Raw genomic sequence first — 69656 nt, 5'->3', positions numbered from 1 at the left:
TCTACGAGGACAAAGAAAGAATGAACTTTTGAGGTCGATGGTAAAGTCATTGGAAATGTGGAGGTTATGGCTAACATGCTCGGAAACCACTTCAATAGCGTGTTTTCAGGTCCCCAGAGTTTAAGAGCTACAACATACTGCTCTAATGATGAGCCTGTTGAGATTGGCGAGCCTAATCAAGTTGGGGGTTAAGATGGTCGAGTAGTAAGTCACAGGTCAAGATGCTTTGAAGGCCATCATGAACTTGAGGCTTTCGAATATTCCGGGTTCTGATGGTGTGACATCTCAGCTTCTGATGAGATGCTCACAGGTTTTTGCTCCTTTTTTCTCGTACTTGATCCGTTACATCTTGGATCAGGGCAAGTTCCCCTCTTCTCTGAAGCTTGCTCATGTTGTTCTGATTTTCAAAAGGGTAAATAAGTCTTTCCGCAGTAACTATAGGCCGATTTCTCTCACTTCCAATATTGTGAAGGTGTTTCAAAGAATCATGAAGTTCAAACCTTTTTGAGTTTCTTGAAGTCCATGAAGTCCTACCATCTCGTCGATACAGGTTTCGAGAGCATTTTAGCACGATTACCCAACTGTTAAAGTTTAAAGAGCAAGTCATTGAGGTACTAGAGAGTCACGAGTCGGTTGATGTAGTCTATCCTAACTTTGCCAAGGTCTTTCACAAGGTAAGCCATGGTCTCTCAGTTAACAGGCTTCTCGAGATAGGGATCCAAGGCGAGGTTCTCGACTGGATTAGAAGCTTGATTCGTGATAGGAAGCAAGAAGTTATGGTTCATGGGCCGCTTAGCTGGGTGATATATACCACGGACTTCTAGAAATATGGACTGGGAACGAGCTTCCCGGCAAATCGGCTTGCTCTTGGTCATAACCACTCTGAACCACTTTTCGAATTAAAGTAATAAAATAAGAAACGTAGATCTCTTCAATTCACGGTAGGTCAATTTTATATCTTTAACATGCAAAGTCGATCGCTTCAAAGTTATGTTGTTAAAAACTTATGTAGCTGACCAAGAGCAGGCCAAAAATTCAAATTTTATGTAGTGTTTACAACATAACTTTGAGCATGTTTCCTGAGTTCCCTAAGCATAGGTTTAGGCTCAAATTTGGCTGAGTTCATCTATTCAACAAGATCTTGTGGTCGTATAAAGTGCATATTTGGAATAAGATGAACGGTTTAGGAGATAGGAATTTTGGCTTCCGCTTGCATTCCATATCTGTATAAGTCCGTGCATATACATATGATGTCAACTCGGATGTCCCACAGGGCTCCAATTTAGGTTCTCTCCTTTTCATTATCTTCATTGCTCCACTTGGAAGCTTAGTTGTGATGTCAGTATCTCATCTTGTGCTGATGATACAAAATTAGTTTACGTTTTAGGAATGGTCAAGATTCTATAGTAATCTGGTAGAGGTCCTAGATGGAATGTACTTGTTGGATTGATGAGAATAATATGGCCTTGAACGGAATCAAGTTCTGCTTAATGACCTTTGGGTCGACGCCATTAAACACTCCCCTCGTAGATAGTGAAGGTAAATATATCCAGCAAGTTTCGTTCTAGACGGATTTAAGGGATGGCCCTCCAAGATAGTGGTAAGCTCGATTCAGTTAAAAGCAAGTAAAGTTTTTCTAACGTATGGTTGGATATACGAGACATTAAGTCCAAAGAGAGTATCACGATGCCACCTGTAAAAGTCAATTGTTCTGTCACATTTCGGATACTGCATGTGTTAACATGGACTGTATTTTCCCTCGAACTTGCGATTTACTTTGAGCTACATCGCCTGTTTGAGCTCCAATCAGTTCAGCAGGGATGGAACGGGTCGAACATGCCCAAAGATGTTTTCACAGACACATTGTATGCACAACATTGTAAGTTCTAGGATCAACTTTAGTGACCATAGAGGCTTGATGTCATTTCAAGCCTGAAAAATTACAAACATTTGTTTATCTCCTAAAATCAAGAATGTTGCTACAGTTGAAATGTGTTTTGTATGTTTTGCTAATAGATTAAATTTATTGTGAGTGGTATCGTTGTTCCCGTGTGGAGGGAATTGGGCTATGATTGGGAGAGGATTGGGCCTTTTGATGCCAATCCTGAAGGCCAATCACACGTTCCAAAATCAACGCAAATGAACCGGAAAGAACATTCTAGAAGGGTGGTCTAACACCGTGAATTAGTTGATATTGCGGTAATGATGCAAGGTTTCTGGACAAATGGAGGATACCCCATGTAGGGGTCGCATCAGATTTATTTACTCTATCTTTAAAACATTTTATCGAAGAAATTAATTGAGTGTTATTGTTTTTTTCCAATCCAGCCAATCCGAGATTAATGTTCCTTTTGTCTTAACAAGAAACGATGGTGTTGCGTTAAAGGCTAAGCACTGATTGAACCTGATTGGAAACTCACTCAATAAAAAAAATTTGCCTTTATTAACCTGTTTCCAACCTGGTTGAACTCACATTCCTAGAGGTAGCAATGAAGATGTGCTGGCATCCGCCAAATATTTTATCTTTATTGTCCGTGCCTTTCATGTGTCTGAGAGTGTTTTTAAATGCCAATATTTTTGATGTTTTAGGTATTTAGCATCACCTGCCATTGTTGCTATGCCCTTAATTGCTACTGAATAAATTTATTGAACCTCATTGTAATATTTGAAAACTACCTGCCAAGTAGCTCGAAAAAGACTGGGCAGACATCAACATGATCATATTTTTTTCAATTTTATACAACTTTCTGTGTTTTCTTATTTTTTTACAGATTTTTCCCAACTTTTCCCGTGGAATATTTCATCATCACTGTTGCAAGTAGTAAATTCATAACACATTGAAAGACGTCTTGCTGTGAACCAAAGAACCACATAATAATAGAAGCAACGTTTTATAAATAAATGAATAGATTAGTAAAATAGTGTTAGATATTTTGATTTTCCATTTCGATGTACTTTTTTATAAAGTGGCTCCACAACTTTCATGCACATTCATTTATCATGTTTTTATTACGGAGTCCTTTCTGCAGTTCGTAAATATAAATTCACTAAAGGGGTTGTTACACATCCGCAGACTTTACGCAACCTCTTACATTAGTTGCGCCGTGGGAGGTATAACAAGGTAAAATGGCACACAAATTCACGTCAAAATGACAAATCACAAGACAATAAAGCAAGTTTGATTGTAGTTTAACGTATCAAGGCTGCATGAGAGCTTCATTATTCTGATAACTCAAAATAACGCTCAATTATCCAATGATTTTTGATCAAGATGCTGTCGGCAATTATCAATTCAACACTAGCTTTTGCAAGAGGCAAAAGTTCCAAAAACATTAAAAAAGATAATCCGTCATTAGCACCCATCCAATTTGAATTTTGCAATATCATGTGGTTTATATTGGAAACTTTCTAAAGAAACGCTTGTAAATTTGCATTCTTCATCAAATCAAATCACCTTTTATGAATGGATAAGTATGTAACACAAATGGAAGTGTATTGTTTATACCTCTAACATGAAATTAATTTGAGGTCGTGCATTCAAGAGAAAATTGACTAAACATCCCTCTCTTTTACTCAAACCGCAGAAAATAGCACTTTGGCAAGCCAATAGTCGTTACACCCACCTGTCACAATGATATTATTAACAACCTGGGCAATTTTCTATAGTTCCTTCTAAAGGGACGCTTTTTGGAATTTTGCCTCCAAGTTGTGCAAATGAATCAGCGAAGGTACTACCGGGAAAAAAGTCATCGGAGATAGTGTCGAGGAGGTTCTGTGAAACCTTGACGAACATATAACGAAATTCTTGAGTAAGCTGCAGTTTGACAAGTCAATACCATAAAGGAATATGGAGGCTAACGATCGCCGGGTTGAATTTGAAACATTTATTATGGTTTATGAAAATATGATATGAAATCAACGAATCTACCAGAAAAGGAATCAAGGTGAGTTTTCAGATGAAATGTTAGGATGTTAAGCAGTCACTTGATGTAAGACAAGAATGTAATGGTTCTTACACTCAGTGCACAGAATTTGAAGTTATTTATAATAATATGGGGTTTTTAAGACGTTCGTTAGCAATGTTACTCTCAGTAGTGCTAATATCAATTTAACATGGAATTCATGAAATGTGAAAAAATGGTAAATTTGGCTCAAAAAAAGTTGCAAAGTTTGTTTAGGTTTTAACTTTTTCTTTTGAGGTCTCGTAATGAGAATTATTTTAATGCGTTGGAAGCAAAAAGCGAAAAGTAACAGAACGGAAAGTGAAAATTGAAACCTTCGGAACCTATCAAAAAATTGGTCTTCATTAAAAAAAATCAACACAATATTTCAGAGCTGAAATTTGATTCTGAAGTCATTTACTCGTTAAATTGTTAGCTTCCATTAGACTCGACATTTCCAAACAGCGGCGAATTGTCATCGATTCGATGCTTTAATCTTTCTATTTTCGAATTAATGCTTTTTATGTCCAGATTATCCTCAGTCAAGTTATTAGATTGATTTGTTTCTTGTTGAAATTATCACTAGCAATGCCTTTAAATTTTGAACTATCAGAGGTCTGATGCTTGATATCGATTTAAATTAATCTGCAGGGCATTTGCTAAAGTGGAAGGAAATACATGTGTGGAATCTTTCGCTTACAATACTAGGCATCATAGTTACATGTACACGATTGAAATTGCATTTATTAGATATAAATGTTTTAAGTTTATCTTGATTTGTATCCAATAGGTCCAAAAGGTCTTCTGAAAGTATTCCATATTTTTAAGATATAATAACAGTAAGAATTTGAATTTTCCAGACACGAGATAAACATCTGACGAACCGAAAATTAATTGCATCCCTGTGGTCAAAGCAATACTCACACAGAAGTTGAAGTTTGAATGGGATCGATCGAGTTCCATTTCATATTTCTGGCAGAATGATGGAGAAACCGTCCCAAATTTGGTGGCACAAAGATACAAGAGCATTCATGAACGACCGCAAATGTATTGACGCAAAAAAACATCGACGCAGATTCATTGTTCATTTCAAAGTGAATACACCACAATTCATCTTTGTCTTTAATTACCAACAATGTTATTGTTAAACAAACATAAGCAATAAATTGTGAGGTGATTTGAATGTTGGTTGTGGTTAGTTCCTTGATGATGTTTTGATCAAGTCAGGCATAAAGCCATTCAAAAACATATTTTATACAAATAAATTGATGAAGTGTTGGAGGCGAACACATTTGTACCTCGAACAATTTTCGCTCCAACTTACTAGTATGTTCAGCTTTTGAACAAGTATCAATTATGACAGCTGATAGAGGCAGCAAATACACGGTTTTATATGAAACGAATTGTTAGTGTATGCTTGCTTTACATTTAGCGGTGGCCATTTGATAGAAAATGCCTTTAATATACGGCTGGTGGACAGAATAAAGCTCCGTCAAGATATCCCCACATAACTAGTTTCATCGCACTCCCACACCTTGATAGGGATTGGGATTTCTATAACAAAATCAAGCGCCATTTAAAGAGGATTGATCGATTGGATTTTTTTTCCATCTCATTGAAGGCTCAGACTCTGTACTAGACATGTGAGCTATTCTGAACGTACGGCATGAATAGATTCACTTCAGACTAAATCAGTTGAGCCTGACATGTCGGAGAGTAAAGTGCAGGGTTTGGCCGAAAAGTAGCTGCAGATTTAAGCAATAAATAATTTTGCCAAAGTTGCATTTGATTAGTGAAAAGTAGAAGAAAAAAAATCTTGCTTATCTCGGAAACAGTACAGTTGAACAGTTGTTCCATATCCAGCCATTGTAAAGTCAATCGATCTTTTTGCGCAAAGAACCCTTCTAGTTTCATGGCAATAAGTTAAGACACTTCTAAAAATCTTCATTAGCCTCGGCACGAATTCAATTGAATCATTCAAAACATTGGAAAAAAACTGTCACTTGATGATAGTTGTGAACGAAAAACTTCTATTCCTTTGTTCTTTTGAAAAATACGTTGCTCATTTATCCCCAACCCTGTAATAGTAGAAAACAAGACGGGGCTCCGGGCTTGATCCATCCATCCAAAGAAGCAAGTACTGTATATGGCCTTGAACGAGCCATGACCCCTATGACAGTGCAAACTTGTCAAGAAACCTGAAATGTTGTTTCAGATGTAAACAACAAAGGAAGCCATGCATGCTTATTACCCTCCTCAGATTGTGAAAGGTGATGAACCACCAACTTCTGGAGATTCCGCTTACTTAGACGTTCAAAGCCGACGAGTTTCCACATTTGTTTACGCGGCTCCCGAGTATGTGGATGTTCATTTTCGTTGTCTTTAATCACACCTGTTACTTAACGAAAGGTAATGAAAGGAGCTAGCTCGAAAACAAGCCGCATTTCTACAGTACTATATATGCACAGCTCAGTTCTGACTGGTGCTTTCAAGAATCGTTTGGCAATCTCGATCGTATTGTGTACCTTTCAGCCCTCGAGCCCTGTAGGTGAACTAGTCATCTTTGGCTTCCTCCAACTATGTGCGTATATGCTATTGTACGTACATTCTTGGCCCCAATGAGCTGTTGTAGTTGGTTCGTCTAGACCTTGGGTTTGTCAATTTTTTGCGCACCATCGCGGTTCTCGAGCCCTCAGAATTAGCACAGTCATTCCCCTTCTCGAGATTGGACCGATTGCTCAGTGAAAGCATTGAAAAGCTTAGTACATACGTCCATTGGCCAGGTCAACTAATCTACATACTGTGGATTGCGTCTACTTTCTCTATTCCGAGAACTATCCATCGATGCAGAACTGGCATGCACTGTGTACATGGAGAGAAAGCGACCCTTGACAAAATGACTTACTTGATACTTCAACAAGCCGGGGCGGCGTATTTTGTTGGCTTATTATACCTTATGGGCTAATTTGAATGAGTTCAGCCACAAAACTGGAATAAATTTTATAAGGGATTATGGGAGCAGGGTTTGATAGCTCGTGACTGGATAGAAGATATCGATTCGAGTAATCATGGTTAGAGTACATTTCCCAATGTGAATTCCCCTTTCAAAGATTTTATGGAGTGCACCCCGAGAACAGTTGCGTTGTGAAAGTGTACTTCATAGGGTTTTCCCGGTTTGATTTGCCGTTTATACAAAACCTCAGCTGGTTCTCGTCATTGAACTCCTAATGTTAGGAGCAACTCGAGCAAATTGTTTCAAAACATCATTCGGAAATGGTAACAACTTCCTCAACCAAAAAAATGTAATGACCAAAACTGCGGCGAAAGAGGAGATATTGACGAGAGGACACTACATACGAGATATGTAAATTCGTGCATAGCGTATACTGAAAAACAAGTGAGGACCAAAGCCACAAGAATTGCTGCCATTGATTTAAAGAAATTCATAGGTTGTTATAAGAAAAAATGTAATCAACCTGAGCGATAGACACAACCACAGCGACTCGTAATATCGTATATGAGCTTGGGGTCTAGTACAGAATCAACGACAACAAAGACGTGTTGAATGTCACATCGACATGGATCCAGACTATGGAAACTGGTGAATCCGACAGGTAGTAAACTCATTTTTAAACATGACCATTCGCTTGTCCTATGACTGGTTCAGCGCGCTTTATGGTTTTGTTTCAACACCTTGAATATTTGCAAACGAATGAGATCGAATCATTGGGACTGCATTTACAATGAAGTCACATGCCCACATCAATCTGTACATATATTGTATATAGTATATTTCTGGGTCGGTGCGGTATGGGCCAATAACCTGACTACCTAGACCCTGAGATCCAACGATTGGATTGTGTTTGGTCATGCGTGTGGTATGGATCTATTTATGGGAAATATTCATGAAAACACGAATCAAAGGGAAGTCGAATTCTCGTTCGGATGCACCCTCAGAACAAAAAGATATTCATTGAAAGCGGAGATGTGGTTTCGAAAACGGCCAAATTGTGGATATCGCCTTTGGATTCTTCTTCGTGCTCCCAAGCCATTTTACAACCCACCTGAAGCTCTCCCACCGCTTACTTGGTTGCTTTGGCGACGGTCTACAATCTTAGGGCTAACTTGAAAAGGCTCATTGGAGGGTGGTGGTGGTTGTGAATCAAGAAGTGAATGAAGTGCACGAAGTGAGGCGGGATGGACAACAGCAGAGCAATAATAGTTTTTTTGGGGGGGAGAAGAAGCGCCTGTTCGTTATACATCCCGATCCCATGGCTTCACAAAAAGCAATCTGATTTGGGAAGTAGCAAGCGAGGCAAATTATCACACACCAATCGTTGCATAAACTCCAATACAGGTACAGACAATATCAGGCGGAAGTACTTAAATATCTCTTTCAATTCTATTTAGAAACTGCATTCTTCAACCCGCATCTTTTGGAATGTTCGAAACGGCATATATCCTAAAATCCCGTTTGGTTGTTTCTGCAATTTGTGTAGTTTTAGTACAACCTCTATCTACAATGGTGGAATTAAGTCCGATTGGAAATGGCGATGAAATCAAAGCTTTTTTGTCTCACCTATTAGAATGCAAGATTGTAAGACCATTTTAAGTGGCCATGTACCATTAATCTACTTGCACACTAATATATCTTAGGGTGACTAGTTTGGTATAATGCTACATGAAGAACTTTAGATACGACAGAGGGGAAAAAGATGTTACCACTGTGGTTTGTTCTTCCGTCATGTTTGCGTCGAGGGAAATGTTTCAACTAACTCTTGGATCTCCCAACAAGATCTTAAGACGGCTCTATCATTGGCATGGTAGTTAAACTACTGCAGCCACAGTAAAATGTACTTGTAAGGTACATGTAAGAAATGTTGGCTACTAACATCCAACAATGTTATATTTGAAGTCGAAGATTGGTCGTACAACTCGCATTCAGGATATGCCGTACATTAAGAAACGAGGGTTTCAACGGTTGAGATTGATGGTTGTTCACCTCAATGCGCACTGGCTTGTTCCAACAGAGGGTTGCATTAAGATAAGGAAAACCTACAGTTGGCATTTATGATTAACTTCAGAGCGAAGAGGTTGCTTCATGTTTTTTTTAAATCCCAAAATGGCTTTTGAGTTCTGTATTCGTATTGAATTTACGCTCTTTATATTTACCTTTGATTTAAATTGCCTTCTATCTTGATTTTTTAGCAAATAATTGGACTGATGAAGTCCTTGAAACTGAACTGATCTCAAAATTGAACATGGGATGAACCCATGATCGTCTGCTGTTTATCTTGGAATGGGCCAGAATGTTCCATGTGTTCCTTGTTGAGCGTTCTCCTGGTTAGCATATAATGCTTTGAAAAAACAGTGATCTTAGTTACGAGCTTGTCAGGTGACGCCAGGTAATCATGGACGTCAGTAATCACTGTAAATGAGCGGTAGAAGTAGAGTCGACAATTTAAGATCTCAATTAACCCAACTACCTGAAAATGTGGGCTTTTCCCGAAGTACCTGGCTGGCTCCATTTCAGTAGCAATATATTTTTCAATTTTCGACTCGATTGAACTTCGGAGTCAAAAGATATTTATGGCCCAGGTATCGTACAGAAACCGCGATTTGAGCGTGTTGGAGCCAATTCACTCCCTCCTCCTTTGTGTTTGTTCAGTGTACGATGCTTTAGCAATAAATAACTTGTGGGCTTCTGTTTGGGTTTTTCTTTTGTGGCAATAGACAGGACAGAAAGGCGATTGCACTTGGTTTCTTGAATGACGACACCAATGCTCATCATGACCGTCTACAATATACTCAATCCCATTCTATCTCCAAACTATGTGAACAGATAAAGAAAGTACCATTGGCTATTAGTTGTCCAACTCAATATTAGGTCTTGTTTTGAGGAGAACGAACCCTGAGCTTGATTTCAACTTGAATTCCATCTTGAATTCTTGGAGAGGTCTTCGAACTGGGATCATAACTCCGAGTGATCAAAGACGGAGATGTGTCGACGATGAAAACATATTTGCCCACACTTAATGAGAATGTGCAATGGGAAAAGTTCTACGAAGGAACTTTGAGTGATCCCTGGAAAAGTAATTGATCAGTAGCAACTTTTACCTGCACTTCAAGTAACTATCGACATGACCGAAGATGTCTTCGAAATTTGTTATCTATTGTTCGGAAAGAAAGTGGGGCTCAGTAAATTCTCAATGCTATTTCTTGGACACGCCTTGTCGTCTGAATAACAGAGGTCCGTCCATTTGCTAAATTACATGGAGCCTTTGTTTTTAAGGTGTACATTAAGCAAAGTACCAAAGAAGCCAGCAAGTGCTGCCACTTTATGTACGATACTTCCGAATCGCTTCATTTTTCCCTGGGAGAGCGATACTTTCCCATCAAGCGATTGTAGTAAGTACTAGCAAACCGAACTCCTCCAATCTGGCGACTTGGGGTAGAGCGGACGATTTCGTCAGACTACGCAGGGCGACATTGTGCCTTGGGTGCCATGAACCGGTACCTTTCAGAACCTGCCGACTGATTTCTAGCACCAAGTTGATGTCAGAGGCATGAATGAGTACATACAAGAATGACATGACGTCACCTTCCCGCAGTTGGTGTGTGTATATGTTCCGGAAAAATCTCCTTTCCTTCATACAGACAACCCTGCGAGAGAGAGAGAGAGAGAGAGAGAGGCGAGGAGAGAGGAGAGAGAGAGGGGGGGGATATAGAAATGAAATGGCTTGGACTGGTTGCGCTCCTTCATCTCTCTTCAATAAGGTTGAACTCACGCCAAAGTTTGACCACGATTTGGATGTCGGCTCCGGGAGCGTGGTCGTCGAGCAACGGTAGTGGTTGAGTTTCTTGTGGAACTTGATTGCGCATTCAGCTGCCGCCCCCATCCAATCCCTGTGTAAGACAGGGAGAGGAGAGGCCTTTCCTGACAAGTAGATCGAGAGGGCTTGAGGAATAATTTCGAGCGAGGCGGTGTGCCTCTAAGACGGCGACCAAGTGTTCTCTCGTTTTCGGGATGTTTGCGGCCGAACCGAAAGTCTGTCCGTCCGTTCGTCCGTCCGACTTGCATGAATGTGCGAACGACGGACGGACAACGGACGAACGGACCAACTGATTTCGAAGGGTACCACCCTCCCTGTTTGACTGATCATAAAGGGAAGGCAACTGCCAAACACAAGAAGGGCTGCCACTTGTAGAACCCACCACCACTGCCGCCATCACCACAACACCACCTGTTGAATGGGAGTCGAGGAAATCCATTCCATGATAGTTTGACGTTGAGGGGATCTTTCCGTGCTTCCCAAATTTCTGATTGGACATGAAAGCACAGAACAGCTCGCTTCATTTGACAATTGGTAAATTGAAAACGTGTCTCTTTAAGGTTGAATGCGAAATCCGAAATGATCGATTCTCCCAGGACTCATAGACTCTATTTTGAAGTCAACATCTGTTTTCAGGAACTAACCCCAATGCTGAAATCCTTTTGCGATGCTTTTTAAGAAAAAAAGAGAAGTACTAAAGCCCTTTGGACGTGTTGAATAGCCTTGAAATTGCCCTTCTGAGAGGGAGAAAAAAGCACTGAATATAATTATCTCCTACTACAGGAATCTCATCTTTCGGTGGTACTCTCCTAGTTCCTGATAGCAGAATGGAATCCAGAACGGGACCTTCCAATTGCACATTGGCGGTCCTGCTAGACCTCGCTGTAAAGCATGAGGAAGAGGGCTCTTTAAAGCCGTGCTTCTACGCCCTCTTGATCCCTTCACTAACAATGGCCATCGAGAGGGCTCAGGGTTGCGGAGTACTTCCAAAGCAGAAAATGGAGGAAGCAGTGGGCTGAGGCCTTCACAGATCTTTGCTCCGTTTCACCACCTTCTCTCCTTCTCTTCTTCTGATCATCATCGTCGTCAAGTTCGAGGCCTTCGTCATTGAGTGCATGCTCGTCGTCGCCGTTGACGTCCTCGAGCTCCAGCAGGCACACCACGAGCACCTCCAATACGACCAGCACTCCCTTTCTTGGTAGTCAGCTTGATGAACAGTCTGGGTGTTCTTAAATGTATGGACGTACGGTACGTACGTAGGCAAGAGCACGGGAGACCAGGGGGAGAAGGAAAACGAGGAGGTGGAGGTGGAGAACGAGGAACGAGGACGATGAGGATGAGGAGGAGAGGGCGGCTTCGCTCGCTGCGCTCGAAGCACCAAAAGGTCTGTCAGTCAGTCTTTAGTTGAGTCTAGCATCCCCCAATGTCAAGACATCCGTGCACGTGAAAAGAGAAGAGCAAAAAAAAGTTACCGGCTGTTTTGGAATGCATGTCGCTTCAGTGGTAGACACAACAATTTCACCTTCACCAGTGCCAATTCTGTTGAATTCGACCAAGGAGCACAAGTATTCGAGCAAGATCCGAAGTATTGGCTGGCAATTGGCCAACCATTAGCATCCACCCAATCTAGAAATCCAGCCGGCAAGCTTGGATGGAGTCAAGCCGATAACCGGACTTTGAACCTCCCGATTGTCCGCATTCCCTGGATTCGTTCTTGGCTACTATCTCGGTTCACAACCCCCATTACGAGAGCAGGGTGTCTCGTTACTTACCCCACCCCCTCTCATCATCCACCCTCTTGTGTTTGCCGAGAGTCCAGCTTTTTGGACCACGGGATTCTCCTCTCCATCTTGAAGTGCAACAGGTTGCCGTGACTGTTGTTGCTCTTCGTTGCCGTTATTGACGTTCCCTGAAGTGATTTTCTTCCCTTGCCGGACAATTGGGAAGAAAACTGCTCGTTTGTGGTGTAACCGGTGTAAGGCAACAAATCCTCGAGGATTATTACCTTTTACTCACTGGACACCACATACTAGGTACATACAGACTCATACACATCCACACATATAGTATACCTACACGGTCGGTCCTCACTTGTTGCGAGAGTTGCTTGCACCCGAATGCCGAGGGCCAATTCTCTCTGACTAGTCGTTGTCGTGGTCCTCCTCCTCCTCCTCCTCTTCGTGTTCTTCTCCCTCCGCCATCTCTACCAAACCACCGCTACCACCATATTTCTGGCATTTTTGTTGGCTGATATTTTTGGCTGATAATAGTTTCCGAGAGGCTTCAGTGAGATCGTTGGACAGAATATTTGAACTGTCAGTTGTGCCGACTTGCGACTTGCTGAAAATCTTCCGAGACCAAGAGAGTCCTGTGCAACCTCGTTTGGTGTGATCTACTCTCGACCATGAGTGAGTTGGAGGATATCAACCGTACGCTGTACGACATTGACGCCCGGTCCTTACTCGACGTTTGGGATCATGTCATGGATGCAGAGGTAAGCCCTTGTCAAGAGCTTTTTTCCAAGGGTTGGAGTTGTTTCCCCATTAAATCGGGTCACTGCAAATTTCGCCCGGTAGCTTTTACCAACACAAAGAATCCCATGACGTTTTCAACTGGAAGGAATACCACTCAATCCTTTTCACCATCAGAATTGGCCTTTTTAAAAGGTTTCTTTCAGCTTTGAATCCTTTTCATATCTACATCAAGTCGTCTCTCTGAATTCAGATCTGACGTACTAGTTATTCACCATCTTTTTTTGTTTGCCCTGCAAGGTACATGATCAAAGGCATCAGGACCCCGAGAGGAATCTCAGACCTGTTGTACTCTACTACTTATGCCGCTTGAGCTGAAATTTTCAATCGGGGGCTTTTGATCATTGCTGCACCGGTCAAGATCGCCCTGAAGGATGGCTTGAAAGCAATTCAAAAAATGCAAATCTTCGCCCATAAAATTACTTTCCGATTCATATTGAAATGGACTGTAAAAAGGAGCTGTTTCATTGGCAAATACTATTACAGCAATGGCTTTGTTTTGTGCATCTGGAATGCCTTGGGAAAAGCATGTTCAGTCCATTTTTCAACGAAACGGAAAGGGCCAATTTGTTTGCTTAAAGTGGGTACCACCCCATCCATTATGATCACACGACATTAGTTTCGAGAAAGGATGACATTTACCTAAAAGAGACAAAAGTGGAGCAATTGCATTGAGAAATTTAGCACTAACCCTTTTACCTGGTTCGATTCTCAATTTCATCCGTGTCATTGCATTAACCATAGAGATGTTATCACCTAGAGAGAGGCAATCTGACGTCAACAGAAAAATCGAAATTCGAACCATTTTCAAAAGTGAAAAGTGGCTCGGAAAACAATTTAGTTGTTGTTTTTTGCCTTAAACGTTTTCAATCTAGGCTCAATATTTGCTTCCCATGCGTACGCACCCAAAGCTAACTATAGATAGATATCTTGATGACAAGAAATCATTGCACCACATTGATCCAAGAAAAAACGAGACTAATGTAGCCTCATTTGTCACCCCAGCCAGCGGCTATTCGTTCTCTCAAGCTAGACAATGGTCCCTCTATGGTCAGAATTGCATCGGATTTGTGTGTGCAGACAGACGGCCATGACGCAATGCTTCTGGCCAAGAGGCTCCAATGCATTGAACGTCATGTTCTGGTAGTCTCGTCCATCCAGGCTCTTTTACCACTCCCCTCCCTGGTCATGAATTGGGCCAAAGCCCCGTTCATTTTGGCGGATTCAGAGTGTGCTGAGAGCGGAGATCCCAAAAGTTCCCTTCCTTGCCAAAGAAGTCGCTCTGTTTTTCTGGAGCATCGCAAATGATATGCGTGCAATACAACAACGGGCCGTTGAGGAAAAGGTTAAAGGATTCTTAATGCGAAGCGACGACAGTTTTGCTCCTTGTTACGGGTAGTACACGGAGGTTGAAATTGGCCTTCAACTCCAAGTCGATCAGCTTCCTTCTTAACATTTCAAAGAACAAGATGATGGGAGAATGGCGACGTGATCTTTTGTTCAGTACCACTTTATGTGCACACCACCAATTGCATGCTTATATTTGCGCACATAGCTACGTACGTTGTTCCCTACGTGTAGGTTCGTTTGAAGCATGCATGTTGCATCTTCAGTTACTTTACTTGGATGATTTTTTTTTTATCTGTCGTGGTTGAGATGTCAGATTTGAGCCACTTAAAATGATTGATACATAAATAGAGATATGCACCTCAGAAAGAAGACAACCGCCCTTCTTCAAGCTTCATTGTCTTTTTATGAGCGACCACATTGCAAAAAATCAAGTCTGAGAGACTTGGCCATTTAAGGCAGGTAAGAGCTTGTCAAACTGGCTGGGAATTGATGGATAATATTCTGAAAGGACCTTCAAGTGTCCTTTGTTTAGTCAACACTCCCTTTAAAAGTCGTATGTAAACAATCTTCACTAAGCACAATAAGGCAAGGCTGTCAAGGTCATCGCATGATGCCTTTTGATATCAGCTTTTCTGAAGAATTGTATGATTTAAGATTTTTTTCAGGACAGATTGAATAATAAACGCCTGATTCTACGAACACATGTCTACATAGGCGTCTAGATGGAGCCGTGGACTACTTGAGAGGCTCTTATCGAAAAATGTGTCTTCCCAGGTTAAAGAATGGACAAATATCTATCATACTATGATTATGATGTTATGTAAGGGTCTGAACAATCTAAATTTTACAAAATTTACAAAAAATTAAATTAAATTAGTGCTTTCATTTTTCACCTTTCACAATTAAGACATCTTTTATCCTTTCATGGCTGATTGAAACAAGCTCGATCAATTAAGTAACATGTCAGAGCTCCATTTTACCTCATTGTCATTTGACATTCGACATTTCAGTCCCTCGTCTTAATCCTTCATAACGTGACAAGATGACGAACGGCTGTCTCTTTGCCTACTTTCGGGCTCGTTTCATTTAACACAGCTTTTTCTTCTTCACCTGTAATGAAGCAATGTCTTGTTCGTTTTTTTTCTTTAATGAACATTTTATGAACATTGACCTGAAACACTCGAGGCCACTTGGAAACAACTTTGACAATGACTCGACGACTTCTTGTCAAGCAATATGCGATGAAGACATAGAGAGAAAGAGAGTCCTCATGACGAGCCCCAAGATTTCGCTTGAACAAGTTGTCTTCGCAGATTGACGTCAGACGACCCAACCAAAAGAGGCCAACTGGCCGAGTGATTAAGTGGCCAAGCAAGCAAGCAAATTAACAAGATAGATTGTGAGGACCGTATTTGCCTTTGCAAGTGACCCATTCACCTCTTTAAACCTTCGATGGGTTCGTCAAGATGTCAATACTCTAATTCTTTTAGAGTTAATGCTATCTTATTGACTCTCTTTCCTTGATGTCATGTCAAACAGGATTATCAATTTCGTGTAATTGTCCACCCTCATCCCTGTCAAAATCCTCGACTGATCTATCCACAGTTACATACGCCGATCCTTCTCTACGTACTAGTTGTACACTAGGTACCCCAAGCCAGCTTCTTATACTGTACTTAAACCTTAGCTATGAATGCATGAGTATGTCCGTGTAGTTTTATGAAACTATTGGCAGGTCAATGCGATTTTAAATCTCGAGTTCAAAATATAGGGTACGCGACGAGACATACCTAATTGCAGGGTGCCAGTCTGCGGTTAGTCACGAAGGAGAAGTCATAACGTTTTTAAAGCCCCACTTAATTTTAAATTCGTAGGTCAGCCATGCCTGCAGACTTGGATGGTCCAATCAAGCCTTCAGGATTCCATTATCTCGAAAAACAAACGTTCTGGCTTGAACTTTACCCAAAGCAAATAAAGATACAAATGAGGAAGTTAGGTGCCCTCTACCACTAAAATGGTTCATATCGCCGCAAACCCTATCCTGAAAGTTTTATTACCGAACTCAATTGTGTGCTAGATCTCACCCCACTCGTAATGATTTCTTCTGAGAAATGGTCAATGGAATGAGGCAACCGATCCTCCAACCTACCCTCGTTTCTACCTATCTCCCCGTGATTTGACAGCCCGAAAAGAAAGATGGCTATCACCCACCTAGTCACCTATGTAGTGATGAATACCTGGGCTGGCTCCGTCTCCGGGTCATGTTTCTCACTTTGTTGTAAAAAAGATCCCTTGGAATTTGCTTGGGTTTTCCTCATTCCGGCTAGTCCACATGCATGTACCCTGTGCTGGCTTTAGGGTGGAATTGTGTTAAAAAACCTTGAAAGTCTGAAGTCTCGTCTGTTTGTGCTGATGTGGTGGCCATGCGGCGGCCCAAACTCGCCCGAAAAATGACCGATCACCATCGAGATTGGGATTGTGCTCTGGGCTTTCATGGCTCACTAAGCATGCAAATGTGAATTAATTCTATCTTATCTGGATGCCATGCCAAATAGCCGGTTAAAGGGGCCAGGTTTGCGGAAATTCCCAGTCCATCTAAAAGTGCATGTCAGGTGTGTTTGGACGCCTCTGGTCACCGAACAGACATACAGTATACCTGTCCATTATGTAGAATGCATAAAACATGATCCATGTCGTCTGGAAATAACTTGTGTACCACCTAAACTGGTAGTATATCATACGTTTTTCTTATTTTCCGTGTCCCTTCAGGTTTGAATAGCCCAAGGTAATTGGTCTAGGTGCTTTTGACGATCCGATGAATTGATGATGTGGACGCAGTCTCAGGTCTGACTCTGAAAATAAATCCCCGGTTTTGGGTGCAAAAGTCCGTGCATTAATCTGGCCCAAAGAATCAGATGTCATTGAGAAACTTGGTTCACATTTTTCTTGAGTAGTCACCAGGACAGGTGAAATGGAGTTTAGAGCGAGTTTGGGGATTGAAGCGAAATCCTTTGACAAAGGGAAACCCCAATTTAGGATGACATGCTCGTTAGGCTTTTCCATAGGTTATTCTGGTCTGACCCAGCTCCGCGTCGAGGTCATCGAAAGATGCGTCTAGATTTCTGTACCCATATGCATGTAAGGGTCTTTTGGTCATCCAGGAAAACCTATTCATCGGAGATTCGGAATCTTGGTGAACCTGTCCCAATAAAGTACTCCAAAATCTTTGTCGCTGTCCTGTCATTGGCATCGGAATCATCCGAAAAAAGGAAGAAAAAAAAGATCCGCTTTGCACTTGCCGTTGAGCTGTTAATCATGATAGATGATTAGTGCAGTATGTAGCAAAGCCAAAGCCAAAGTCAAAGCCAACAACCACAGTTCTACTCTCATTCGTCTCATCGTCTCCAGCGACAAAGACAGAGGGTGCTCTGTGTTTGAATTTCGAGATGCGCCTCAAGTGGCCAGGATCGTGCATTTGCCATTCAATCAGGCCCATGAATGCCAATTAAGTCAGCTGACAGACCATGCAAAGTCTATTTTGTTGGAATTTTCATGTCCTAAATACGTTTTCTCTCCAACACATTTGTTCGCTTCACTATTTCTCCATAACTCGGGAGGAACATTTGGGAACAGCCTTTTCATAGTGAGGGGCTCACACAGGCCACCTTTCACCACGTGTTCTTTACGTATTATCTAAGAAGACGGCATGGAATCAAACTGAATGAGTGAGATCGAGAGGATCCGGTTGATGCGAGCTAACTGAATGCATACAGACAACTAACAATACTACTTCAAAAGCTTCATCCATGCAACAGAAGCAATAGCGGCAGCATCACTGCACCTATGTACATCTAAATATCCCACCAACGCAAGGTCTCTAAAAAGAATGCTCGAGGTTAGGTAAGATGGAGGCAAAGAGGACGAGGGGTTCCTAGAAAATACAAATGCATTAGTACAAGTGCTCGTTAACCCTCACACATCTTTCTTACACACAATATAGACGGAATTGATAGATTCACCCCAGAGCGACAAACACTATGTTTGTTTTTCCAATCTCTCTCACATAAGGTTAAAATGAATTCGGTAATTTTTCCGTGTTTCGTACATTTCGAAATGAATATAGTCATCCGTGAGGTGAAATAGTACTTGTGATAATACACCTCGGGAATAATCAAAAATCTGAGAGGCAGCGAATTTGGAGCGGTGTCGTCATTTCAAACGTTTTGGCAGCCTCTCACATTATGAAGATAGTATTCAGAAGCAATCTAAGATTTTCGTGACCCTGCATACACGGGTTGGTCTGTCGTCATTAGAGAAGTGCCGTATTTTTTAAGCCACCAAATCCACTTACATTTGCATGCACTCCAGGAGATCGATTTCCACTCGATTTTCTGGCTTTTTTTCACAGCTTGGTTTTCAACCGAATAGGATAGCATTCTGGCTTGCCTTCGGTCTGTTTATCCTTACATTTACGAAAAATATGTAAGATTAAGAAAACTTTGTTTCAAAAGGAATGCACGAATCTACATATAGTACTATGAAAGAAACCAGGAATTAGATCACACACGTGAACCGAGAACCACGCTGACATAATGACCAAGGATCATCATCTGTATGGAGCGAAAGGTCGTGTTGAATTCATAATCATAACTCGAAATCCAATTGGAAGGCTTCATTGAATTTGACTTTAGGGGCTTCACGAGAGAAAAAGCCAGGGAACATTTTTCCTTCTTGTACGAGGTCATGACGGAGACTCATCGTAGCGACAGCTGAATTTATAGCCCAAGAAAAAAATGACTGTCTGGAAATTTCGTGTCGATAAAAAGAGATGTGCGACGGGTCGCTTTTTTATATTGATGCTATATCTAGGAGCTATCATTTAACCCAAGGTCGAAGATTGACGAAGCACTTTGGTACGCCAAATAGTTAAACCTTAATGTTGGCTCACTCCATAGTACATGAAATAACAAGTCGATTTTTTAAGTTCGTGTTTTTGACCTTCAAGGGTAGTTTCAAGTGGGCATTTTTTTAATCTAGAAAAGTGTCGTCTTTTTCTTAGTAGGTAGAAAAAGGCAGAAGATCATTTCCCGTCGTCTTTTTCTTAGTAGGTAGAAAAAGGCAGAAGATCATTTCCCTCGTAAGCTGTTGCTCATTGTGAAAATCAGTTTCGTAAACTAATGTCAACCCAGTGAGGTTGAGAATAGCCCGCTCTCCATTTTTAACTTCTGGTCCATTCTCTGCAGTTGTGCAATGGTTTTAGTGATCGTACTAGAAGGGACTTGTCTTGCTCGCTCTTCCTCTGAGTATTCGTTCTTCACCTGAATTCAGCCTTGCATGATCTCCGAGAATCACGTTTTAGTAGAGAAGAAATTTATTCATATGAGCCCCCCCGTCAATATCGTGTAGGAATGATACTCGTTTCCAGACACAAACACGCACACACACACACCCGCATATTTGTGGGATTGAAAATGATCTGACAAATGGTCAACATTCAGATCGTTTGTATTGTCAATGATATCGACTTCCAAGTGGAGTTGTCATTAAGTCAATGCCAGTGTGGCATTCCTCCATTCCACCACAGACATGGCTTGGAGACGTGCTTCATAAAATCGAATTCGAAGCAGCCCTCTCAGTGATTACTGCCTGCACTCACTCGGATGTACTAGTATACATAGTGGTGAATCAACCACGGCCTACCCTCGAGATGAACTCACGATTCGAAGTGAATCGTCCTCTCATTGTCAAGGAAATAGCCGGGTTGAAATGGTGGGAAACTACTATCATTAAGCTATAAGGAAAAATGGAATGATTCGAGTGGTGAGGATGGCCTCCAGGAGACGACTAATTATCTGCCCGAATTGGGACTCATTGAGACTCGTCATGAACGGCAAGCAACGCCCCATCTTGCGTTGTTAGTCTGCACTGTGGACTGGATCTGATCTTCCTCAAAGTGCCCCAAAACCATTCCTCCTTCTCCATCCCCTCGGGTTTCCTCCGACCGTCCGGCCCTCCGTCCGTCCGTTCATTGTGGTGCTGTAAAACGGTTGTCAGTTGGGCTTGGTAACAACAAGATGCTGAGAAACCAACGCGTAAACAATCATTTTTGCCTTGTTTACCTTATCAGTGTCCTCGGTTGTGGTAACATGAAGATTTTAATCAGGATCAGGGTGACATTGGTACTGGTGGAGGAAGAGATTCCAAACTTGCCATCCTCGAGACATAGATCAATGTTTGCCCAGCGTCCTGTCAAAACTAATGCTGCGGCCCTAGGAAATGTCAAAATAGACCAAGAAGCTTGAGCAAGTAAAATTATGATTTCTGTGCATAACCGGTTTTATGTTTTTTTTTTTTATATTGAAGTGAAATCCAGATTAAGATCAGGTATCAAGCAGCATTCATCAATCGACCCAAATTTAAAAACGCGTCGATAACCCCGTTAGCAGTATACAGAAAAGATACTTCCAAATGATGTGAAACCTCGGGGGCTAAGGAAATTAAGTCTAAAACCAGATACGCTCCCCCTCCCCATGCCTCCCAATACCGTCATCCATGCCGGACGTTCTGTGAACCACTATAAATCACTCTGGGCTTAAGCCTCTTTCTTTTTGATCTATTTTATGGTTGAGTAGTGTGTGTATATGTGTGTGAGAGTGTGAGTGTGTGAGAGAGAGAGGGAAAGAAAGAGAGAGAATGTGTGTGTGTATGTACGTACTTATGTGACCGCACTGATGGTTCTCCGAGATATCCCGAATGAGAAGTTCAAGCCCAATCAGCAGAGCTTGCGGGAATCAGAGAGCAACTTCAACAGGCTTGAACGAGGTCAATTCAGGTTTTCAGAATTAAAAGGTCTTGGTACATTCTCAGTTCCGATTTTTGGACTGCATCTCACGTCTACCTTTTTTTCATCTTGAGGAGCCTCTCAGTCCGAGTTGCTCTCGACAGAGGCCAGGCAAAAATTATTCATGCGTTTCAACGTGCACTGCACTAACCTCCTAAAGACGGTGATTCCCAAAGAAGTTTCGTCAACGTGAAATGAATTGGAAAACGTCAGAGACCAAAATCTGGCCCTCGCTCATATGCATCTAAAGCAGAAATAATTGGTTGTTAGCACTGTCAGTTCCTACAAGAGCGATTCATTAACGTGCCCAAACATAAAATGCGTGTCAAGACACTACTAAAGTGAAAACAAATAGCCTATCTTTCACTTATTTGTATGAACTTGACCCTGTCAAATATTTTGCGAGCCTTCTATTTATTCGCCTTCCCCGTGGATCAAACCTGACACTTTTTTGAGATTGCCATCAAGTCTTAACACTTTCTTTAGCGTCTAAATTGCCGCTAGCAAAATAGTTTTGGGATAGCATGGATCAAGTTAGCTTCACTTGAAATTAAGTCAAAACTCTTTGCTTTAGACAATCATTCCAAGGATCTTTTACTTTAGTACAAAACATGCTCAAGCACTACCCTCTGAACGCAGCTTCATTTGGGAGAAAATCGGAGTTTGAATCTGGATTGTTTTTTTTTCTTCATCACATCTCGTGATTCTTGAGGTTTTGTCCATGGTACAAAATATTCTGTACGCAATTCAGCCACCGAGTACGAGCGTGAGGGGTGACCCACTGACATTTAAAAAGCGATTGGCCTCTTCAACACCAACCAACCAGCCAACCTACCTGCCTACCAATCTACCTACCAACCATCTAACCATCTAGCCAACCGTCCTATGTAGTCAGTCGGGCCTGCCAAGCCTCAAAAAGCGATCGTTTCACGGATGATGCTTGTAGCTCAACCGAAAAAAAGCTAGTTGAAAGCGCCCAACTTCTCAATGGACCCCTTACCAGCAAAGTGCAAACTCGTGCTTCATAATGAATTGGCGAGGAGAGAATAAAAAATGGCTTGCCTACTACATAGCAAATCATGTATTTCCAATTTGGCATGCGCTGATTGATTCATCTCTCAGTCACTCCCGAGGGTACATGATTGAGACAAGATTACCACACTCAATAAACAAGATACCTTGATAGCACTTCATATTAGGCTTGAGGCATTGAGCAAGTACCTCCGCCCTTTCGATAAGTTTCTTTGACTTGCGAGACAGGTCCATTTGAAGAAGTTGATGGTTGAGATTCGAGCGCTCCGAAAAAACTTGTACGCACTCCAAAAGGAACGTACTTCGTTACAGAAAAACCCTCTCGTCTCGCACCGGGTCTCTTCGTCGTCGAGACCGGGAAAAATACCGGCCATCGTCGGGAACCCATGAGAAGATCAAAGTACAAATCACTTAGCTCCAGACATTTTACCTTCATGCTATCCTACAATTAGTTTGAAAACTTAGGCGGAAGCACTCGCTTTAAAAAATAACAGCCATATTTTGCCAATCTTCTGCCTATTCGTTGTTGTTGTTGGTCCGACCTTGATTATTCACAACACATTTTCGGAAAATTAGCCTTGAAGGAGTTTTTAGGAGCCGTTTTCTTTTTCTGACCAAACCGTTGCCCTCAGAGTGGGGATAAGCGCGTGTTTGGGCTTGAGTTTTGCCTGCTCGAATGGACCAAGATGATGCTTAAAAGCCACTTAATTGGTTCCACAGAAGTTCATAGGCGATGCATACGCACATTCTACATTCTGTGGCAACGAAAGGGTTTTGTTGGCAAGGTAATCAGACCATAAACCTCTGAGAACTTGAAATCAGTTTAGCTTAGGGCACTCGTGTTAGAAAGGCTCCGAGAAATGTCAAGGTCCTCTCAATGCCATTTACAAAACCAAAGTACTCTTGAAAGCGAACGAATGGAGTGCGGAAGGGGCAAGACGAGAACCAACAAGAGAAGGACGAGCAGGAGGGTTTGGCCGCCCTCAGGGTAGCTGCCCTCATAATGCAGATGATGATGATAACTATCCTGATGATGTTGATGTTGATGATGATGATGATGATGGTGGTATTAGGTGTAGGAGTACTGGTACTACACTTTTGATTGTTGTGGCTGTAGGCATCCTGAAAAATTAAAGTCACGTCAGAAAGCATTCAAAGACTGAAGGCAATTATTTTGTCGCTTCGACAGGAAGAGGAACACTCTTTTTGCTCCTCGTTGGGTGCTGGGATTGGAACCGCTATTAGCAATCGATGTCGGTGTTCTATTCGCTTGTACACCGAAATGTCAGGGGTTCCGCAGGGTTACTCTCTGAGCGCCAATTGCGTTGTTCCCTCTGATCAGGCTTCGGTGCGATCTCCGATAGATGATTTCAGATTGGTGATCTCCCATCAAATAAGTTGGAATTTCGTTTGCGTCTCTTCAAGGCAAAATCCTCAAATTCTTCAAATGATTACACATCTCCGTTTCCACCGTTCGCTCTTTCATTCCGCTTCGGTTCGGGTAAAATCCAGTGCTTTTCTGGGAGTAGGTTTTCCTCCAAACCAAATGTGTAGATGTAAAATCTTCTGCGTATTAGGATACATACGTAGATAGATACGCCAACTATTGTGGTATATGTCATAGCGAAAGTACTCAGGAATGCATAAGTACTTTACGAAATATCATAGATTACTAGAACGGTTTCTCGTATCTTCGAAATTATTCAGATCCAAAATGGCTGTAGGTGAATACTACCAATGTCTTAAGTGAGAAAAAAATGATCAAAGACCATCAGTTTTAGCATTTAAGCAGCACAGAGTGCCGGTTCATTCTTTTTGGTGAAGCCGAAACCATCCTTGAAGTGAACATAAGGTGAAGTGTGAAATTGTACCTTTGAAGTTGGCCAGAGTTGTAGAAAAAACAAGGGAAATGTTAAGATGTAATGCTGTAATGCTCTATGGAGTGTTTGCTCTCTATTGATAACGCTTGCACCGATGTTTTGATGTTATGATGAGTACTTTCGGTAAAAGCCTCTTACCTTTGGCACAAATGGCTAAACAATTATCTTGTGCTTGAAAAGCGCTTTTTTAGGTCTGAATCTCGTGAAAACTAATTACTTTCGTTGATTCTTTTCCACTGCTTTCAACTGAGTATCATGTAAGCTCTTTTGATAAATGGATGTTTCCTATGTACTTTTGATTGGAATGGGGAACATCGTTAAACATTTGAAGTGCCATGAGGAACAGGTCAAAATTCATGCCTCAAAGCGGCTCAGCCAAAGGTTGATCTGTGTACTTTGGTCATTTTGACTCATTCTATTTAGATGTCAACTCTTAACGAGAACTTGGTTCTTTATATTCCCCTAGATTTGCATTTGGTTATGAACTTGAATTTTCAACCTTCATATTCAATCGACAAAAAAATTCAAACCAAAGTCTTAGGTGGTTTATATTATATTATAAGGACGGCTGGATTTCTACGGTTACAGTCTTTAACATTGAATTAGGAGCATCTTTACACCGCACTCCCATATTAGGCAATCAAATCTGGTTTTTATACACCAATATTGGATTGCGATTCCCATGTTTTTTAACGAGCGATTTATAATGCGCAAGTGTTATTTTTGAACTTTGTCGCGATGCGACAATTAAAATCTAGCAGCACGCTGATCCTGCCTTTGTTTAAGGGCACAGTTCCTGGTTCTCATGAAACCAAAAACGAATGATTTTGGTTGTTTAATTACTGTCATTGATGGCCTTAAGGCCAGTCATAATGGTTTAGTGGTAAGAATCTTGGTTGTCACGGGTACCATCATCATACTAGGAACCATAGTCATAATCATCGTCACTCTTGTCATTTCATTTCATATCGTACGTTACTGTATAGACAATGGGACGATTTGATGGCAATGATCCCTGGACTATGAAAAACATTGAAGAAAGAGTGCAAATTTGCCTTAGCTAAATAGCCTTTTGTTCGAGCCCATCTCAGCCGGACTGAACCTTGGACATTGAATCTACTTGTTAGATCATTCCTTATGAAATGTGCGGATCGTGATCAACTTTTTTTCAGTCGGGCTACTCATTGTCTGTAATGATACTTTGTCCCGAAATTAATTTGTTTCCAAGGTGGGTCTTTAGGTAGTTCGAACACAATAGCAGTGGTTGGTGGGTTTGTTCCGAGGTCTGACCAACATAAGAAAGGTATTAAAACGCCACTCCAAACACGAAGTGCATCCAAACCAACTCCATCTCTCTCTCTCTCGAAAGATTTGAAAATGGAATGTTCGTGCCCACTGAGCTGTCAAATTGGGATGGCCTGATGGGCTCTTGTCCGTTTGATTGAGGATTGAATTTTCCAAAAGACCATTAATTGACACCTAAAGAATGCCGACACTTGAATGCACATATCGAGCCGGCACGTCCATGTGCAACTACATAAATCCACTCACATGGAGACTGATTAGGATTTGAATGTCACAATGGCCCACTTTTTCACGGCCTCAAGTTTTTTTACCTTCGAAGTCTACCAAAGACTGGAGACGATAGGGCGGACAGATGAGACGCAAGTACTTTTTTACTGGCGGGAAGAAGTGATCCCTTTTCATTATGACGCTGCAGATTTTCATTTTTGGAGCCTTGACTGACTCACTTCAAAGCTTCCTTTCGCGTTATACCCACTAGTCACCAAAGTACACCTCTGCCGCTTCCTAAGAGTACTCTCGGTACACGAAGAAAATGAAGAGATTTAGTACTTCAGTACACATACTTTACGTACGTCCGACTGCGGTCGTTGGACATACATTGAACACTACATTGTGCTTGCCAATCCAGACCAAGTGTGCATGGTTTTGTCGACACCCGGTCTCCTCTCTGAGACCGACCGAAGTGATGGATAACTTATGTGGCTGTCGATTGTCATTGTCAAGTACTGAGTAATGCCACCAAACTAAACTACCAACCGAGAGGACTCTTCTGACTGGGGGTACTTTGAAAATCTCATCCCTCCTCGTCACAATGTTCATGATTAGCTCATCACACTTGAGTGACTCGGGTGGAGACCGGGGAGCAACATGTGGCAGAAAATCGGGGAAAATGAACCTTTTTTCCTTGATCGACGTGGATGTGCCGAATTTTGTCATGTTCCCCTAACTCTCCGGGAAGATAGGAGGTAGAGAGACAGTTTTATACGCACGCACGCCTGCACGCACGCACGCACGCACATACACAGACATCCCATACATTTCTGGGTAGATGTGATTTATATCCTGTTTCCTGGTGGAGAGCTCATATACGTAGACCTTTTAAGCCATAATTCAGATTTGGGCGTACTCACTTCTCGTATTGATGAAGAGGGGAGAGTTGAAGATAAAGAAATAACCTAGAGCTCACAACGATGACAAGATTGCGGCAGATATTAGTGAATTATTTGGTTTAAATAGACGGTTTATTTTCACTTCAGTATGCTGCTTAGTATTTGGATCGAATTGGTAAGATCGTCTCTGTGTCAGAGTTGGTAAATGTAGAGTGAGAAAACAATTCGACCTGGTTTTGACTCACATGACAGAGTACATGGTTGATTTATTAATCCGAAAAGGCCTGAAGGGTTTTTAGCTTGTTTATCAAATGGATGTATATGCAAGAAATCAGTTCGTGAATCATGCACAGAAAATTGAGGGGCACTTTTCGTCTTTTCCCAAATTCTATTTTTATTGCAACTCTGTAATTATGTACTGTACCTTAAGGCATAACGAGAAAAAGTGTTTAGAAATGGAAAAGGAAAAATGGAAACTCATCTGAATCAAAAGCTAATCCGTCAAATTATGTAATTGAGGACCAACAACGTAAGGTTTGTTAGTGAAGTGCAATATAGTAGTGCAGTACCCACACAAGTATTGAAGCTTATGTCGAATTGAAACGCAGGGATTCCCATCGTGAAACAATGTGATGGGAAAGGGGTTCAGCCAAATCGTCCTGTTTTGATTGTCATGGGATTTAAATGTATATCCATCCAGCACGTTTAGTTCAACCTCATTGTGAAAATTGATAGCTTGTAGGCGTTGACAAACTTTTGGAAGACTCACGCTGGGATGAAGAAATCCTCTGATGAACTCAACCTAGAGTCCACTGACTCACTGACTCACTCACTTCGACTGACTTCATGAACCATTGCTCGAGCAAGCTATTGGACCCATGAAAGTAGGTTGGGAGAATGCATCATGGTTTTCGAACATTTCCTTCACCCCAGTTCATCATCGCAACTCCGGGTGTGGATCGTGCGAGGACGATGCAGTAGATGCCTATCAAATCGAGGTAACAAGTAAGCCTCAAAATGAATCCACAACGGAAATTCCTTTTCACCCCTCTGCTCCCGGGTCTAGCGGTGCAGATTTCGTCGTTGAATTGCAATTCATGCCGATACTGGAGGTCAAATGGGTCGAGCCCACATTAACCCTTCTCTTAATGGAATGCCGATGACTGAGAATCCATTTTGAACTCCACTTTTTCTACCTCTTTTAGGATAGTCCCTTGGGCGATTGGTCCTCATCAGTGCTGGGTCCAGGATGCGGCCTCTTCTCGAGTGGAGGGAATATGCACCTTCCGGATGGTGCCAATGGCTCACTAGTGTACAAGGACCGCCTACTGACAGACTCTCTCCCCTCTATGAATGCGGATGAGTTTCCCAAGGCCGTGAAACACGAGCACTCCTACTCGATGACCAATGAGGCGGGCAGCGATGGGGATAGCATCCCAGCCTCACCACTCAGCTTGCAAGATGGTAGGCCAAATATTATGTCTTATCAAGTTTGGACCCTAAATCCGGTTCTGTTTGGCTAACCTTGAGACGAGTGTCCTTTTTAGCCAAGTCGGGAAATGCCCATAAATGGTTCACGGTTATCAAATATCCATTGGAGGAGGAGAGATAATCACGGAGTTTGCAGCAATTTGACCTTAAGGAAACGCCACAGGACTCGAGAACTGAGAACGAAAGAAAGAAAGAGAGAGAGAGAGAGAGAGAGAAATTCAAGAATGCTGAGAAACTACTTGAAGTATCGCTGTCACGCGGTTGGGGCACGCACCCTTCAACAAGAGTGACCATTCCAGTCTCGAACTCCTTTTCGATCGGAGTTTCATTAGACACGATGCTATGATTGCTTGACATCTCAATGCGTGCGAGAAGTAGGACGAGGTGGTACTAATTCGGTCAACGCCTCGTTTCATAAATTCGACGACCAACGCCAGTTTGAATGCCTTTTTCGAGTGCATAGCTGCTATACAGATCATCAGGGTGTCAACAGTTGAAAGACCAATTTTCCTCGGACAATCGTAAATAAAGCCACGTCTTTTAATCGGCAGTGCAGTTCGTCCATGGAAATGGCTGGCCCAGTTGAGTCTCTCTATTTTCTATTGTACAAACTTAGCATCACGCCCAGCAGTTTCTCTCGGAGTGAAAATCTTTACCATAACCGTAGTCTTTGCGACTACCAAAAGGTTTCTTGCTAGGAAAATGAGAGATTCCATCCACCACACTAGGGGTTTCTTTATCAAATAGGATGCCAAAATCGACTCAACCAATGGATATGCTTTGATATAGACTGTGAGTTGTCATTCATGGGCCTTGATTCCCCTGCAGAGGAAAGCCTTACATTGGCTGTGTAAAGCCAGTGCTATCGTCTGCTTGATTTGGCCTGACGTGTTTCAAATTATAGGACGAGTGAGTCGAATGAGGTCTAGCCACAAATCAGACGCGACTCAAAACCGACCTCACATCAGAACGAGAGCGAGCGAACAAGCGAGTGAGGTTAGGTTTTTTGTTTGATCTGATAACTCCATCCCTTGACTAGACATGAAAGTCTACCAAGTCTGAAGGCATTCTCGGAATAGGAAGTTTCCCATGTCTGAAGTACCGAGTAGGGTTTACCTTCGTAGTTATCAACCCTTTGAACCTTTGAACCGGGCCGATTGAGGCCCAATATTGCCCGACATTCGTGGGCATTCATGTGTCTTGCTGGAAGCCCGATGGCCGAGCTGATAAATCCTTTGGCTTTGCCTAAGATAAAAGATACACGGCTCCTATTTGCACCTATTGTTCAAGCAGATTTCAGATCATGACAAAGACCGATCTGAGATTTCATTACGTGATCGTTTCCTCCAAGGGCAGAGCCATTTTCGCCAACATACATAGTATACCATCGGACTGGATGGAGACGCTGAGCAAGGAACAAAGCACGCACACTGCATGATTGCCCTGTCCCGATCTGAGATCTACTACAGTAGTACGTATGTATGTGTATTAGTATTTCTCCAAAGACAGAAGGGGCAAATATTGAGGTTGAAGAAGAGACCTTGGCGGGATTTTTGCTCTTCCAGTCGTAAAAATCCTGATCATCCCATGGACTGGTGTTTGTAGTAAGAGGAATCAGAAGAAGAAGTCACAGTAGTAGCCCCCATTGAGTGCGTATCATGTATTCTGGAATGAAGGATCTCAGAAGGCCGCCATGCACACTCAAATTCACGCACACACACTCAGTAACTATTTGCAGATGATGAGCTCTCAAGAAATGACTTCAATTAACCCGAGTCAGATGATGTCTACGCACACTTTACGAAATCGGTGATAACCGAACAACTGACTTCTTTACACTTGGAAACTCTCGCCGATCATCAGCACAACGAGAAAAAAAAAGGTTTAATTCTTTTCGAGCCAATCCGTTCGTTCTATCTCTGTAGAGCCGGTTATCGTATGTGCGAAGTATTGCGGTCGACTCAAAACGAACGAAAATTTTGGTCCATGCATAATGAATTGCCGTTTCGTTTCGTCCGTCTCCCACATGCAAATCCTTGCAATTCACTCTCTTCGAAATCTTGCCAGCTCTGACGGTGGTAGTCCATATAGTAGTAGTAACAACAACCATGCAGCAGTACAACGAGAACTACCTACAAGAACGATCTGCCTGTTTGCCAAAATATGGGAGGTCTCCTTACGTGAATGGTCTCCTTGATTGGCTTCATTAAAAGGCATGATATATCAAGGTGAAATTCGGTCGGTCGGCTTGCCTGCTAGGCCTCGGGTTCAACGCCGCTGAATGGAAATCGACCAGAGTCTGTTGTAAAAGAGTTAAGTTGAAGGATCGCGGACACTTTTGACTCAACTCAGCCAGCCTGAGCATCCAAAATTATTGTCGGAATCTGACCTGGGCGCTCAGCAGCTAGCTAGCTATCTGGCTAGCTGCATGCTAGTTCTTATCCAAGTTGCCAGACTCCAAGGGAAGCACCCTGGATTCGCCGAATTCTTCATCGGTGTGAAATGAACCACACCCTGATCTGGGATGAGAACTAGCCGGACAAAATCATCCAATGTTGTGACTTTTTAGAACCTCCAAGCGCAAATGACCAACTGCATGTTGGTGAAAAATCATAGCTGTTCAAATACATGATTACAAGTCGTTCTTCCGCCGAGCCAATGTGTTAAACATAGTGTTGAAGTAGAAGTGAGTTGTGTACATTCAGTTGAAATGGGGAAGTGCATGAAAAATGCATAATCACACTGCAACCTTTTATGGGCTTAAATGTCGTTGTTTGGAAACTTTTTTCGGCGAGAACATGATTTATGTTCGTTCGTGTGGACGCAAGGGAACGTACGAACGTACGTAGTTGCGTACGCACATACGGGCCTACTCTCACAGACCAGGAAGGTAATTCCCATTCATAGGGTAGAACTGCAGTGCATAGTGAAGCACCAGACAAGTGAGCTCCTATTTCGTGCCCCAACTATTACTATGTTATTGCGTGGAAAGTACAAATGATGATTGGTCCGAATAAGACAGACAGACATACGAGGAGAAATGTGTAGGGCCCCTGACAAACGGCTTGATTTATTCGAGCTTGTCAGGTGAGCTGCATGCAGAGTTTCTTGAGTGGTTGTCGTGCAGATCTCAACTTAACTCAGCCGCCCACCCTAACCACGGTCAGATCAGTTCTGACAAAGCCAACGAAAGTCCGATTCATCCAGGTATTGGAAATTAAGAGCGTCTTCGCCGGTTGTCACTTTCCACCAAGTTTGTATGAATGGCCGGCCATTAGAAATCAGACCCAGGCGTTCAAATGAAGGTGTGCTGTTATTGATGTTCTTGCTTTTTGGACGTTTACGTTGTTTTTAAATTGTGCTTTATCTGTCCATGGCATCTCGTAAAAAAATGGAAAGATAAAAAAGTCAACCAGCACGACCGACAAATGTAGCACTATGTTTCGTAGTCAATGGTCGTTTGTCTTTTGCTTGTGTTCGTTCCACTTCCGTCAGCTTCCGAATTCCTGAAAGTAACGCAATTTATGTCACGTCATTATTTTGAATATTTAATTATCGGTAAATACCACGACATTCTACCCGAGAACTCGCTTGTCCGTCTTCAACAGACGGCTGATTGTTGCTCTTCTGTTGTTTTGGCCCCACCAAATAACCTTTTGTCGTTGAAAAGGCGTCTTCACGCCGATTTGCATTCTTTAACTTGTGAACTAGGGCAGATCAGAACGAGTTTTGTGTTAGATTTTAGTCATGGTTTCTGGTCCCGTCCAAGCACTAGAGCTCGGAACTCCAGGTTTCTCCAGTTGAACCACCACTACAATACGTCTGGCCCTAGTAAGTGTTTGACCAATGAGATGACAGTCGAGTCTGTCATGAAATGCTGTCCAATGCCAGAGTGGTAGCAGTTGCAGTGGGTTGCTTGCTCAGTTGGTTGACTGGTTGGTTGGTTTGACCATTAACCTATCCTCCTACTCGTTTTCTTTACCTTGATCGTTGAAGTTCGTAGAGGCTCCATAATCAGGCTAGAAAGTTTGCCAAGGAATTCGTCATTTTTTTCTTCTCTCTCTCTCTACGTAGTTCGCTCACTTGAACAATCTGGTTTTGCATGGTTTTTCCCATCCCGGCCAACCACGTTTCGCAAACATGAGGGTTTTTTGTCCTCTTGCTCACCTACTGTGTCGTTGAAGGAGGTTGTGTGAAATTCTTTTTTTTTTCAACTGCTCTTAGGATCTGTTTGAGCCAAAATGGACAAAGTTCCAAAGTTCAAGGTTGGAGCTGATTTTGGGCGTAGCGACATGTTCAATTTGGTTGGTCATCTTGAGACTGTTGGGGCAAAGATCCTCCCTCCCATCTTCTTGGCACCACCAATCAGACCCTCCCCAATGAAATCTGTACTCCTATCTCGGAGACTAATGGTAGATTTGCCAATGTCAATCTCAAGTAGGTGGCTGGTGGGAACTCTTTTGCTTTAACCTCGTAAATAAGCGCAATACTCAATCTGACGTACAGGATAAATGGTCTGGCTGGCAGAATTGTTTTGCAGGATCTGTAATTGAAATCTCCGGCTGATCTCTTCATGGGGGCCAGGCACTTTACACTTGCTGAAACGAAAATCGACTATCTTCAATAAGGATTTCTTCAATTGAATTTGCAACTCGACACTTTGATCCAGTGAACCCACAGTCTTGTCGGCATACCCAATCACAAGGATACATCTCGTATGAATGAAAATTGGAACGATCCTGTTAATTGCAATTCCAGTGAAGCTTTTTTTTATCCCGCTCAACGATTCCAATGACTCTTGGACCACGATCTTATAATTGCATAATTGAAAGCGAAGGTGCATATGCCTAAAACCTCTTGGCCCTGTATGTCGTCTCCGAGTCGAGAGCTAACGAGTGGTGCCAAGTGAGTGCTTCTGTGCAGTGCCTGGACTACCGAATCTCTTCGGGGCAAATAGGAAATTATTTGGAAGTATGTAATTGCTGGGGAAAGGGTGATTTATCGGCTCCATTCGTAGATGTTCCCCTTCCTTTGGACTTTGAAAGTACTAAGTTAAAGGGTGACGTTGCTAATTGACGTACCGTTTTTTTGTGCAGTGTGCAGTAGACCTGTTCAAAAATCAGTGGTTCTTTTTTTTCAATTCAACTGAAACTCTCACCACGTTACGTTTTTTCTTTCTCTTTTTCTTTGCAGACATGGAAACGGAATGCTACCCTTGCATTCCAATGCATTCAGCCTCGAATCAACAGAAGAACAGCAGCTCGTCTTCGACGTCGTCCTCGTTGCTCAAGCATCCTCGAATGCAGCCTTTGGCCGAAGAGAACATTACCATCAAACACGAGCCTCTTGACTCGGAAGATAATATCAATGTGGTCGATGACGACGCGTCTAGCGGCAACAATCGGGCTCCCAAAATGCCAGGACTTCGATTTACCAACAGTTTAAACAATCAGAACAAAATGTTCCTTAGTCACAACAACAATATCAACAATAACAACCACAGCAGCAGCTGCAGTAGCAGTACCAATATTGCCAGCAGCAACAGCAACAACAACCATATTCACCATCACAACAACAATTTAAACAACACAATCCACAACAGTAGCAGTAATAGTTCCAACAATAGTTCTCCATCGTCAGTTCTGACCACCACAGTCAATGGCAACACTGTCTTTCTTCGTCAAGAGCAACACACCGTGCAATTAGCGAGGGTGAGTACTTTTATGATTTGTGGTACACTTTTGACTGGATATTTTTGACTTTTCATCCAAGTCATGCTTTGGTTCAATTAGTCTTCGTATGATCCAAATATCCCCAAGTAAGATTCGCGAGATGTATGAATGGAAAAAAGCCGCCTTGTCAGCAAACCTCTCGTCATTTTTAGGGGTAGTCGATGCTCTTCGAGGTCTTGCTAAAGGTCACATTCATGTTTTGCGCAACTGAGATTGAAATTGGAAGGATTTTTTCCATTGAACATTGCTTATGATGCACTTGAGCTCACCAAAGGTCATTCTCAAAGACAAGCAGTCATTCTCAAAAGATATTGGATCGTGACCAAAATCAAGTTTGGCTTCATTTTCGCAAGAGCTGGTTGATCCAATTCTGCCTGATGACATGAACGACTTGAAGGTTCTTGGTCGTACGTACGTACAAAGTCCAATGAACAAACGGTGTCCAATGTTGTCACATATACGTCCGTCTATAATTCCCAGCAAGAAAATGCGAATGACAAATCGTCGTTGTGAACGCAATGATATATTGGCTCGATGGCAGATGATTGCTCAACCTCGCCCCAATGAAATTGGCCGGATCTGTTCAGCGCACTCACCACAGTGCTGAATGAATTGACCCCGATGGTTTGCCGTGCCAAAAGAAGTGAGATTTTGAAGAGTCGGCTTTGTTCTGGTTACCCCCTCCGCCCTTTATTCTTTTGGCTCATTCCTAGATTTCTTTCCAAGTCCATGCTGACGAATGGACATGGCAGGAATAATAACCAGGCCCAACTAGTGCTAAAGAGTGACACCTCCTACTGCAATGCAATATGAAGTAGCAAATCAAATAACCAATAGCCAGTAGCCAGTGTGCCACATTAGGAAGCAAGTTGCCGTTCAAGTCCGGTTTGGTTAAACATACTCTGGCAGAACAATGATTCCATTCGTGCAGGATGGTGAATAAAGCATGGATTCATACACGAGATGTCTGTACGAATTGGTAAATTGTCTAACGTACGACGGCGACAAAACAAAAGTTCTCTTTTTCTCGGCGGAGGTGAAGCAGAAGAGGCATTGTGGGATCAGATTTCGAAATCAGATCTACCTTCTGATGCACTTCATGATGGCTATATAATAATAATCATGACAAACTGTTTGGGCATATCCTTGAATAGGGTCATATCTACTCTCACAAGAAAAGTGAAGTACGAAGAGTACAACTTCGAAAAGGCACTCAGCGGCAGCGATTGCATTAGCTACCCCGTTTTGGCTTGGCTTCTTTGGATTTCAGGTTGTGATAAAGGTGGCACGATGACCTGCATTTATGCCAGAGAAAGATCACTTGTATACTGCACGTTTATGCGATCGTTACTTGAATCAAAATGGCAAAATGGCTATCAAGCCGAGCAATTTGCAACAAAGTTCACGTTGGTCAAATGATGGCTCCGAACGTGATTGGAACAGGCTCATTATTTCGTTCAAATGACCTGGCATACGTAGTAGCAGTTCCTTCGAAGCCTTTTCGATCTGCCCTCAATATTGTGGCGCACGGCACAAGCATCAGGCTTGTAGGTATGTACGTAGTCTTTCTCATAAAACGAGGTACAAGAAAGTCAATACAACTGCCTCGTATGAAGGAGGTCTTTCATATTTTGCTCAATCGAACCCCTCAATCAGCTAAAAATAGCTATTTAGCGGTACTACCTAGTAGTCATAACAGTAGAAAGTTGGGGTGTTGTAGCGATTGAGGTCGGTGGGCAGTCAATGGTCAAGAGGAGAAGAAAGAGGTTTTGTTCCTCAAGGACATTGGATCTCAAAGTATGCACGAGACCTGCCTCAAATAGAAAGTGACCTCGTTCCTTTTGAAATAAAAAAATAAAAGAATAATTAGCTGCGGGGGACTGTGCAACCAATATCGGAAAGAGTGACGTACTTGTAAACATCTTCGATCGATCGGATTATAGTCGAACTTATTAGTCTGTTACATTCTTTTTGGCCTTCTGAAAAATGTAAGCTTTGGTCCATGGATCTTTTTCGTGTACTGTACGCACATAGTAGCGTAAGATCGTCGGAGACTACTTGGAGCGATTTCATGGGTCGTGAAGTCGTTGAGAGTGAGAGGAAAACGCAAGAGGCAATTCGTTCGATTCTATTTCTGACGAGAGTGCACGAGGCTCTAAAGAATGTCGATAGCTCTGAGTTGAATGTGTCAAGGCCTCTTAAAGGTAAGAGCAAAAGTGCCAAATCATGGCCAAAATCAATTTGCAGGCCTTTAAACAATACTAGGCCGAGCAAACACACGGGGAAAATCGACTTTGATTGGTGTGCAGCATTTCGAATTCTTTGAAGGGAAGCGTCCTCCGCACTCATCCTCCAGGATATTTAAAGTTTTTTTGTTTCTGGTTTGTCACAAAGTCCAAGAGTTTTCCTTATTTCAATTCTAGAAGCATCTTCATGGTTGATAACGAGTCGGAGGGTTCTCAGGGCTATCCAGCAATATGGCTCATGGCACTGGAGTCTATTTTTTTTGACGTTGTTTATTGCTTAATTTCAAGTTTCGGCTTGGAAAATTAGCGCTCATAACAATTTATGGCAAGCTGGTTCGTGGCAAAACTGCAAAATTGCCTTTTGATGAGCTCGATCAAAAAAGAGTGAGGGGGGAGGGGGGAAGGGGGGGAGGGGAAGGAGGAACGGTGGGAAGGAATGCCAAATTGCTGACTCTTGAGATCTGGGGACTCGATCTTCATCCCCCCACAAACACAAAAACACACACAACAGGTTTCAATGAATGAATCTTGAGGAGACTGTTGCTTTTCATTACATCGTCTGTTACTAACAGTGGTTCGAATTTCTCGCATCAAATAAACGAGAACGAGCTTGTCTCCAAGACCGTTTGTACTCGGAAACTTTTTCTTTCGACGAACAAATCGCTTTGGATGTTTTAATGAATGTCTCAGTCTGAGACTTTTGAGCACCATTTACTTCTCAAGGATAACCAAGTCTAGCCATGAATGAAGAGGAAAAACCGTCGATTACGACTGGGATTGGATTGGCATTGCTTGGCCTTCGGAATTCCAAGCCGGTGCTGATTCGTAGACGATCTTGAGACAAAAGAGCTGGCTAATCCGAAACTGATCATTCATTACTTTAATTCTCTCACATTCGTCCTCGCCCTCCTGAGGCACGCATTTTCTGGGCAAATAAATTTTCCATGTTCAAATTCATAAATGTGAATGATTAATCTTCTTTCCTGGGCCGACCTCCTCCCCCTCCTCCACCTGAAGCCAAACGTATAAGGCCCGGCCAGACAAGCAAAATATGCCATTTTCGTGGTGCTTTTGATTATACCTACTCCAACCAACCAACCAACCAGCCAACCTAACTGCCTCCCTACCAACCATACTTGATGTTTCCAAGAGATCCTTCAACATTAAACTGTACATGGCCTTCCAATGGTGATGTGGTTTTATTTTTGGGGGCACGCCGAAAACTTGATAAATTACTCGAGATTTCATACCTGGCAAAGGTACATTGCTTTATACGGAGAAGGAGGCTGTTGATGATATTGATGATGATAGCCCCGATGGTGTAGATTCACAACCATTAACGAGTCCATTGACAAGGCAAAAAATGGGAACCCTGCATTCATACTTGATAATAAAGTGCATCTTGCAGTAAAGAAGTCCATCCTGCTGACCGGTCGCAGTGAAGAAAAAAGATGCCCACTATCTCGGGAGATTTAGGGTTTTTTTCCTGGCGTGGCGTGAACCTATGATCTCTGCATAGGGTCCTCAGACAATCTGGCATTGCATTTTATGACTTGCAATTGCAAAAATACTTCCCATCGTGTTTCAAAGCTTAAGTCTACCGTGCAGTAAATGAGAGAGAGAGAGAGGGGGGGGGAGGATAGGATCTAATCTCGAAATTAATGATCCAGTAATGAAATCACCGGAAGAAGATCCAGCGAGATTTTGTACCCATAATTAGCAGTCTAGGAACTTCATTTTTTACATCAAGGCAAAAACAAAGCTTATTCCACTTGTCTGATGATCGAGAAGCCACCAAATCACAACGTACGTTCAGAATCGACCAGAATTGTGCAATGGAGGATCCCAAATCAAGTCTTTTCTTAGACTTAAAATTCCAGAGGGTGAAAACAAGTCTGGAGAAGAGATCTCTATCAAATCTTTCAAGTGGAACTTACTCTGCCCTTTTGACAAACCAAGAGAACCTTTGATTGATTTAACGGGGGATTAAGGTTTTAAGACTTGTTTCACGAGATCTGGACGATGAAACCGGAGATATCCTAATAAATAAGGGTCTCTTTATCGCTTTGCCCCCACTCCAATCCGGCGAGAAAGGCAACCACAGTGGCCAGGGCGTATTGTGTTCAGAAAAACGTGCTCTCATGATTCATGGCCACTTTTATTTTCATTTCGGTCACTTCATCTGAGCACGGATCGTATTAGTTGGGAAGGGAAAATGAAAGAGCATAATCATACGAAACGATGGGCCTTGCTAAATTTAGGGCTCCTTTGACTAATTAAAGGAATATCAATGAAGTTGAAGAACATTTTTCGCTTGACCAAGAACATCTTGGTTCTAGGCATTAGTGAGCGGGAAGTCCCAATCAGGTTGTCCATGCACAATCCTCTTTCTAATTATTTAGTAGTACCCGAGTAGTCAATATACTTAGTAGACTAGAGAACATCTTAATTTGAAGACATGGATGGAGCGAATGGTTGGAGCTCTAGTGAGTCCTTGAGCTAATTGGAGATTGCAGGTACCTTATAATATGATAAGAATGATGAAGGACTGAAATGGTTTCTTGTGAATGAGACAGAGTGGGAGAGAACCCGAGTTCGAGATCCAAAGTGAAACATTTGTCTTTGCCAAAAGATGCCAATACTTCAGCCGACCAAGGTCTGCCAAGATGTTTTTTGCACCATCAACGCCAGATCAAGGCCCAATTTTGAATCTGTCTCTGATCTCACGAGTTCGTAGATGTACTGTCATTTCGGCGGCACTGCTAATATCAGGTCATGTTGTAGTCAACAACAACAACAACAATGACAATCGTGATGACGATAATGATACCAACAATTGTGGCAATGCTCTTCATTTTTATAATGGAAACAACAGGAGGATGAAAATGCAGGTCTATCACTCCAATATACGTATGTACGGACGCATTATCTTGGGCTAAGAATAGATCTAGTAGTCTAAATGGTTATTGTAAACGCTCAGAGTAGAATGAAAACCGCGTCAAAACCACTTTGAAGATGGTCCTAAAACCTTGATGACGCACGAGCACCTTCTAAAGGTCATCTTCATCGAGAGGAGCGCAATAGGAAATGGCCTCCTGTGGGGTTTTGTTGGGCTTAAGCACCTGCGGGAGCTGGATAGTTTCACTGGGGATAAGGATAGGGAAGTCAATCGTTTTGGGCTGAAAAAATCCTCGAAACGGGTCTAGTCTTTGACCTTGAGAAGAAGTTGTAATGCATTGACTGCTGGTCTCCCACCAGATGTCCAGGTACTTGGGTACACTTCTTTTTGCTCTAGCTTCTTCTAGTACCACCATTCCCATCAGTTGGTCAAATTTCACCTAACTTGAGCGACCCGACGACTACGTATTGTGTACAGTGTACAGTGTGAAGTATACCATAAAGCGAAGAGGGAGGATTGACTCGTCAAAGTCGCCGAGGGATAGCTTGGAAGCCGAGAGAAGATTTTTTGCCACTTCCACTTGTTGTGATACCATTAGTTTCTTCCAAAACTGACTTGTATCCAAGTTTTGAACACAAAGCGGCATTTGATAAGGACAGTCCAATAAATACTCCTAGCCACCCTCAGTCTATCACGAGGGAATTTCAATTTCTAGCCATGCCGAGGAATGCTTGAAAATCTACCCTGAGATATGATATGTGATTCAAAACGTATGCAGACGTCGTACGAACATAGATGAATGGAAGAAAAGTGCACCAACTGTCATGTCAATTAATCTCAGAAGTGATCATTGACATGTACTGTTTTGGAATGCGGGACACATTTTTTTCCACCATTTACTTTGAATCCGATTTTAATTTCAGTAACAAGCCCCAAAGCTAGTTGGTGGGTTATTGAGGTTTTCGTACTATGGGTTTGTAACAATTTTGGTTCTAACGTACGTTTTCGCATCCTTGGTCGCACATGCGCACTTCACACGAACTAGGGATTGGCCCCAAGTGCTTGATGGGCCAGATACTGGTTCGCAGGAATTAGACGTACCTTTTTGGTGGGGAATGGTTTGGACACATTCAAACACACTACACTGTAATCGGTCTAAGTAACCATAAAATAGCCTGATTCGAGAACCTGGCCGCTGTCTAATATACATTGTAAGAAAATGACGGTTGTAAAGAAAATTTGACTCTGTTTTGAGACCAAGAAGACTTAACGACTGTGAACACTAACGTGACATGGATGGGGATGGACGAGGATAGATTTGATCTTAGCTCTGATGTCTTGGATTTGAAAACTAAGTTACAAAATGGCTTCCGTGGAAAAATCAAAGCGCCCTTCAACTCGGTTTTGAGAATGCCTTTTAGCATGAACCAGATCTTGTCATGCCAATTCAATGGACTGGGAAATTTAGCTGAAGGGGACAAACTCGTCTATCCCGGACGGACGCTTTGTGGTATTCACAAGCAATGTTTTTCGTTTGAGACATTTTTTCTCTCTCCAAATTTTCTCGGCTGACTGCAGCGTTTCAATGAAGAGTGTTTCGCCACAACCAACCTGACTGATAGAGGTAGCAGATTCATTCATTGGCCATTGCGTGTAATGGGATGATGTTTTTTACGTTTGGAACTTTTCAAACCAATTTGTGGACGAGTTCCGTGATTTTTTTCAAGCCCTCGCCAGCGTTAACTCTGTTAGTTTGTTGGCATTGAATAGACCGACAATGGTTTTAATAATATCCTCTTCCATTCATCTTTTAGCCGAAGCATCCTCAAAGCCTGCTGAAGCAGAAACCAGTCACCCATACAATTCTCGTCACCACACCCACGATCGTCCCATCGATTGCCACCGGGGCGGGTCTGCCGCCAACGACTACCACCATCATCACCACACGCAACATCACCCCCATTTCTAGCCAAGGGTTGATTGTATCCAATTCGGTGAACTCCTCGTCCTCTTCCTTGTCGCCAGCTTCGTCGTCGGCCTCTTCATCCTCGTTATCATCATCCTCGTCTTCGTCGATATCGCCATCCTCTCATGTCAATAGTAAGCTGCTGTTCTCCCGTTTGAGTGGCCAACTCCCGAAGTGTGAACTGGGTTTGGGCGTGTCCACGGCCTTCTCAGGTTCATTGAGCAACAGCAGTAGCTCCGCCTCCAGCCCCACCGGAAGTTTCAATGGCGGGACAACGACAATCAACACCCACGATGGTTTAAATGGGTTCAAGAGTAGCTCTAACCCTTTCCTGGGGAATTGTTTGTCAAATCGGGCGCCAATCACCACCGACTTGATCTCTAATCAACCCGTAAGTTTATATCAAAAGTTCTTCACAATAATCTGATGACACTGCATAAGTTTTGAGCAAGGCGCGGTTGTTGTAGCATTGTAACGTACCATTCTGGATGGAGCAAAGAATTGCAACGCTAATAAAGCGCGTTTTGCCTTGAAAAGTTCCGACCGAAATCAGAGATCGCGGTTGAGGAGATTTTTTTCCAAACCAATTTGTAATTGAACGAGAAACTAAGCCGAAGGCTTCTGGTCTGGCCACGAAAACTCGAGCTCTACGGACCGATCTATCTATCTACCTATCTATCTACATTCTACTACTTACCTTCGTAGCTTCCAACAATTTGGCATTAGCTTGAATAGGAGTTGGAGTGCCACAATCTGTTTTACCGGCAATGAGAAGCAGGCCAAGTTTGAAAATGAAATTTCGTGGTCTCAACCACAGGCAAACATGACTTCACTCAATTCATGACATTATTGTTATCGCCTCTCTCTAGCTCGATCTCCGGTCTCTGTACTACATATTACATTATTCGTTACACCGGCACCAGTTAGGCTAAACTAAATCTTATGTTTGTTTTTCGTTTTAGGCTGATTCCAGTGGGATTTTGATCCTCACAGATGAGGAGAAAAAAACTCTGATCTCTGAAGGATACCCTATCCCAAGCAAACTACCCCTAACCAAGTCCGAGGAGAAATCACTGAAGAAAATCAGACGGAAAATCAAGAACAAGGTTCGTGTTCTACCTCATTAGTTAAAAAAGTAACTAGTTAGCGTTGGACAAGGAGTTCCTTTCGATGAGAACGGAAAAAAACGAGAAGATCATTCATTCAGGATCTCGTTACTCGTGAAGCAGGTGACATTTAACGATGATCGTAATGGCACGTTTTCGGAAGTTTGTTCCGACTTATTTTTTTGAGTGTCTCAAGGATATTGGTCCTATGCTGTGCTCTGGGGCCCTGACAAAAACATTAATGGACTGAGAACAAATCCTCTGAGGCGTTTTCTAAAAAACAGGAAAATCCAATCCAATTAATTCTCCATTACAAGCCACAGCATGGCCAAAATGACAATTAGCATCAAACTTCATTACCCCCCAGCATGTCTCGACAAGAGTGGATTGTGTACAGCATAAAAAACAACAACAATGTTCAACCTTTGCAGATCTCCGCCCAAGAGAGTCGGCGAAAAAAGAAGGAGTTCGTAGACACCCTGGAAAGACAAGTTGAGGTGGCGTCTCAAGAATTGGGCGAATACAAACGGAAGTGCGAGGTGCTGGAGAAGGAAAATGCTTCTCTTCAGAGTCAGCTTCGGAGTCTACGGGCCATGGTGGTCGGCTCATCTCAAGAGCCAAGCCAAATCTTACATCAACAGCTTCACCACCACCACCAGGAGCAATTGGATATCAAATCCGAACCTTTGGAAGCAATGCCAAGTAAGCGGTGAAATCGGTTGCTATAGCCTTTCATAGGAGCACGAAGTTGTAACTTGAGGTGATTTTGCTATTTTTCAGGTCCGATCGATGGAATCGGTTTGGATTAATCGAATTTGAACCCTGTGACGGCTCATCAAATTGTATTTAGATGAGCGAAGTTGGATCGAAGAGACGGGCTTGAAGTCTTAGAATCACTTTCAATTCTTAGCATCCGAGATTTATTATACTAAAAGACCAAGCTGACAAACCTGCCTCCCTCCCAGCTACGCCCCCAACTTGTTACTTCTTTTGCCATGCCATAACATGCCATGCAGTCAAGGCAAGGAAGGGCTTTCCGAAAACGATAGCTACCTTGTCCAAATTGAAGATTGAGACAAGACAAGAAAGCTTTTGTATGACGGCTTTTAGTACTGTATATAAGCGAAGGCATCGTATTTGATGCCTTAACTTTGATTCTCTGCATCTCCTGACTCTTCCTGTGCCACTTCTTGTTCTGGCCTTGGCCGTACAGCAGTTAACTTTGATTCTCTGCATCTCCTGACTCTTCCTGTGCCACTTCTTGTTCTGCCATCATCGAACATTGAGGCTAATTTGGAATCATTATCATTATCTTCGTCATTGCTTGTCTTTTTTTCATTTTTCTCTTCTGAAAACTCAGCAAATGTGTCTATATCTAATCACCCGAGTTGTGCCTTGTGGTCCAAAATTAAATTTTAGGCTGTGAAACGTCAAAAAAATTGTAAAACTTTGTACATACCAACGGATGCTTTGTGCAAATGAAATCGTTTTTTGAAATGAAAATGACCAAATTCCATCTCATCCATGCCTTGCAACATACAATGAGAAATCGATGCATTTATGAATATTGCAATCCAGTCTCGTTTATCAATTGCTCCAATTTATCCACGAGGTTGACTCTGTTTTTCTGCAACTCTGACCTACGTGCAATGACGAAACCTTTTCTAGATGTCATTATTGGCCTTGATATCGATTCAACGACCATATCTCTACATATTGGGACCAACATATCTCTTCAAAGCCCGCAAAGCTCCCAAATATTTACATGGTCACAAAAGCTGCTCCTGGTTGGGGTTTCTTAAACCACATTATCGATTGTTAAAATTGGTTACCATGTTTTGTACATAGCATTTACGGATATCTTAAGCGTTATTACACATTCCTATTTGATTATTACTTCCCCCACCCTTTCAAGGACTCAGTTCTCACCTTCCAACTACCAGCCTCGATTGTTGTATTTGGGTTTTTAGGTTGTCGGATTTCTGAACCTACGCCCTCCCCCGTTGTCCATATTGTAACATACTACATATTTATCGGGAAAAAATAAATAAATACATCCAAAAACCGGATCTGCAAGGTTCACAACATTTTTACTATCATTTTTCTCTCTTCCAATGAGTTGCCCAGTAACAATATTAGGTTATGGGGATTGGTTGGCTTTTTGACTAGTTCCAGTATAAGAAAGGGCAAATATCCTATAAAAAGACTTGATTAATGTGTTGGGTCACTCTGTCGTTGTGGGTTCCACGCAGATTCCCACGCAAAAGGATGGAACCGAACTACCACACGCCCTTCGGTGAGGCCTATTGGAACTGGTCCATAAGTTTTGGAATCCAATGACCTGCCCTTGTTATCACCTTCTAGCCAGACATGTCCTTGAGGTATTCGCTTCTCCTTCTCCGCTGGATTAATTTCACCGGGCAGAGCTGAAACAACCAAAGATGACAACATGAGGATACTTAAACCAAACATTCCGTGTCTCGGAGAAGTATACGTACAACCTCTTCTTTTTCAGTGTTATTTTCAGAAGAAACTGACGATGTTTTAGTCTTAATTTCTCGCGTTTAGGTCCTATTTTTATCTACTTAATTCTTGGTTCATCTCAAAATTTAATGAGCTTTCAATTTCATAATGGGTGAAAGGCACTTTTTCTCCTTAGGCTTCTTTAATTCTCAAACCGGGACAATTACGTCACGGATCACCTTGTTGACTCGTTGTGCGTTGAATCCTTGGTTGAATACATCAACTAGAGACTGTAACAGTCACATACGCAAGAGTATTTTAGTTTGGCGAGCCTTGTTTTCATTAAGAAAAGATTACGTTAGCCTCACGCCTTCAAATTACACGTTTTTCAGAATAGCTTTGTTCAAAGACAACGAGGACAACTAAAATCAATTCTTGGTGATATTCATAGAATGAACTATTTCCTCTTGGCTTGACATGAGAACTCAAGGAAAAAAGTATTAAAGGATCAGAGAGAATGTTCTTCGGGGATGTCTTGGTAGCACTTTAAATATGGTGGAGACTAGCCTGTATAGGACGATTTAGCTTATTTGAAGGAGTGATTTGAAGAAAGTTGGAGATTTTACTTAGTAGACTGAGAAAAAAAGATAATCGGTACAAAGATATTCGAATCCTTTGCCGATTTTTCATCATTTCACATCTTTCACAATCAGGGCTTCAGTAACGTGTTATTGTTCTGCAAAAGTAACAGTATCGACAACGGGACAATTTTTTAGCCCTACCGTTACCGGGTGGATGCGATTAGGGTTATCAATTACATTTTCTGTGTGATATGACAATACTACTTGCATGATGAAAATCTGCAAGTTAACCTCAAAATGTTACCCTGATTTTCCTCTCGTTAAACCAATGGAGTATTTGTCTTTTGTTTACTTTTTCAAACCTTGAAAAGTAAGATGAAAAAATGCTTATGAAAATGTTTGATAAAAAAGTAAAAGCAAACAACCCTTAACCTGCGAACCCAAGTATATTTGTCATTTTTTTCACTTTATATTTACTAAACGTTAAAAAATCATATAAAGCAGGTTTCTTTTGCAGTTTTAGGCCATCTTTTCTTCTGCTAAAGTAACGGTATCTGTAACGGTAACGCATTACTTTTTTCGGTAACGGGTCAAGCTCCGTTCACAATACAACAGGCTTAAATTTAATATAATCTAAATCTAAAACCTTGAATTTGGAATTAGCATACATTTTGTCATTTAGAGTAGTTTTGATTGATCTTTTTTTAAGTTAAAAAAGCAGTGCCCAGCAAAATAGTGACAACAAATGAATTGTTTGTGATGAAATTTCGAACCGATGACATATTCACCCTTATTCATGCGTGCGACAAGAACTAACAGTTAATTTCTTCCAAATATGCAAGGGGTAACGGATGATCTTTAAACCAAATGAAGTTGGCTAATTTGGTAGGCCAAAATTAACAACTTAAAGATTTTCCGACATCAAACAGTTTCTGAAAATATGAACTTTACACAGAATGAACGACTAAGTAAGAAGCGCATTCCCCACCCAACTTTCATTTACCAATCACCTGAACTCTGCAATATCCAAGACCAGGGCCAGGATCGAATACATCTGCAATAAACTTCCAATCAAAAATCTTCCCCCTTCCAATAGCCCTTCAACTCTTCCGGATCTACATTAACCCATTTTCCTTATCAGTTTTCTTCCCAAATCCGCCGATGTCAAGTTCATCAAATTACCCAAGCGATACTTGTGCGTGCATGGACGCATTTTCTATGTGAAACCGAGCCCCTCACCATCGAGCTGGCCATATCAGTGTCCAATAGTGTTGGGAACCTGACCTTTCCGGCGGTGATGTCCGGACACAAGTTGTCCTTCCCGGTCAAGGACTTACTAACATATTTTTTGTCCTTGGCCTGACATCCTTTTGGAGCATTGGCGGTCATGCACCATTGTCCGGCTCCCGGTCAAATGTTATCAACAACGGGAGCTAACAAAAGATCTGTTCAATCTGACCCACCCACTCTACTGCAATAACTAAGATTTTCATCATCTACCTCTGCCCACCTGTTATGTGCTATCTGCAATTCCCCTCTTCAATTTTTTTCATGTGTATTGAACCAATTCTAGTCATACTCACTGTGAGATCACTTTCTAGTCAATTATTTTACTGACTTTACCATTTTGACATTCTTCTTTTTTATGTTCAACCATGTTTTCATAATGCCTATACACCATATCTTATATTCATTTTTTCGTCATGACATGACCAAGAGTCGCAAAAAAAAGATCAATTGGAAGAAGAACTGAATTCTTACAGGCAGATAGCTAAAGAGTGTCACATGTTTTGTATTTACAGGACTTCCGACAATGACTGTTTTGAGCTTTGAATCTTGCAACTTGCTGAATTAATGGAACATGTAGGACGTGAGAATGAAATATATTTCACTCAGGTGTTGAGCGAATAAATTCTAGGTTTCTCATTCAATGTACGTCTATCGCCATTATTTCCGAGCATTTCAAAATCAAGCCTTACGAATGAAAAAGAAAATCGTTATTCCATTGAACATTACCAAAATACATTGGCTTACAAGAAACTGTAACCTATTACCCAGAAGTTCCAATTGATTCATAAAGCAAATTGCAAGGGCTACATTGATAAGAAAGGCACTCACCATGGACGCGTTTGCAGATTCGGGTCTCAGGGCTGTTGGGGTGCTTAAGAATGAGCACATCGCCTCGTTCCACCTCTCCACACCATGGCCATTGCTTTATCAAAACCAATTGACCATGGCGGAACGTAGGTTCCATGGAATCTTCTGCTAGCAAATAGACATTTCCCAAATACGAGGAACCTGTGTAGACCACACAGCCCAGCACAACGGTCTTTCTCAGGGCGGTCCAAATTTTAGGCATTATTATCCTGGGCACAGAATCAGGTAAGGATTCACAGGACTGAACCCGTCATTCATGGCTTGCTTTTGTTTTGGGTACGCCACTGTTTTACAGGTTGATCAGCTTCATCTTGCTTTGTGTTTATTTCTTGAAAGAGATTGAATCAGCTGATCAAACTGGGTTTGGCAAGGCAAGGTAGTGTATACTCCAAAATTTGACAAGCCATCTTGAATGATCACTAAACGAAAGTTTTTGTTTTAGATGTAAAATGAGAAACGTAATAAAAAACCCATGATGTAATTGGAATTTTGTTTTTATTCTCTATTTTTGTCACTCAAAGCCCCTTCAACGCCATTGAAAGGTTAGGTTGAGTGAGGATTTTTGCGTGAATCTCGCTGACTTTGCTCAAAATTGAGCCTCGTCAATTTTCTTGTTTTACTTATATTTCTATTTAGCCCACAAATAGGCGTAGATATTACGATAGTGTGGTAGCTTTGTCAAGATAAATTCGATCAAAATCCATGTAAGGGGGATCTTTTTCTTAGCACAAATCAAAGCAGTGAGTACTAGTTGTTTGGTGAAGTTGTCATAAAACGGGGATCTCATGAGATAAAGGGCCAAATTATTCCGCCTTCTCGTCAATTCTTCGGTTTCCCAAGCGGTAAAATGGCGTTGGTTATCTTTTTGGTGGGAAAGCACTTGACTGGAACGCAAGTAGATGATTTTAGACGCAGTGAGCGATTGAGTCTGGATCTTGAAGTTTTTTTACCTAGTGACGTCCAACCCCATAGCCAAAAGCCACGGCTTCCACGAACGGGGTCCGCATATTCCAAGAGCAGACAGGTAAGCCAGGGGTTCTGATATGTAAATCACTTCACCCAATATCTGGAACTGTCCCAGAGGCTTTGATTGCATGTGAAGAGCGTTGTAATCCTCTCTGATATCCCAAGTGCGATTAGTGACACGGCCATCTGTTATCAAATTAGCTTCAATGAAATGCCTCATGGGAACTTGGACGAGGATGAGTACCTGCTTCGAGCTTCCGGATGATTTTGCCTGATCTCAGTTTTGAGAATTGTTGATTGGGTTGCGAGTTTTGGTTCCCATCACGAATAAGAGGTTCAATTGTGGGGTATTTGAGCATTTGATGACGCTTGTAAAGTAAAAGGCCTCTCATGGTAGACCTACGGGTTAAGAGAAAATTGAACATGCGAAATGCCGTGAGTTAAAAGGTACACTCACTTTAAAACTTGTAGAGTTACAACGACTATCCATTTTCCGACCGGGCCTCCAACGAGGTGGGCTGATAGTTCTAAAATTGCTTCACTAGACTCGATAAAACCTAAGAAACACTCCAGTCTGGAAAACTCAAAGCCTATTGCGATAGTGTTGGCCTTTTCAAAGGCCCTGTCGTTGATAAACTTGATCAGTGTACCACTTTGTTGAACGATTTCGCTCAAGATTAAAGCTCGCTTCGATCGCCCTAAGTAAACTGGAAAGTATTCAAGTAAAATAGAATTGAAATTACTAGCAGAAAAGTGGTTGTTGTACTTGAGATGCCGACTTACATGTAAAAAGATATGATGCCCACTTGATTCCATTTTCAACGTCTGTAACTTGGTCAGGATTTTTTCGAATCCATTCCAGGTATTGCTTCCAGGCGTCCATAACTGTATCACAATGTGGCCATTTCACTGAAGCAAATATTTACTTCTTTCATTTGGACTCTGCTTCTCTTGGCATTAAGCTAGACTACTTGATCTGTTCCCAATTGGTCAGCTCTAAGGTAGAAGCTGTTTCCAAACCTGTTGGAAGTCTTTGACGATAGTCAGAGGAGATAACAATGTTTGATTTTCTCCCAACGAATTGCTTTAAGATTGATGCAACGACGGTAGATACAGTAGACGCAAGGTGCGTTGATAGAACTTTTGTACAATATTTTTAATTCTCAAAATCACTGATGAACATTGTTAGGAGCAAAGTGGTGTTATGACGTTTTAAAACAATGGTTAGCACTTGAATAGTGACTGGTTAGAAAAATTCTTTAAAATGGTAATCGAGTTTAGTTTCGTTGCCCCCTGCGGTAAGGGCTGGAACACTGCCGAATCCACCATAACCATAGCCATGAAGCCCGTACCGTCGGCTGTAACAGTGCTGGCAATATATTTCTCTATTAGGGCCATCATTGGCTTTGGTAGAGTCCAGGCTGACGTGACAGTCGGCGCACGAAAAACAAGTCTTGTGAAACAAGCCATGTGACACAATGATTTTTTCCGCTTGAAACACCTGAAAGGCATATGGGCAAATTACACAGAACCGTCTGAAAAACTTGTAATCGACCATTGAACCCCTCACCTTGCCATTGCAGCGAATACAAGCATCCGCAGGCGTGTCAGATTTGATGATATTAGTGGCATTGATGGTATTTAGAGTAGAGTATCTCATATTAGAGTTGGCATTCTGATCCACCCAAGCAGTTGATTGGACTCCTCGATAAGAAGCGCTACCAAAGTTTCTAGCATAGCATCCTTGACAATAGATATCCTGCGGAATAAGGTTAATACTCAGAAGTAAGGGATTGTAGATTTGGGTAAAATATAATAGAACACATATTTACCTTGTCAGGGCCGCCAAAAACGGTGGTCAAATCAAGATGCCTATCGCAAGCCCGGCATGAAGCGCAAGATTTGTGGAAAGCAATGCTGTTACACATCAGCTCTTCATTGGCAAAGACTCCTCCACCACATCGATGACACGCCTTTCGCGGGTCAATAGGCTTAGTCTTGCTCAAGTTCAATGATTTTTGGGCATCAGATTCGTTGAATACTCGAACAGTTGGCCCATATCGTTTTTGGTAGCAATTTTTACAATAGAGCTCCCCGTAATTGGGACCATCGCAGGCCAATTGAGAATCCAAGGCCCTCTTACAAGTGTCGCAAGCGAAACATTTCTTATGGAACAAGCCTTTGTTGGACACCATCTTTTCAGCCTCGAAAACTTTTCCTTGGCATTTGGGACAAGCGCTTCGATCCCCTTCGGGTGCCATGATCGATGTGGTGTCCACATTAGCCTTAGCCAAACCATCCTCGTCATCATAATAGGCAGATGACGGGCGAGACCGTGACCCAACCCTGGATCGGGAACGACCTCTTCGGCTCAACACTCCAAACTCCTCTTTATAACAAAGATGACAGTAGATCTCGCCATCTCCCCCGCAATAGGCATTCGATTGATCCAGGTTTCCATTACATTTCCGACATTTAGCGCATGCTGGATGATAGTATCCTGCAGATGTGGCCACTTTTTCCGCCTCAAACACTTTTCCAAAGCATCTAGGACATCTGAACTGATCGCCTTCGTCTGCAATGATGCTCTTGGTATTTACACGTCCATTGGTGGAAGTGGATTTTCCAATGACTCCGTAATATTCTGAGTAACAATGTTGGCAGTAAATGTCGTTTTGAGCTTCGTTTAGGGTGAATGCGTCCAATTGACGTTTACAATGACCACAGTAGAGACATTGGCGATGGAAGATTCCAGCCCTACAAGTAAATATGTACTTTTCAAGATGTTTGACTCTTTGCATTGAAATAGACTCCACCCACTCTTACTTAGACAGAACTTTGTCCACGTCAAAGACTTGCTTCTGGCACTTGGGACATCCATTGCGAGGGTTTAGAGTGGTTGGCATTGTTCTGGCATCGCAAAACATATTTCTTCCCCCAGTGAAATATTCTCGGACATAGCACGTCTTGCAATAAACCTCTGCGTTGGGTCCCTCCATGCAATTGGAGTAATCAAGGAGATGGTTACACAGAGCGCAAGCAAAGCAATGCTTGTGGTACCATCGATCGCGAGAAGTCATCTTTTCAGCTTCATAGACTTTGCCTTGACATCTTGGGCATCCGTGCGGATCTCCTGGCATAGCCGGCACGATATTCCTGGGTTTGGCAATATTGGTCTGAGATCTCTCTGCCTGAAGTTGAGCCTTATAGCAACTGTTGCAATATGCGTCGCCATTGGTCCCAATAGCGCATCTCATACTATCCAACTTGGTGTGGCACACCTGACAGTTGAAACATCCTTGATGAAACCAGACTTTATCCCCGGCCACCACCTTCTCCGCTTCGAAGACCACCCCATGGCATCGAGGACAACCTATCTCTGCCCCAGCGGGTAGGATCAAGCCAGTGTCTGAGAATGGCAAAGGTTTCGTCCCTGGAGAAAAAAAGACCATCTCAAAGTAGGCTCGATGATTGGCCAGCTAAGGAGGAGAGGGTACCTTCGCCAAAGTTCCTGATGAAGCATGTTTTGCAGTAAATCTCATTATCTGGAGCTTCATATCCATAAACCAGAGTTGATGTCAGTGTTGACTTGCAACCGTTGCATCGGAAGCATTGCTTGTGCCAAACAGCAGACTTGGAAAACACCTTTTCTAAGTCATACACTTTTCCTTGGCATTTGTGACAGCTGTTTGGATCCCCGGGAACCTTGACCAGGGAGGTGTCGACATTTTGGCACGGCCTCAGATGGATATTGGCCTTCTCATCCAACCATCGATTCCCATGAGCTCCTCGGTATCCGGCTCCTCCAAATTGACGACTATAGCATCCCTGAAAAATGTTATCTTGAGTTTTTCTCAGCAATCAAAAGTGATTTTTGTCCACAGAAACTCCAAAGCTTTTAAGTAATCCAAAATGTACAACTTTTGGAAGAAAAAGGTTGTGTTTCATTTCAGTAAGGATTTTTCCAAACATTGTACAAATTGTCATCTCGAGCGCTACTCAAGCTACATAATTGGTCATTTTTTTCTTCAAGTGAACCAAAATTTCTTTTTTCGTAAATCTTGTTTGTTTGGTTTGAAGAGACTGAAACTTGCAATTGTAAATAACAGCCTCTACTTTCAAAAGGCACACGGCTTACTTCACAATAAATATCTCCATCAGATCCGCAGCACAAGGAAGTGGCATCCAGCTTGTGGTTACAACTTCGGCAAGTTGCACATCGAATGTGGAACATACTATTGTTGGCCTTCAACTTTTCAGCCTCAAACACTGCCCCGTGACATCTTGGACATCCTGTACATTAAAAAGACATGGGGTTTTTGGATATTAGAAACCATCTCAAATTCATGGCAACTTACCATTCATCCCTTGAGCCTGAATAACGGCAGTGTTTAATGTGCCCATTGATTTCGCCCTTGACCTATGCCCAAACCTAAAGCAGTTTCAAATGACTTTTTAAAACCTGTCCTTGAAGAACCCCATTGTTCGGGAAATAAGCTTACGTGACGGAGTAACAACCGTAGCAATACACTTCTCCATCAGGTCCATCATTGAAGGAGGACGCATCTAATTTGTGTCGACACTTCTTGCAAGATAAGCACTTGACGTGATACCAATGCTCTCTGGCACCAATTTTTTCGGCCTCAAAAACCACTCCTTGACAACGTGGGCAGGTTTCACGATTGGCACCACCCTTGATGATCGAAGTGTCTCCCGGTCCCACTGATTTTGATCTCATGTCGAAATTTTGTGCATAGCATGTTTTGCAAAATATTTCGCGCTACCGAAGAAGGACATTAGAAATTGGTGATGTGTCAATCGTTAGCTCATTATTTGCAAATACGGTACCTGGTGGCTCACGCAGTTGTAATGGTCAATTGGCCGAGTACATATTTTACAGGAGAAACAAGGGCTGTGATACACACCATGTCCGACCATCATCTTCTCGGCTTCGAAAACTTTACCGAAGCACCTTGGACAGCAATCACTATCTTGAGGACCAGCCCGGATTTTAGACGTGCTTTGCGGATCCATAGGGAGTGGTGTGTGCCAGATTTTAGGATAGCAGACTTTGCAGTACACTTCGTTGTCGAAGCCAACAAAAACCTTATCGATGAGTTCATGGTGTTGTTATACAATCTAAATTTGAAGGGATTGGAATGGTTGCTGCCTTACTTGAAGTTTATCATCCTGGGGTCGGTTGCACTTGACACAAGTGAAACATTTCTTGTGATAGGTGAGACCTTTTTCAACCACTTTTTCGGCCTCGAAAACCGTCCCCTTGCATCTTGGGCAACACTTTGAACTCCCTCCACTGTTCCCTTTGATAATGGTGGTGTCAGGATAGGTTTGAGGTCTTTCGTGTCTAGAAGGTATTTTACAATTAAAGGAAGCTTAATTGGTTACTCAATGTCAGTTGGTAGCCATACCGAGTGACCTCCGAATAACAATGCTTGCAAAATAAGAACCCTTGATGAACATTACAGTTGGATGGATTCAAAAACTTGTTGCAAAAACAGCATTTGAAACATCGCTTGTGCCATCGATTATTGCCTAAAAATGGAATTAATTTACAAATTGATGTATTGCAAATGTATAATATAAACGGAACTTCGGCTTACCTGCTAAAAGAGCCTCGGCTTGGTAGACATCAATGCCGCAATTGGGGCAGAGCCCTTCTTCAGCTTCCAATCTAAATTCTTGCACCATTTTGGGGTACGAAGTGCAGAAATTGATTTAAATTTTAAGACTTGAGCCAACAACATGTGTTTCACTCTTCACCGATAGGCCCAGTGCATAAAACTAACGAAAGGTATTATCTCTTTGAGGACTGAAACCGAGATGAATCATCGGTCTTAAAATGACCAATACTTGACCTACCGAAACCTAGACTTTACGTCAACCCTTTGAGATAATCCAGTGTCACATTGTTCATAATATCATATGTAGTGGTCATCTCGCCTTGAAATTCGTCTGTCGTGTAACAGATGGTCGAGAAGTTCTGAAAAGGTGCAACAACTTTCAATTCACCACCGGGATTCGGTACTCCTATGGAACAAAGAATCGGGGTGTTCCAAATACGACTGTATTTCAGCCATATTATGTTTACAGAAACTCGGAAATCCTTGTGTCTGAACATTAAAGTGTAGTTGTTTTTCAACCAGATTTTAATTTTAAGATCATTTCAAGCATTTTTGAATTTTGGATCACCCTGTCGTGTCTTATGTGAAAGCAAGCGAAGCAGGCCCAAGAACTGTGAGGTCATGTCAGAGAAGAAATGGGTGCGGTGGTGCTCGATCTTGGGCCAAGAACAACTCTGATGTTGAGACACAACATCGCAGCCTGTCTCATGAATAAACCAGGTGTTTTTTCAGAGAACAAGACCTTTCCTTGACTTGAATTGAAACATCCAGTGAAACTAAAATACTGTCGGCAAGGACAGAGGCTGAAAGTGTACCTCTTGGAAAGTGGAAAGCGGCATCACTCGCAGGAATGTCAAATATGAAATGACATAATCAGTCCAAAAGAAGAAATTACTATTTTCTTGCACTCTTCGACTTCTGAATGTTAATCATTTGAATGACTATTTATTGTAGCTCAAAAACGGGGTTTATTGTTTTCATTTCCACGTAATGGACAATCATAATGTAGTTTGTACCAGATCGAGATGGAATACTTGAATGGTTGGTTATGTCATGGACGAAGAAGGCAAGAATGGAATTTGGTTGGCGGACGTCTGTCGAAGTTTTAGGCTCGGATGAAGTCGATGAGCTGATCCGATTCACTTACTGTCTCTTGTTGATTGTTGTCTGATTTTTCTGGAACAAAGGAGCAAACCAAATTGTCTTTAGGTTTCAACGGAAATGGCAATCCATCTTGGGGTGGAACAACTTCATTCAGTAACGAGAACAGCTAGTGAGTAACTACTTGTTTCGAGCTTCAAAAAAATCTCTCAAAATTTGAGACTTTGAGGTTTGAAGGTCGAAACAATATTTCTGTAGAACATCGGCTTGGTTTATGTATAGTCTTGTGCCAAGCTTCAGGCACACCAATAACGCACTGTGGTACACGAAGATGACTAATCATTAGAATATAGTACACGAGGACCACTTTTGAGTAACGGTCCCATATTGGCACAATTCTGTCAACACAAAAACACAATTTTTTTGGCCAGGCATTGAAAAAATGACAACTTTTGGGTGGGGCAAGGAGCTCAAAGACAAGCCTACCTACATCGGTACTTTATGCAAATCCACGCAAGACACACTTTATTTTGTTGGTTAGGTTTAGTTAGGAATTAGTTTTAAGTTTAAGATATATCCCGTCGAATGCAGTGCCTTTGAAACTTTAAGATCCACTTCTAATTCCACGGGGTTTATACCACAACACTATGTCAAACTGGTTTTCAAACTCAAGCGCAAATGTTGTCGATATATTGGAGAATAATCCGAACCTTACTATGGCTCTGCAAGAACAAGACTTACTTTTTAGAGGACAACCAAAACCAAATATTTTAATGTTATTTGAGAGGGACAATTGGTTTCATCCAAGAGAATTTAGTTTACGTCGTTGGCACCAAAACCTAAAGCAGAACAACCTTTGTCGACCATAAAGCCAATCGCTTGGCGAAATTTAACCAGTGTTTCGACGTCACAAATTTTGAAGTGATTTGGGCGTTGTATCCCATCGATGATGGCGGGGAAAAGAAAGCACGCCTCGAGGAACTGAAGGTTGAAGGTAATCAGGTGACCCAAGAGTTCATTGCATCAGTTTGGTTTCTTTTCTAGGGTTCGAGGAGTCGGGATATGGTTGCTATTTGTACAATTTGATCCGTCTTCAGAAGAGTCCTCATTTCTGAGTGTGGTCTACCAGTGAGGTTAAAACGGTCAGTGGTGATGTGATAAAGCAGATCATCTAGTTGGGTTATCTAATTTCGAGCAATAACTCAATGTCAACCGTGAACGACAATGCACTCCAACCGTTGGAGCCTTAGGCTTAAAAAATATGTACTAGTATGTAGAGCATTCATTCCCTAGGGAGCTCTTTCTGTGCGTTCAACAACAGCAGCTTGGTCTAGCAAACAAAATAGTTCATGAGGTGTCAAACCTGGATGGGGGATGGAATGGCATGAGACCCATTGGGCGAGCGGGATCAAAACTAGTTCTCTTCCAAGGCCCGAATCTCATCCGACTCGACGGGTGGGAGACAGAGAAAGAACTCGGCCAAATTCATAAGAATGCCCCGAGAAAATGGATTATGATATTTACCTCTGGAGTTCTTGAGATAGTTGTAGCGCTTGTAGTTGAACATCTCGTTCGTGGTGAGGTTCATGGCCGCGTACAAGAGCTGCAATTATATTTAGTTTGCACAAAGAGTTTCGTCGAATGTATGTGGGTAATTATATTAATCTTGCTGTTTCTACAAGTAGGAGTGAGAAATCTTTGTTTCTGAGCGGTTACCGTAAATCCAGAGAGGAGCCAACCCAAGCCACAGAAAATGAAGGCCTCTATGAGACCAATGACATACAAGAGTTTCCAACCCTCAACACTAATGCAATAAAAGGCGAAGAAAATTGTGATGGAGCAATTGATGGCCACGCTTAACGTGAACGTCAGAAACCATCCCCTGAAATGATAGATTGATTTGAATAGTTGATGATTTTTGAGCTTAACAGTCGATCCGAAAGACGACTGACCTGTTGCGTAATCCCACACAATTATAAATGTACGGACAATGGTGGTCAAATTGAGCGACACAGCGATCGCAAATTCGGCAATGCTTGGTTCGAAGTGGTCGAACAACTCGACATGTGTGACAGAGCCTCATGATATCGTTGTTCCTTTGGCCTTTCCATTCATCATAATAGGCAATTTGCTTAATGGCTCTGTTGAACGAAGTATTTCATGTTTGGTCTTGGCAAAGTGAATTAATATCCGTTGCAAGTACCTATGATACTCTTCGGTATTTTTGGCGAGGAATCCGGGATCTCGTTGGTTGGCCACCAATAAACTCACCCACATGACAATATTCATCACAATAAACGTGTAATGCGTTTGGGGTAGAATATTCCACGTCACAGGAATACATCGCAAAAAGTACATCGGATAGGCCCACAAAAGAACGGAACCAAGGAAGAATAGAATCGGGCCTTTCGTTCGGCCAGTTTGCCCAAACACCAGAGTCCTATATCGAGAGAGTTAAAAGAAACCGAGCAAACTCTTCATTTCCTTCCAGGACTTCAATTCTCAATTCCTTACCAAATGTCCAAAAAAACCGGAAGGAAGTGATTGCGCCGCCGCTTTTCGGTTTCGAGGAATTTGATGATATCTTCGTGTCCGTGTTTTGCCGCTAAATCCAACGGTGTTTTGCGATTGCGATCGCGGGGTTCAAGATCGACGCTGCTCTAAAATTGGCATTACATCTGATGTAACATGAAACTTGTTCAACACACCTTTCAAACTTGACCCACCTTGGCACATAGGAGCTTGACAGCCATAAGGTTGCCGGAAATACAAGCCAAATGTAATGGAGAGGAACCAAAATTGTCCGGTTTTTGTGGATCAAATCCTGAATAGATGAGCATTTGCATCACGGAAGGAAATCCTTTGTAGGCTGCCCAATGAAGAGCTGAATCTCCATTCATGTCCGTGAGATGGGGTTGGGCACCTCGACCCAATAGATAAGCTGCCATGAGTGACCTCCCGAACATACACGCCATCATCAACGGAGTCAAACCTTTGTGATCCGTGGCATCAACGGGTACACCAGCCTAGAATCGTGTTTTTGAGAATCCGACCGCGGAAAAATGATAAGCCAAAACCTAACTTACGCCTAGAAGCTCGTCAACCACGGCTACGTGGCCATTTCGACTAGCCCAGTGAATTGGTCGGGGTCCCTGCCCGTTATCGGAATGGAGATCCACTTTGATTCGTTTGCTCACCATGAACCGCGCTATTGAGATGTGTCCATTCAACGCCATCCAATGGGCCGAGGAATGACCGTACTCGTCTCGTTCATCAAAAATTTCGGGGCCATGGCGATCGTGGAGATACTCGACTTGAGCCAAGGAACTGAAAGTGTCCACCACATGGAAGCCTGGGTTCCCGACATAAGAAAGAAAGGGCTTCGTCATTGCTTACCCTGATCTCATTGCCTCGAAAAGGGTCTCTCGGACTTGATCTTTTTCTGGGTCCACTGCCAAAGCGTAGGATGTATCATCCCATTCGAAGACATCCCGATAATGGGTACGGGTCGGACTGGCGGACTGTATTTTGTCGTAGTCCATGGCCGAACTTTGATCACAAGTCATCATTATCCCGGTTACGTATTCCAAGTCTGGGTGTCCTCTGAATCGAGGAGTGTGGAGGTCATGGGGCTCCTCATTTGCACTAAGTACTCCAGCTATCTAGTGCATGGCCTGGAGATATTGTTGGCTTTCTCTTCAAGAGGACGTTCAAGTAACATTGAGGTTAAAAAAGGGGGCCCCTTTGCTGAATAGTAGGCTGGAGAAAGGACCCTGGATATCGATCAGGCAAACCCACCCTTGCCATGAACCAATTGACAACGCACCCATTGTCTCTTTTTGCAAAGAGTTCGTTAAAACAATTTCTACCTACCAAGAACTTACTCTAAAGAAAATGAAGGGGTTTGAGAGAGCTCCAAACTGATATGGAACAAATCAAAGGGACGGAATGTCGGGTTTGGTAACATCCGCAACCCTACAATTTGCGTTTACATGACCTAGCTTAAGATCGATACTGTATATTTACTTCAGGAATACTTTGATCATGATTAGATACTGTCTGCAACTAGTTTTATGGTTTACATCGTAGCTGTTTCATGAGCATGTAATTCCTCAGTTTCTTGGCAAGCAAAAGTTTGTTTTCACCAGGACTTGGACAAGAGGCTATATTGCTATACAGAGGATATTGATAGTCAGTAATGTTACAGAGCTGACCCTTTGAACGAATTGTTTTTGATGTGCCGGAAAACGATAGAATTTGCTAATTTAACTCGGTATATGAGAAAACATATTTTGTAAACATTTTAACGATGGATAATATTGGAGAGACTAACCACAAAAAATCCCGATCAGGTAGCTAGCCAATACATTGTGAACATGTTCAAATCTGTGTTTCTGCATGCCAAGCAATAATTTAGATTTTACTATCGCACATTCTATGTTGTCAATATTGACAGTTGGGATCAATTTGCATTTGAAAAAGCATTTTCATCTTGGGAAGCTCAAACAACAATCAAGCATTCTTCTTGAACACTCGCTTGATGCATGCATGACTCACTTTGTTTTTCGACCTTCAGATCTGATTTTACGCACTTCTTTGCGTGCTGTTAAATCAGCCTCCCACACCCTGACAATCATAACAGAGAGAGAGAGAGAGAGACAAAAAACCAACCCAACCGTTGGTTGATGTACTGCAACTCTCAGACCAAGCCAAGGAGACCAAACCAGGCCCATTCCCATCAACAACAAAGCCGGCGTTCTTTGCACTACTGGTGGATTCATTCAGTTGATGGCTTGTACTACGTACAATTCAGGATCGAGCTTCCTCTCGATCTCGATGGAGCGTCTTTTAAAAATCTGACTGTTGACTTATGCCTAGGCCGTTGGTGCTTTAAACACAGCGTTTGTCGTACTTGCAGGCTAATTTTAGCCTTTAAGCTGATCCAATATGCACGATTCTTCACTGGCGTGTGTGTGTGTGCGTACTATTAACTTTCTGACTAGACTTCTGATCTCTGATGAATAAAAACCGGAGTCTCGCAATCCGAACAAAGTGTCTTTGTGTCGCGTTTGTACTTTTGGTACTTTGAATGAAGGATACAGACGACAGTAAACATTTTTTTGCGTCGATCGACCGGCAGTGCTCAGCCCCATCCATTGCACGAGGCTTGCCTTCTCTGGTCCACGTTTTCTGGCCTTCCTTATCTCCGCAGCCTCGTGAATTGGGGCTGAATGCACTAGAAAGTACGCTCTAAGCTCCTTCTTGCCCTTCCTCCCGCCCTTCCCCAGGCCGACAGCTGGGATTTCCAAAGGCTTCTAGAGAAAAACAAGAACCTCTATTTCGCTTTTGCGTCTCCCTTCGTTGCTTCTTCCTCTTTCCCATTCTTCTTCGTGTTCTTCCAATCCGATGCAGTTCTATCCAGTTCAAGTTGGTTGGAATCATGCACTACGGTTTGAGGGGCGAATGTTAGTTCTTAGTGCCATATTTCTAGAGATCCGTCAAATAAGCTCTCGTCTTTGTACATCTGAAGGAACTGAACAGACGATCCAACCTCATGAACAAAAATAACTGAGGGGCAAATGGAATTAATTGGCAGACCGAGCTGAAAGCGAGAAGAAAGAAACAGTCAAGTTTATGAGAAGTTCGAGAGATAGATCTGTTGTCGGTTCTCTTCTCTGGAAAATGCCCCTAGCTTCAATCTAAGCCACAACGAGTCGCTTCACAGCCAGGAGTATAGCAGCAGCTTGGCCGATCCTTCTGAGCGGGTGTATCCTAGAATACATGCACTCGTAATGTCTCGATGTGTAGCTCTGGTCTCTGTGTATCCAACAATAGCCACACACTTGCACATGTAAATCGAATGGCTGTGTGTGTTCTGGCTGCCCAGGGGAAAAACCCGATTTCGGGTTGATGAATCCATTGCGAAAATTGCTTTGTTGTTCTGTATTAACATCTGAATTGCTCCGGTATATCCGAAATGTGTAGCATGCTCGATTTCATGTGCCATGAACAATTGTTCGGCAGGCAATACCGATCGATTCGTATGCTACTATACTGGTTCAGACGAATCATTGATCACAGGTTTGCTGAAAATGAGGAATGTAAAGTTACAGCATTGTTCAGGGTCTCCATTACTTTTCGGATCAAAGAATCATATCTTCAGCGGCATAGGCTTACAATATCCGACTGAAGGCTAAAAATTAAACCAGTCGATTCTGAAGTGATTCAAATTTGCGATGCTCTCAATTGAGCTTTCAAGCTTAACCAGATCAACCATAAACACAGAGTGGCGATGTGCACCTATTGGCGCAAATTCTTAGGCAAAATGCTATTTAAAGCGACACTTTGAGCCATTGCATTGCTTAGGGAGTGATTGGACTGACGAAAATCGTAATCCGGATAGAAGCAGATTCTTGTCGAATAGGAGAATTTTTCAACAACAGCTTCCTCAAATCCGTGAACCAGTATAACCAAAATAATGTCGAAAGATGAGCACCATGACTCTCTCATGAGTCTTTTTCATATGTACACCACTCTGTTGGATGTAAAGGTAACGTAACAGGAATTTGCTACTTCTACACGGGAAACTGGATATTCTGGATTGATGTATCAAAAATGATATATTGTAGAGCCTAAGCCACAAACTCATGAGAAGAACAAGGAAGTACATCGGCCATTCTGCCTCACTATCATTATTTGCCATGAACAGTTTTGAAGACAAGGCCAACCACCACTATATAAGACATCAAATTAGACCATACATTAAAACTGTCTATTTTTATCTGCTATGTTCGTATCTTGCCGGTTGCATCGGATGTGTTTGCTTCTCTCTTAGTGTATATGCATTTCTTTTTGAAAAATCAACAGAGCCCTGTTCCGTACTCTAGTACAGCACAACATAGAATACACTTCGTACCACCAGGTTGGTGGACTTGGACACACGCCTCTAGGCCGTGTCATTTGATTTACATCATGGCATTCTTACGTTAGGTGGGAGGATGTTCGCCACCCGCCAGGCCCGCCGACCTTAGGGCCACGAGCCACTGACAGGCCCATCCACGTCTCCATGTGTTGAATTCTCTGTGTCTCCTTCGATCTCATTGGATACTCCGTCTAAGTTCGTTCATTCCTGTTCTGACGAGTTTCGACGAAGTTCTGCGTGTTAGCTACCAGGTTTGCCAGAGAAATCGGAACGAACATGTTTGGGTCAAAAACGTGACCGGATCGATCCCCATAAGCACAAGTTTCTCCAATTAAACCGATATAAATCCATTGATTTTCCCTTAGCCAATGGACTTGAAAAGTTCTCTCGCGACTTTAGTCGCTCTCAAACGCTTCCAAAAACATGTCCCGGCCCAAAAATCTAGGACTCTTTTATTTTGGAGGAGCGCTCCGTCACTCGGTAATCCTTTCTACATGCCTCTGAACTCCAAAAAACTCCACAAATTTGTGACTCCAAATTTGCCCATAAGCCTCAATTTGGCATCCCTGGCTCTCGCTTCCTCCCTGCCTAATTTGCCCTGTATTGGGCTCCACCAATCCAGGCTCAGTCTGTCATCACGTGCTTTTGCTAGCACCAATCCTGAATTTTCCTCCAAAACGTTTGTGTGTCCACGTATAAAAGCTGGTCTGGCAGCCTGGTCGAAAACATTCGTTCACTTCACGTCCGAGCGTACAGACCTCCCGAAAGCCCGAACTCTATTGGCGAGTGCTACTCGATCTACCCGTCCCTTCGTCGCTATACTTACCACAAGTACAGTGAGGACCGACAAAGTACAAATTGTCCCGTGTACTTCTGGTGGAACTCTTCCGATTCAGTGAGTGAGTGAAACCCACGGTTCTTGCACGTGCCTGCCAGCCAGTCCTTGGCCACGATCATGGCTTCCAATCCCGTGTTGGCCGCATCGCCGCCCGATCATCAATCCTCCCTGGACGGGTCCACAGATTGGCCCGACTACGAGCCTTTGCCGGACTTCATCTTCTCGCCCTGCGCCATGGACACCAATAATGTGTTTGAGAGCATTGGTCAGAGCGACATTACCAAAGACAGTATTTCGCCTTGCGATGACGTGCCCGTGCCGATCAAGCGAGGGCCTTTGGCCCTGGGGGCCAACCCCAAGGCGTTGAAGGGCCCGTCGCCGGTCAAGGCGGTCAGGGGCGAGTCGGTGACTGTGAAGGATGAGGAGCTGTTGGTGCCCAAGGCCCAGATTCGAGGCGATGACTTGTATGAGCCGCTCCTGACCATCGACAAAAGCGACCTGCTCAAGCCCAAAGTGGGTGAGGCCAATGACGAAGACATCAGTCAGGATTTGCTCACCCCGTTCATGGCCAACACCATGGAAGACAGTAATGATGAGAGTTTGAATAAAGGTGCCATCCTGTCGGAGGCGGACCCCAGCGTGCTCAACGATATGAAGCGCGATCTGTTGACGACGGCCGTGGCCGAGGGCGCGGTGAATTCGGCTGAGCTGCTTGAGCCTCCCACACCCATGTCCAACTTCCTCAATTCCAGTCCCATCAAGAAGCTGTTGGACGCCCAAGAGCGGGCCATCTTGGATGGCAAGGACGTGGTCATGGACTTCAATGAAGACCAAACCACCGACAGTCAGAACTCGATAGACATCCCCAGCGACTTGGTGTTTCCGCCAGGCGAAAACCACAATTGCAAGCTGGTCACGGCTCGCAAGTCCCCACCCAACAAGAACACGCCTGAAGAATCGGATGAGGACAACGAAGTCTTTCACGACGATTCTGATGATGAGGACTTCGTACCCCGCAAACCCCGAGGCCGGGGCCGGCCACGACGAACCCGCAAGCGCACGCATGGCGATTCATCCTCGTCGCGCTCCAAGGAAAGCAAAAAGCGCAAGCTGTACGAATGCGCGCCCTTCAAGGATCCGGTCAAGGAAAAGAAGCGCCTGGACGCCATCAACGCCAAACAAAACCGCGACCGAAAGAAGCGGGAGAAGATGGCTTTGGTCAAACAGATGGATCTGATCCGCAAAGAGAACGAGGCCATCAAGGAAAGAGAACAGCAAATGACCAGACGGGCCCTCAAGGCGGAGAAAACGTGCGAGGCTTTGGTCAAGCTATTGGTCAGGAATAACCTGGGTCACCTGGTCAACATAAACGGCCAGAGCCTCGTGTCCAAGGTCTTGACCCCCACCTAAGTTGACCCCATGTCCATCCACGGTTCTGCTGCGCTTTGGAACTTGACATGAAGACAACCCAATTGAGCACAAGTCGAGGAGCAACTATATTCAATCGTCTCGAAAAATCTTATCCACTATATATTTGCATCAAATATCTTCTCACCAGTTATATATATATGTAAATGTTACACCGTTAATTTATGTGAAATTGAAAGGTATGGAACAACCGCAGGCTTCACGATCTCTCCTCTCGATGAGCAAGAAACCCTTCTCGTCGTTGATTCGTAACTTCTGTTGCATTCTCAGGATCCTTCCTTCTCTTTTGCTTATATATCGGTTGTTCCTACTATGTTTGTCTGGATGTAGTACAATTCATAATAAATTTTATGAAACCCTATCACATCTTGCTCATTTGTTCATTTTGTCTGTACTGCAAGCTCTAGACTCAGTTCCAATTCCTTCCCTAGTGACAAAGGAATGTCTGGTTGCCAAGGATTTCTTAACGACTGGGAACTCATCTTGAATCCTAGACTGGTTCAAGGGCGGTTGAAACACTATAGTACGCGCATACCAGACCGAAACTGGAAAGAACCAGCCAGCCACGTGTTAGTCACTGCGTCGACAACTTCCAATGCATTGTCAAAAAGTACTGAAAGAACAAGGCTGGACTGTATCGCCACCAAGCGAGGTCAGTGTCCAATTAAGGATCAAGACTCAAGTATTTAAGGGTCGATTCTCAGTATGTATGGTTAAATTGAAAGTGTAAGGGGCTTGTTTTCCAATAACCAAGGCTTCATCGAACCAACGAGTGAGGCCATTAAAGTAGAAACGAGCCCCCTTCGCAGAAATGAGGGCACCTTTCCAGAAAACTGAGCTTCTCCCAAGAAGGCCTCATTGCCAGAAATTAAGCTTTGCCTTCCTGCTTTGGCAGCGAGTCTTGTCTTTCATTTCTCTCATCAATTCATGATTCCACAACTGTAATCAACCTGTTACGATTTTTTCCACGCTGTTGGACACGTCAATGAATCCAGATGGAAACTCATGGTATTAGCATTTCCAGCTTAGTTCCAATATTAGCGCTGCACGAGTTCCCAACTAGAAAGGCTTTGATTTAAGACCCACTCTCTACTTATCATTCCCCCTTTCCCGGGAAATATGTTTATTTATTGACTTAACGCTGGATGACTGAAATTATTGCCCGTCATTTTGGAACATAATGGAACACGGTACTAAAACTTTCTTGAGTTTCAGAACAAAATTGAACCTACATGCAAAAAACGTAACGAAAATAATCATTGTCAAAACTGAATTTAATGGAGGTTAAAAACACTTGTATTTACCTATTTGAATTACGACTTATTAAATATTGAAAAGCCATTACGTTTAATGATTTCAGGGAGAGCACTTTTCCCCAATTTCAGTCTCAAAATCCCTCCTTACATACCCTAAATAAAACGCTCAATCATTTGATGACGGTTTTATTCATCTAATCAAGGTCCCTCAAAATGTCAAAAAACATCATTTGAATCATTTCAACGATAAGCATTATTTGAAAAACATTTGGAGAACATGAACAACAGAATCATGTGATTTCAGTGAAATGGTTGTATAAGTGAACGCTGCCAATGATCTTGTAGCTAAGCGATTTTCATAAAATCTTCAATGAATGTCTATTCTTTAAGTTATATTTTACGTTTCGCTCTAGTTCATCATCAAACCAGTCTTTCTGGTCTGTGATATTTATATTAGTTATTTCGTGTTTAATATTTAGACAGTTACTATAAGATAAGGTAAGATATGAAGAGTGGATTTCGGAGCTAAAATTGGCCTAAAATACTTAGTACCTAAAATTGGTGAAATACTCAGCAACTCAGAATTCGCATGTGTTTGTTACAGGTAATAATAGATCGTGACTAAATTTCCATCCATATGGTGTACTATGTGTACTTTTGATTTTTCCAATTTTTGATTTCCGTTTCTTCTCGGAACATGTGAACTTACTAAAAAGTTATCGCTCTAACATGCACTTGAGGTGCGTTCCCTTATATGAAAGATAGTTATGAAGATCTTCTTTGAATTTCCCACGCTTTTCGGCGCTTGAGAAAGCCAAGGAAACAGCGGTGTTCGTCTGCAATCCTGCGGATGCATAAACTCCGATTTAATATCGAAATAACAATCAAACCATGTGATCTACTATCATTTTGACCCATCAATCAGGTTGAGTTTGCCTCTTTACAGATTTGCTACCTCATAATTACCCTTAGATAGACCTAAATCATCCTTAACCACAGTCCCACTCGGTTTAGGGTATCATGCCAGCGACCAGAGTTGGCGTTGTAACCTCCAAAGCGAAAGGGCCCTCTCTCCCCACGCCGCAAGGCTCTCCGGCTAAAAACATGCCCTCCAAGTCCCCTTTGGGCTCTCCGTCGAAATCCATCCAGGTATCTGCGGCTCAGGCCGCTTTCATTGGTGTCAAAGGATCCATCAGTCAGGATCTCGATTCCCGTGAGGAATTGGAATGGGCTCTTCAAAGTGCAGGTGATTTTATCTAGGACAGTAGATATGAAACGACGTCTGCATTACTTTGCCTTCCTTGCTTTATGGTACTTTAGGTTATAATCCAACCTTAGAGTTCATGAATCGATATTGGACCCCGAACACGCAGGGTGTCTGTTTTCGGGAATTCGATCATATCCTTCAAATGGAGCCGCTTCCACGGAAACTGGATCTTCTCAGCTATTTCAGGTAATTTATGGAGAACAACCAAAGACCAACGAAAATGGCTTGAGACGAATATAAACTCGGTTGTACGTCACGAATAGGATGTTTGATCCCGAGAACAAGGGCGTGATTTCTCATGAACAGTTTCTGGTGGCCATGACAACGCGGGGCAAGAGATTATCCACGGCGTCCTTGGCCAACATCTTGGACAACCCGACTTGGAATCGCGACGACACTTTGGATTATAAGGCCTTCGTTAGAGATGTTTTTGACACGAGTGCCAAGTTGGCCGAGGTTTTGAAGAACAACGCAATTATCGAAGAGAAGAATCTCATTGTCAACTCCAACACTTACAAGGTAAAAACAAAAAGAAGATTAAATCATTTATCGGCAGCTCTTTTTTGTAGAGCTTGTGCCTTATTTTCACCTTTTATCTCACAAAAACGGCACATGGTAACATTAAATTTGCACGTTATCGTACATGTGGCAGAATTCAATGACTTGTAAAAGTTGCCGTTGATCATATAGGGTGTACTAAACCCATGATGCCTCCTGGAACATAAATTACCTCTTTTTTTATTTCATTTTTTTACTAAAGGTCAAAAGGAAGGTGTCAAGTCCGTCCCGGAAGGTTACTTGGAACTCCCAAGGAAAGGTCAAGGGAGCCTTCTATTTTGAAGGCGAAAACATCATTGGGCACCAATACAACCTCACCGTTGAGAAGGATGGTTTTCATGAGATTCTCATTCATGTACTGATATATCAGTGGGTGTTATTTTGTTGGATTGAAATATCCATTGACAATGTTCTTTTTTATTTTAGCCTAATTGTAAACGGAACGTAGATTGTCAGGTCTTCGTATTCCACGTGACCGATGAAAATGTTCAGGGTAGTGCAGAAAGCAAGTACAAATATATCGGATGTTCACCCTTAGTCATTCACAAAGGCTTCATATCCAATGATACAAGTGAGGCTCGGCAATCATGGTAAGGAAAATTGATATCAATAAATCCGTGTGATCATCTTTCTTTAATGATGTCTGAATTTGACTCTGAAGGATGGGGGAACTTTTCAAAGGCAACTACTTACTCGTACCTTTCACCTCGGGGTGTAAACTGAAGAAGAGGCAAAGTCAACCTTCGTCAAATGTTGCCTTGGTAGAACCGATGACCAATGGAAAACTGAAACTAACCCAAGAGTTCAAAGACATTCTCAGTGAAATATACCATCAGGTTGATCTGGATGGGAATGGCACGTTATCCAGAACTGAGTTCAATTTGTTTAATTGGAGAACCTCCGGTGAAGAAGTTCAAGTAAGAACTGGCTGACTAAAATGATTTGTAAAAGTCGGTCTCAAATTGGAACGCTAATAGAATGGCCAAAGTCACGCAACCTTTCTTCCCTTTGTTTCAGGATGAGGAATGGCAAGTGGTCGTGGAAAACTTTGACATGAAGGATGGGGAATTAACTTTGGAAGGATTTTTGCAACTGCATCAAATGGAGGCTGAGGATAATGGAGGTGAGGTACAAAAAAGGCCTTGTTGCCCAACCGAGGATTCATTCAATGACCTATTTTGGTTTTCAGGGGATTCTGCAGAATTGTGGATCACGCTCAATGCAATGGGGTACAATGTGGGCTTGGTGCAGGATGAGAGTGCCATATTCGAGGTAATGCCTTACTTTCGGCTCTCTTAAGTTCGGGCTATTCGGACGAGATTTTAGAAAATCAATACTTCCCCCTTAGATAACGATTAAATCTGAGCACAAGGCTAAAATGCAATTACAAGTGAGCGGGTTGAAATCCGGAGGTTCCATCCTCGACAAGGCTGTTATACGGAACATTTCAGAATCGTGCACTAAACCAAAGAAGATTGATCGTTCAGAAGACATATTCCTATTTCGGCAGGTACAACTCATGTCCTCTATCTCTTTCTTGATTGGCCTTGTTGCATGGACAATTGACGTTTAAACTCTTCCCTCTATGATTTAGGATTCGAAGTTCTGCAGTTCGTTTGTAATTCAGAATAGGTCAAATCATGCCCTCAAAATGCAAATGGACTTCAGTCAAAGCCGGAACGTCTTGATAAATCATCCTCATTTGAATTTCCGAGCCAGTCTTTCGGCTAAATCTACCCTTATTGCGGCTCACTTGCTCCCCAAGGATGCGCATGTAGATTTCCAAGTTATCCTGAATGAGGCGATCTTGAAATAAAGGCTTGTAAAAGTTGGTGGTTGGAAATAAAGGATCTAATTTTTGAGGTCGAATCAGTGTTTCTGTACCTATATTAATTATTACGTTGCCGAAATCAATTAGGATAGAGTGTCTAACAACCATGCTTCACTTACAAGATCGTTCAGCCGAGCAAACCAATGTATGAATTGTGTGGCCTGTTTTGGTCACGACTAAGTAGTATCCCATTTGTTTTGGCAATCATATCAATAATGATAATGGCTCAAACTTTGAATCAAATGTCAGCGAGCCGTCTATAAGCTCTTTTACGTGGGTATCTGTCCAGAAGCCCGTCGTCCACGTGCGAGAGAAATCAGCTGCTTTTTCGCCCAAGTTCCGCAAAAGCCCGTCGAGTCGAGGAACGCGAGAAAGCGAACCCAA

General features: G+C 42.5%; 7 protein-coding genes across 10 annotated transcripts in view; 3 read left to right on the top strand and 4 right to left on the bottom strand.

Annotated features, from left to right (window-relative positions):
• Positions 1–12162: 12162 nt before the first annotated feature.
• Positions 12163–43454, top strand: LOC131877642 (cyclic AMP response element-binding protein A-like). Its single transcript, XM_059223384.1, has 7 exons — positions 12163–13268; positions 28028–28286; positions 33507–34024; positions 41005–41547; positions 42119–42262; positions 42694–42964; positions 43043–43454. The coding sequence occupies exons 1-7, from the start codon at positions 13179–13181 to the stop codon at positions 43069–43071; spliced, it is 1854 nt and encodes a 617-aa protein (XP_059079367.1). The 5' UTR covers positions 12163–13178; the 3' UTR covers positions 43072–43454.
• Positions 43455–44333: 879 nt separating this feature from the next.
• Positions 44334–47804, bottom strand: LOC131877649 (mitochondrial inner membrane protease subunit 1-like). Its single transcript, XM_059223394.1, has 2 exons — positions 47425–47804; positions 44334–44688 (listed from the first exon to the last, which is right to left on the bottom strand). The coding sequence occupies exons 1-2, from the start codon at positions 47663–47665 to the stop codon at positions 44474–44476; spliced, it is 456 nt and encodes a 151-aa protein (XP_059079377.1). The 5' UTR covers positions 47666–47804; the 3' UTR covers positions 44334–44473.
• A 137-nt stretch (positions 47805–47941) lies between these two features.
• On the bottom strand, positions 47942–49458 carry LOC131877646 (peroxisomal membrane protein PEX16-like). The gene is made up of 5 exons (XM_059223391.1): positions 49213–49458; positions 48887–49136; positions 48674–48828; positions 48414–48615; positions 47942–48347 (listed from the first exon to the last, which is right to left on the bottom strand). The coding sequence occupies exons 1-5, from the start codon at positions 49310–49312 to the stop codon at positions 48092–48094; spliced, it is 963 nt and encodes a 320-aa protein (XP_059079374.1). The 5' UTR covers positions 49313–49458; the 3' UTR covers positions 47942–48091.
• Positions 49459–49567: 109 nt separating this feature from the next.
• On the bottom strand, positions 49568–54239 carry LOC131877639 (uncharacterized). The gene is made up of 12 exons (XM_059223377.1): positions 54051–54239; positions 53859–53982; positions 53605–53794; positions 53278–53535; positions 52932–53209; positions 52788–52861; positions 52568–52722; positions 51927–52257; positions 51256–51862; positions 50262–51186; positions 50000–50188; positions 49568–49930 (listed from the first exon to the last, which is right to left on the bottom strand). Exons 1-12 carry the CDS (start codon positions 54136–54138, stop codon positions 49676–49678), a joined length of 3474 nt encoding a protein of 1157 aa, XP_059079360.1. The 5' UTR covers positions 54139–54239; the 3' UTR covers positions 49568–49675.
• Positions 54240–55015: 776 nt separating this feature from the next.
• On the bottom strand, positions 55016–58975 carry LOC131877645 (uncharacterized). Of its 2 annotated transcripts, none has more exons than XM_059223389.1 (9): positions 58569–58975; positions 58259–58499; positions 57899–58198; positions 57687–57832; positions 57376–57612; positions 57125–57313; positions 56889–57054; positions 56536–56775; positions 55016–55247 (listed from the first exon to the last, which is right to left on the bottom strand). In XM_059223389.1, exons 1-8 carry the CDS (start codon positions 58739–58741, stop codon positions 56587–56589), a joined length of 1641 nt encoding a protein of 546 aa, XP_059079372.1. In that variant the 5' UTR covers positions 58742–58975; the 3' UTR covers positions 55016–55247; positions 56536–56586. The 2 variants fall into 2 exon arrangements, with proteins under 2 accessions (XP_059079372.1, XP_059079373.1); XM_059223390.1 differs by having other exon boundaries at positions 56697–56775; positions 58569–58969.
• A 7419-nt stretch (positions 58976–66394) lies between these two features.
• LOC131877643 (EF-hand calcium-binding domain-containing protein 7-like) lies at positions 66395–69310 on the top strand. Its single transcript, XM_059223385.1, has 11 exons — positions 66395–66541; positions 66631–66862; positions 66937–67069; positions 67147–67402; positions 67644–67796; positions 67868–68031; positions 68103–68358; positions 68459–68564; positions 68631–68713; positions 68790–68951; positions 69036–69310. The coding sequence occupies exons 2-11, from the start codon at positions 66637–66639 to the stop codon at positions 69255–69257; spliced, it is 1761 nt and encodes a 586-aa protein (XP_059079368.1). The 5' UTR covers positions 66395–66541; positions 66631–66636; the 3' UTR covers positions 69258–69310.
• A 251-nt stretch (positions 69311–69561) lies between these two features.
• The window catches only part of LOC131877641 (JNK-interacting protein 1-like), a 9050-nt gene continuing 8955 nt past the window's right edge, over positions 69562–69656 (top strand). For 2 of the 3 annotated variants that reach the window (XM_059223383.1, XM_059223381.1), the window contains exon 1: positions 69562–69656. This exon is cut by the window's right edge and continues 962 nt beyond it. The gene's annotated coding sequence lies outside the window, so the exon portion shown is untranslated. The other variant, XM_059223382.1, reaches the window with a different exon arrangement.

The sequence above is a fragment of the Tigriopus californicus genome, chromosome 3 (assembly GCF_007210705.1).
Source record: "Tigriopus californicus strain San Diego chromosome 3, Tcal_SD_v2.1, whole genome shotgun sequence".
In the NCBI taxonomy this organism is placed as follows: domain Eukaryota; kingdom Metazoa; phylum Arthropoda; class Copepoda; order Harpacticoida; family Harpacticidae; genus Tigriopus; species Tigriopus californicus.
Note: the sequence above shows the minus strand (reverse complement) of the source record. Positions and strands in the feature narration are given on the sequence as shown.

Coding starts and splice junctions, on each gene's coding strand:
- LOC131877642 (XM_059223384.1), top strand. CDS start 13,179: ATGAGTGAGTTGGAGGATATCAACCGTACGCTGTACGACATTGACGCC. Junction 34,025..41,004: donor ACACCGTGCAATTAGCGAGG/GTGAGTACTTTT, acceptor TTCATCTTTTAG/CCGAAGCATCCTCAAAGCCT. Junction 41,548..42,118: donor ACTTGATCTCTAATCAACCC/GTAAGTTTATAT, acceptor TTTTCGTTTTAG/GCTGATTCCAGTGGGATTTT.
- LOC131877649 (XM_059223394.1), bottom strand. CDS start 47,665: ATGCCTAAAATTTGGACCGCCCTGAGAAAGACCGTTGTGCTGGGCTGT. Junction 44,689..47,424: donor AATCTGCAAACGCGTCCATG/GTGAGTGCCTTT, acceptor TGGTTGTTTCAG/CTCTGCCCGGTGAAATTAAT.
- LOC131877646 (XM_059223391.1), bottom strand. CDS start 49,312: ATGGACGCCTGGAAGCAATACCTGGAATGGATTCGAAAAAATCCTGAC. Junction 49,137..49,212: donor GGCATCATATCTTTTTACAT/GTAAGTCGGCAT, acceptor AATACTTTCCAG/TTTACTTAGGGCGATCGAAG. Junction 48,616..48,673: donor CATCCGGAAGCTCGAAGCAG/GTACTCATCCTC, acceptor ATTTGATAACAG/ATGGCCGTGTCACTAATCGC.
- LOC131877639 (XM_059223377.1), bottom strand. CDS start 54,138: ATGGTGCAAGAATTTAGATTGGAAGCTGAAGAAGGGCTCTGCCCCAAT. Junction 53,210..53,277: donor ACAACTGCGTGAGCCACCAG/GTACCGTATTTG, acceptor CTTCTTCGGTAG/CGCGAAATATTTTGCAAAAC. Junction 50,189..50,261: donor TTTTTGGCGGCCCTGACAAG/GTAAATATGTGT, acceptor CTTATTCCGCAG/GATATCTATTGTCAAGGATG.
- LOC131877645 (XM_059223389.1), bottom strand. CDS start 58,741: ATGATGACTTGTGATCAAAGTTCGGCCATGGACTACGACAAAATACAG. Junction 57,613..57,686: donor CCGGTTTTTTTGGACATTTG/GTAAGGAATTGA, acceptor CTCTCGATATAG/GACTCTGGTGTTTGGGCAAA. Junction 56,776..56,888: donor GGCTCCTCTCTGGATTTACG/GTAACCGCTCAG, acceptor ATATAATTGCAG/CTCTTGTACGCGGCCATGAA.
- LOC131877643 (XM_059223385.1), top strand. CDS start 66,637: ATGCCAGCGACCAGAGTTGGCGTTGTAACCTCCAAAGCGAAAGGGCCC. Junction 68,032..68,102: donor AGTGAGGCTCGGCAATCATG/GTAAGGAAAATT, acceptor TTGACTCTGAAG/GATGGGGGAACTTTTCAAAG. Junction 68,359..68,458: donor CCTCCGGTGAAGAAGTTCAA/GTAAGAACTGGC, acceptor CCTTTGTTTCAG/GATGAGGAATGGCAAGTGGT.